Source organism: Artemia sp. Qi Xiang Cuo, chromosome 2 (assembly GCF_049724085.1).
Source record: "Artemia sp. Qi Xiang Cuo chromosome 2, ASM4972408v1, whole genome shotgun sequence".
Taxonomy (NCBI): domain Eukaryota; kingdom Metazoa; phylum Arthropoda; class Branchiopoda; order Anostraca; family Artemiidae; genus Artemia; species Artemia sp. Qi Xiang Cuo.
This window is the reverse complement of record NC_142795.1, coordinates 59091865-59163953: the sequence shown is the minus strand read 5'-3', so window position 1 is coordinate 59163953 and position 72089 is coordinate 59091865. Positions and strand designations below refer to the sequence as shown.

The following is a 72089-nucleotide window of genomic DNA, read 5'->3' as shown; positions in this document are numbered from 1 at the left end:
TAGTAAGAATAATAAGCTTTTTTTTTTATTTCCAATCATCTTTTATGAAAAGTGTCGGTGAATTCAAAGTGGGGAGAGGAGATGGTGCCTGAAACCACCTTGAGGAGCCGGATTTCCTGGCATAATCAGATTAGCATTCAGAAACAAAAATTTAAAAAACAAGTTGTTATTAACTTAAAGTACGGAACAATATTGAAAAAGACAAAAATTGGCCCATATATATGAGTGGAGCTGCATCCTCCAAAATCCGTTGATCATTAAACAAACGTCTCTATTGCTTTGACAAATCTTTATTCTAATTAAGCGGCCCTAATGTTTATGAAGTCTTTCTTAAAGAATTGATAAAAAAAAAAGTCAAACTTTAGCGTAAAAGAGGGAAGCTTAAGAGAGGGAAGCCCCTCATATATTTAAAAAAAAAAAATTATTTAAAGGTTTAGTGTAGGTCATTACTTTTAGCTGAAAAACTTGAAATACTGTATTGAAATAAACGACACATCCAGGATTCTGATTAATGGATAATGCTTCTGGGCTTGGTCTTTTTTGGTGGGCATCTTTAGGCTGAAAAATCTCTTCCTTGCTAATGTATCTATCTTGGGCTGCCTCCTCGTAGTAGCGTAATATTTGTAGGCATGGATATAATGAGTCAAAGGTAACAGGCTTGACACTGTCTTTGCAGGATTTCTACTCTTTTTGATACAACAGCATCGCAAAGTGCTGAAAACCATGTTGTGGCAAAAGTAGGCCCAGGATTGTACAAAGCCGTCCTCATTTTCCCCGTGTTTTAATTTCTGGGAAATGATTTCCGCGGAAGGGGACATTCCTAGAGTGATCGAGAAACCGACCAGAGATTGAAGTCTTATTCAATTGAAAGAATACTAAGGAGATTTTTGCGACTGAATCGTCTGTAAGGAATTTTACAGGGAGGTGGGATTCTCAGCGAGGATGGAACTGTCTGGAGAGAATTTGACGGGGGAAGGTTGACTTCCCCCTTGACTTCCGTCTTTGACGGGGGAAAATTACATACGTTGGATGTAATTTCAGCGAATGACTTTTCCAATAAGGGGAAGGTTGCCCCCTCAATATATGAAGGCTCCTTAATACCTTGCTCTTTACGCTAAATTTTGACTGTTTGTACGAATATTTTAATTCCGTTTACTGAAACACGAGGACTTTTTATTTAGAATAGGAGGCATTTTTAAAAGTGCTAACAGCTTTAGTGTAAAGAGCAAAGTAACGAAGAGGGGGCAATCCTTTATATACGGAATAAATCTTCCAAAATTAATATGCAAATTTTGTTTTAATGTTTTATGTACGGTGAGCCAAATCCGAACCTGTATTAGTTGAAAAACGTCCAGAAATTAAATAAAGCAAGTTTTTTAACTGAAAGGAAGGAGCGACATTAAAACTTAAAATGAACTGAAATTATTCCGTACATGAAAGGGGCTGTCCCCACGCCTCTCTCTATACGCTAAAGTTTTTATTATTTTAGAAAATAGAGTTGTGACAAAGAGTCAAACTTTTGTGTAAAGAGCGAGGCGTTGAGGAGGGAACAGTACTTTTCATATACGGAATAATTTCTCTTCGTCTTAAGTTTTAGTGTCGTTCCTTGCTTTCAGCTAAAAAACTTGCTTTTTACATGTATTTAAAAAAAAGGCAATTGCCTATTGCTTAGACATAGCATTTGTTATTGGGAAGTAAACAGACATTTTCGGGAGGCAATTCCCTTAATAGGTAACTCATATAGGTAACAGTTTCTGCTCGTTTAAGTTTTAATGGTGACCCTTACTTTTAGTTGAAAATAGCCAGTAGTTTATTTTTCTTTTTCCGGAGGCTGAACCCCTGTGTGTTCAAATCTAGATTTTTCTGGTAAGCATTTATGTCATAAAAGCTTGTTTTAATGCTATTCAATGTATGGAAAAAAATTGTGCAAAATAATGTTTGATTACAATTTTGTTACTGAACTTTGGCAAAACGAAAAGTTAATTAGTTTAAAAAAAAGAATTATCGGATATATAACAAATATAGTAAGTGAAAACATCGATATATCACTTAGTCAAGTTACCGCCCAACAATTCGAATTTAAAGCGAATCTTCTCATGGTAAAAACCATCTAATAATGGACGTGATGTAAAATAGTAGTGCGCTTCGATTGCGTTAGGTAATTGCCTATAGGTAGTTAGATAATCTTTGCATTCACTTTGTCAACGTAGCGTTAACCAGCAGTACGAGGGCATAAAGTGACGTAAATTATGCTAATAATGTACAAATTTTTCCTGAAGTTCTGGCTATAACTGACAGAGCCTACTTCCATTGATGAGATCTATAGATTTGTTTGTCACATTGTCGGATGACAGTGCTCTTCCGACAACAGTATCGTGTTTATCTACAAGTTCATTTTTTTTATGCTCCCTATGCAAGATACCTCTTATCTTCTAAAGCTTTCAAGAAAATAGCAAGCAAGTTATAAATTTAGCATATTTTACTCATTTAAAGATTTTTCTAGAAATGCTAGTGATTTTTTTTTGTTTTCTGGCAACTACGATCTGCTTACCGTCGAAATTCAAAAATTACAAACAAGGCCTTTTTTGCTTAGATAAATGTGTAGAGCTGCAGCTCTCCAGAAGGAGACAAATTACTATAAAAAGGGAGGCATTTTTAGATTGCTGAAATATATTATTAGGGCTGAATATGGGTATCAGGGAAACTAGGGTGTATTGTCTGAGTAACAACCTTTATATTGTAAAGGAGCATAAAATAGGCCTAATGTATTTAATGGTTTCATATTTATTTTATTTTAGTTTTGTATATGGCCTAGTCCTATATTTGAGACCATTAGGGGTAAGGTTGAATTATCACAAAAACAACTTTAACCATAAAAAAGAATATAAACTTTGCAATCCTAAAATGTATATTTGTTTGTTTAGCAAATCTTTTTCTAGAAACCTGATGATCTGCAGATTTACCTTTGCTTACAAAAAGGGCAATATTCTACTTTAGCTACTTTTGGCTATCTTGGAAAGGGGTTAGGTTATGAAAGTGAAACTTTCAGGGATGGGTCTGCAAGCTAAAGTATGTCATGGGAAGGTATATTGAAGTACCTACCTCCACTTTTTCTCCCTCTAGAGGGTCCTGACCTTAGATGGCCTTTAGAAATCAGAATGTTATAAAAGTGAAACCTTGCAAAATAGATCTTCTGCTTAAATGAAGTACAGGAAAATGCTTTCAGCTTTGCATCTTTGCTAAATCCCAATTTATAAGGTTTTAAAGATATGTAATACATTTCCTAAATTAAAAAAAAAACATTGATAGGCTATGGCTTAAAATTCTTTTCAAATAACACAAATTGTATTTTCAGAACAAAAGCCAGAGAAAAAGAAACTGATAACTGAAAATAAAGGTAAAATATTGTTCTGTCAAAATTTTGATAGGTATAGACCTGTCATGTAGGCAAATTTCAGGAACCTCTAGAGAGAGAAGGAGTGGAGGTAGATACTTCAAAATACCTTCCTGGGACATACTTTAGCCTGTAGACACATCCCTGAAAGTTTCATTTTCCTAACCTAACCCCTTTCCAAGATAGCCAAAAGTAGCTAAAGTAGAATTTTACCATAAAAAGAAACAAACATACTAGGTAGAATGTTCATCTAATACTTAAATTAGTAAAATTCTAGATGAAGGGCTTTTTGCCAGGCTATCTTCATTGCTTTAGTTCAATGTGCAACCTCACTTTTGGAAAGGATAAGACCCTTTGCCTTTTCTACAAAGCTCTAGTATGGCCAATCATTGAATACAGTCATTGCACTGCATGTCCCTTTTGCAATAATGACATCAAAGCTCTCAAAAAAGTTCAAAGATGAATAAAAAAGTACTGTCCAACTCTGAGAAACTTACCTTACAAAGATAGGCTCTGCAAGCTCAAGCTTCCTTTACTAGATTATCAACTGCACTGCAGTACAAGGCCATACCCAGGAATTTTTTTTCAGAGAGGGTTTTACTAAATAAAAAAAAAAATTTTTCTTGCAAGATTGTCTTGCAAGATTTGGAGTTCTTTCAGCTACCGCTCCATGGAATCTGTCAGAATTGCTAAATCATCACCAAAATTACATTTTTCAGCCTGCCTGGTCATCAAGTAGCAGAAGTCATTCAGCAGGTGTTCTGCAACTGTGCCATGACAAGAAAAAGAAACCATTTCTTCTACAGCCACATCATAAGTCTATGGAACAGTCTGAGTAAGACAACAGTATGATCAACAAGCACCAACAGCTTCAAATCAAATCTTGACAAGGGCTGGGCAACTAAACCATGGCTCACATAGTGGGATGCAGCAGATGTCCTGCAGCCCTATCATCATTAACTGGCATACACTGGATTCATCCATATTGCTATCAAGTACAATTTAAGGTAAAATCAGCATCTGCAATGACTCAGTCTCCAAGCTTCAGCCCAAAGCTGAGACATGAATTTATCTATTTCATAGTGTAATCAGTTATAACATTGAAGAGTTCTGGGGCCACTCCTCAGCACTCTCCTGTCATGATTTGGCTTTTCTTGGCATTTACTTGAACAGAGCTCTCTGTCCCATTGCATAGAGCCTTGAAAAGCATGCAGTACTTCTCAGGAAGGTCAGTTGACTCTAGAATCCACCATAGAGATTGTTAAACACAGCACAGGAGTCAACAAAGGCAATAAATACTTTCTGTCAAAACTATGGCCTTTTTTGTCCAATAATGAAAATCTGCTTAGTAGTTGAGCAGTCTGACATAAAACCAGCTTGCTCTAGTTGCCAGGTTTTATGAGTAATATCCTGACATCAATCCAGCACGACCATTGAGAAAAGTATTCCAGGGACTGACAGTAGAGCTATTCTGTTGTAGTTGGTTCAGTCACTTCTAGAGCCTTTTTCTTCAACAAGGGGTGATGACACCCTTCCAGTCCCCAATCTACCAATAGTTGGGAATTATCTCAGTTTGCCAGATTACAGAGAACAGGGTGGGGAGAGCTGGGAGCATTGTAGGACCTGTATATTCTTGCAACTCTGAGCTTATGCTGCAGTCACCAACAGTTTTTTTTTATTTTGAGCCTTTTTAACTACAATCCCAATTTCTGAGGGGCCAAAAGACTTGTCTGGATGGTGAGCATCTGCTTCAGGGCTTAGACTGCTAAGTTTGTCAAGAGTATCAGGACTAGACCCCAGTGCCACGCCAGCTGATTGACCAAACGCCACCAACAAGAGGCCCAGTTGACTGCCACCAAAGTATCACAACACCACAAATGCACAGCCACTGGCAGAGGCAGTGGTGTTTGGTCGACTTTAAATTAATTTTGCAGCAATTCGTTATTGCATCAACCACAAAGTTGGAGCTTTTCCTTCTCATGTGGTTTAGTATTTCAATTTTCCTGATGGGCTTGCGCTATTCCTGAATTTTGGGTATTTCCCTGAAAATCTATGCATCACCCCAAAAAAATTTGGTTTCCCAAATCCCTGAAAATCACACAATCATGGTGCCACCCCTAGTGGTTTATCAACAGTGACTTTCCCTGCCAAATATTACGTTGCATACCATAATTCTTCACTACTCTCTTGTTTGTTAATTTTTGTCTCTTTTGTTACTTTTCATAAAAACCAGACAGATGCAATATGCAATTGCAAATATTGCAATATACACAGTTGTTCATATGTTGACAAAAAAAGTATCATCTTTACAAAATGAGTTTAAATCATTTCAAATGCAGTTTCCCAATTGCTATTTCTTACATCATTTGTAGTCAAGAATTTTATTTTCAAGTTGAATAGAATTATAGAACGAACTCACTATACTATACAGCTTCAGCCTTCAGTTGGATTTTGAAATTGATAGCCGACAGATTGTTTCTACAGATGAATTGTAAGTTTGCAGAATTTTTTTTCCCTTTGCTGTTTTATGATAAGATTTTCTTAATGTTTAATACTTAATTGTTGAATGCCTTATATAAAATACAATCTTATTTCTGAAACATTTTTACCCCCCCCCCCCAAAAAAAAAAAAAAAAAAAACTTCTATTGAGACAAAATTTAGCTATAGACTAAGCTATGTACAAGGTTGGGGAATTAAAGATTTGTTACTTTTCATAAAAACCAGACAGATGCAATATGCAATTGCAAATATTGCAATATACACAGTTGTTCATATGTTGACAAAAAAAGTATCATCTTTACAAAATGAGTTTAAGTCATTTCGAATGCAGTTTCCTAATTGCTATTTCTTACATCATTCGTAGTCAAGAATTTTATTTTCAAGTTGAATAGAATTATAGAATGCATTAACTACTATACAGCTTCAGCCTTCAGTTGGATTTTGAAATTGACAGCTGACAGATTGCTTCTACAGCTGAATTGCAAGTTTGCAGATTTTTTTTTTCTTTTGCTGTTTTATGATAAGATTCTCTTAATGTTTAATACTTAATTGTTGAACGCCTGATATAAAATACAATCTTCTTTCTGAAACATTCCCCCCCCCCCCCAAAAAAAAAAAATTCTATTGAGACAAAATTTAGTTATATACTAAGCTATGTACAAGGTTGGGGAATTAAAGATTGAAATGGAAGTTACCCCAAATATATAATTCATAAATAAATTGTAAATTATTGCCTATAGGGGGGGGGATAGGGGGCTATCATTTTTTTAAATAATATACCTCATTTTTTTTTTTTTATTGAAAGCAGGGATGCCAAAAAGATAATTATTTTTTTCATTCAAAGTGGAGACAGAAGAAAATGATATCAAATTCCATGCAAAACCATTGAAATATTTTGATAGACCCAGGGCCCCCCGTTGGGACTTGTTCATTGTCTTGGATATTTTGCAATTTCTCATAGGCTACTGGCCTTATTTGGCTTTTGTGTGTGCTCTCTTTTAATTAGATTCTTTGGATCTTATGGAATACCATGGCGAATCTATCACTCAATTTTCCAATAATTTGAGGTATATCTAAATAATTTCAACATTTTTGTTGTTGTCTTTGCACCCCTTTACTCATACCCTCAATTTTTTTTTCAAGGAACACTAAGCTGTTTAACGTTATTTTGCATTTTTGTTTGAACCATATAGTGACCTAGTTAATTATTAAGTAAATTATTTTTCTAATGTAAAGCTGAGACGGTAATTAAAGATTGAAACTAAAGATTGAATTAAAGATTGAAACGGAAGTTACCCCAAAAATATGATTCAAAAATGAATTGTAAATTATTGCCTATAGGGGGGGGATAGGGGGCTATCATTTTTAAATGATAATACCTCATTTTTTTATTGAAATAAGGGATGCCAAAAAGATAATAATTTTTTCATTTAAACTGGAGACAGAAGAAAATGATATAAAATTCCCTGGGAAACCATTGAAATATTTTGATAGACCCAGGACCCTCCATTGGGACTTGTTCATTGTCTTGCGTATTTTGCGATTTCTCATAGGCTACTTGCCTAATCTGGCTTTTGTGTGTGCTCTCTTTTCATTAGATTCTTCGGATCCTATTGAATGCCACGACGAATTTATGACTAAGTTTTTCAATGGTTTGAGGTATATCCGAATAATTTCGACATTTTTGTTGTTGTCTTTGTACCTCTTTACTAATACCCTCAATATTTTTTTTCAAGGAATTCTAAGCTGTTTAATGTTATTTTGCATGTTTGTTTGAACCATATAGTGACCTAGTTAATTATTAAGTAAATTATTTTTCTAATGTAAAGCTGAGATGGTATCCTATCAAGGTGGTATCCAGAGGGGGGGGGGGCTAGGGAGGTATTACATTTAAATGACAATATCTCGAAATTTTTTTATTGAAAACAAGGATGCCAAAAAGTTTTTTTTTTTAATTTAAAGCAGAGATGGCATCCTATCAAGGTGGTATCCAGAGGGGGGGGGGGTAGTGTGCTATCACATTTAAATGATAATACCTCAATTTTTTTAAGCAGGGATGCCAATAAGTTAATTATTTTTTTTATTTAAAGCAGAGACAGTATCAAGATGGTATCCAGAGGGGGGGGGGCATAGGGAGTTATTATATTTAAGTGATAGTACCTTGATTTTTTTTATTGAAAGCAGGGATGCCAAAAAGTCGAAAAATTGATGAAAATTAACAAGATTTTCGTGAGTTATACTTGATACAGCACTTGTATAGTTTTATCATCCAAAGGGAAAGGAGCATATGCATCCAAACCGTTTTTTTTCTTATTGATGAAATGGGCTTACTTTGAAAACATTCATTCATAAGTGCCAGGCAGATTCACACTAAAACGAATTGGTGGGACAAAAGTGATATCAACATCCCCACCTAACGTTTCCCTCGAGTGACAATGGCGCCCTTGGTCCAGTGCCCAAGTTACATTAAAAGGCCAGGTCATAATAAAAGCTTTCAATTTTGGAGGTTGAAGGAGGAGTCTTTGACAGTCTTATGACCTCAGGGTACTAGATGTTGCAACGTTCTTATGTATCTACAGTGGTTTAAAAAATCTGATCACCCTGCAAATGATTACCAAAAATATGCACAAATATAACAAATGTAACATTTGGAATATTATAACACTTTTTTCAAAGCTTTGAAGAAAAGCAAAAAAGGCTAAATACCCCTAACTATGGTTGAAAGCTATTTTAAAAACAAACTCTTTGGAGATTTCCATGGATATAACCATAGCAGAAGCTTTGAGCCTGGGTGGGGATCAAAGAGTATTTTGAACACAGGTGACTTATTGTTGCGACTTTCTTCAATTTGGTAATTTTTGTGAGCATTTGGAAATCAAAGCTTAAACTCAATAACTGATACTAAGTGTCCTAACATTTTGCTTGGATTAAAAGTGATGAACTAGGAAGAAAATCTCAACATCTTCCTGGAGCTACTTCAGTCTGCATATTATTTCATTTAATTACATTTAAAACGAATGAGCTTTTCATTTTTTACCTTTTTATTTTTCATTTTTCTTCATACCGAATAAACCATTAAGTGTTTTTGTTTCATTGTAATTGAAGTGTTCTCATGTAAATTGTTCATTGTGCATTTTTCAGTTTGATAAGTTCACTCCTTGTAGAGGCAGTTTATAATTTGACTGATATTAGGTATTTATCAGTTTATAATTTGGAATGAATCCCCAAAAGGAAAATGGATAATATCCAAAAGAACAGCCAAAAGCAATAAAAAAGAAGCAGTTCAGCCTTAGCCTACATGACATATATTCTATAAAGAAGCCAAAAAAAACTTTAAAATGCATTTTTTTCAAATTGTTATTAAAAACCAGTTTTCAATACAAGGAAGGCTTTTTATGAATCCAAAAGAGCAAAAAAAAAAAAAAATCAATATCAAAGTCATCCATTTCAACTGTTTTAAAGGTGACAAAACAGATATAGGCAAAGGGCATTATGAAAAAATTAAGCTTCTAAGTTCAAACTTATATTCAAAGTTTTTACCCAGATAACTGATGAATTTTGTGATACAGTATTTGAAGTTTTGTATGCAGCAATGCTTGATGAAAAAAAACTACTAATTTTGATAATTATTTATGTTAAGAATACACAGCTAATAGATACTTCAACTACTCTTATTATGCAAGGGTTCTGAAACGCCACAGTCATTTCGTTTCTACCAGATTTCTACTTCTCTTGATGAATAAGGAAGAAGACCAGTTTCCAGCCAGCAACTTGTGAATTTTTGAACTCATGAATAGGCTCGAATCTGTTGTAAATTTAAGCTGTGATTTGAGAAAGACTGATGAAAACATTAATGTTTGCGGTCGACATTGATCGCGCCGGTGGCGCGCCGCCGACATCTTACCGGCGGTGCGGCGGCGCGCTGTTTTGGCCCTGCCGCCGCCGGTCTTCCCTCATCGGCGCGGCGCCAGAGTCTAATCAGTACTATCATTGAGAGGCAAAGATGGGCTTCTATTGTTGAGGAGTGAGTAAAAGTGGTCCCTTCACTGCACTAAAGAAGAACCTTCATCAGAAAGAAGTGTCCTGTCCCTGGATATGACAGGTTCCACTGGAGAAGCTTTATTTTCTATGAGATCTCAGAGATGCTTGAACAGGCTGCCCATATTCTTCCGTTTTGCTGCTAGTTTGATTTCAATGGCTTTCCTTGCAACAAACTGGGTTTAATTCTGGTGAATGAGTCTATTCTGTAGTCTATAGCCTAGAGCCTTTGGTAAGTGGGCATGTCTCCAGGATCTCTTGCCCTCTATCTTTGCTATACATCCTGCAGTATTTCATTTGTTAGCCATGGTTTCTTTAGGGCTCTTACTAAGCACAAAAAGTGTTGCTTTGCAAGTTGTCAAAATTGCTTTTTGGCCTACCATGTTTTTCTGCCTCCAGGGTAAACACAATGTATGGTTTCTGGTACCAGTTTACTGTGGGTCCTCTTCAGAGTTAGGCATTGTAATATGAAAATTCTTATTTCACTGTCTTCTGAAAATTTTAACTTACTGGGATTTGATAGCTACTTCCAGTTTAATCCATGTGTTGTCTGTCATACGTGCACATGGTAGAGAAGATAAAACTTATGTTTCTTATATTAAAAATTATTTTGTCTAATTTTAGTTGTCCCCAAAGCAGAAGTAACCAGTAAACCACCCACCAGCACCCCCAAAAAACTGCTGAAAACTCAATTTTTGGCTAAGAAAAACCTTGTATTGTAGCAGCAGGTGTCATGATAATAAGAATTCCACTGATAAGAAAGTACTAACCAGTGAATGATAAGGCAATTAATGTATAAGACTGTAAGAGGTTCATTGGACTAATATAAGAAACTTGAAAAATGATGTCAGACTTTATTTTACAATGCATTGCAATAACATAAGAAACATGGAAAATGCTGCCAGATTTTAATTTACAATGCATTACATTTTGAAATATTGAGTTCTGCTTGTATATTTTAGGAAGATTCTAATAACCAGCCCATGCTCCACAAACTTTTTTGCTGCTGGTCAATTTTCTTGTTTAATTGTCTGGAAATAAACAATTCTGAACCTGGTACTTTCTGGATGAAAACAGCTATTTGATTCATAAAACTCTTGAAAAACTAACAGACTGCAAGGATTCAGCAAAGAAACTGAAGTATTTATGTTGTTACAGTAAAAAAAAACAAAAAAAAAACTGATTTGTGCCAAGTAATTCTTCAGTCACTTACTGATCTAATTACGCCTTGCACAAAATGCCATTTAGATTTACATTGCTAGGGCAACTTGATGTGTTATAGCAACCGCTGGTCAGCGTTGGAAACAAAATTATTGCAGGAGCAACATTTGGATTTTATTTCTTTGCCATCAGTTGAATGCAGTTGTTGTATTTAAAAGTAGTAGGCTATATTTCAAGAAGAATCTTTTGTTAAAAAGAAAAGAAAATAATGACTCATTCCTTAATGATGGTCTGAAATTCTGCTGATTTCTTGAAATCACAGCATGTACAAGCAAAGGGTATGTAACTTTACTGCAAAACATGGCAAATTTACATTGTAAAAAACACAGAAAATCTACATTACCATTTCTAAAATTGCAGCATGTACAAACTAAGAATATGTCTATTAGTTGTTTTCTGTTTAATTGGTGGTAAAAATAATTTGAATTTATGTCTGCCACCTGGTAATTGCCACATGAACACTTTACTAATAATTACAAAACTAGATCATTGTCTTGCACTATTATTTATAATTATTGCATAACCATTTTGAGACGAATTTCCTTACCCTAAGATGTATTAGAAATTAATAAAAGGCAGATCAATCACCACAAGTATGTAACCTTGTATCCCTCAAGATGAAGATGCTTTATGAGTCTTGCTTGCAAGTTGCATTTTCTATAGAGGAGCAACCCCTAAACAATAGAACATTGAAGCCTGCTAGTGCCTGGGTTGTAAAGTTCAGTTGTCTAAAATTTACCGATCAATGTCTCTTTGAGTGTAGTCTGCCTCTCCTTCTGCCAAATTTCAAGTGAACGCAGTTCCTTTTGTGCATAGGCTAGGTGGGACTCATAAGTGGTGGGTGCCTTGCAAAATCTATCTGTTCTGTTTTCTTGACTAAAAATTAATTGCTTTGTGAGTGTCAAGCAGATTGGAGGCTGGTAAAGGGGAACATGCCTCAAAAAATCCTCATTTTCATGTTCCATTGGCTGAGGGTACTGATCCTATGAATTTCATGCTGATCAGTAAAAAAAAAAAAAAATGCCAGCCTACTGGTCTTGGAGGAGCTGAAAGTTTACTTTTAACCTTGAATTGTACAGGCCAAAATCCGTGTATGATTCTGCTTCAAGCAGGATACAACTTGCCTACTTTTCTGCTAGAGTTGGGATCAGTAGGGTAGTAAAGCTGCCACCAGCCCACTTCACCTGTTCAATCATACAAATTGAAAATCCTTTTGTAATTTTGATTTAACTAACCACAACATGCCTACCTTTTTGCCAAAAAAGTAAGTTGGGTGTGACCAATGGGCCAAGGACCCACTTATACCTCCAAGTTGCTATTGCAACAATTCAGGTCTTAGCTTGCTTTGAGCACAGTAATTATTAAGTTTTTTTTTTGTCAATGGGAGAATGTAAGTTTTGCCATGAATAAGTGTTACTGTTCATCTGCCTTAGTACCAAAGATAGAAGCAAGAAAGTGAACTTAACCAAATCACAATAAGAACAGATATATAATAGCAAATGGCAGAGTTTGTAAACTCATGGGAAAATACTTCTTTTTTGAAGCTGTAAGTTTTTCTATTTCAGATTCTAAGAAAGTATTTTGGTGAAAGGGCTAGAGAATTGCTACACGTCTTAAGTGCTTTCGAATTGTAGTCTAACTTCAACTTGAAACTTCTAGCTTGCCTGCTTAAACAAAGCTTTCCCCTCAAAAGCAAAAATATTTGGTTGCAATTAACTGAAACTGGCAGCTTAAGCAAAAGTAAATAAAAAGAACAAAATCGAAGCGTTGCTGGCTAAATCTTGAACTGTAGATGGATATCTAGTTACAGGAATAAGAAGATCCTATAAAGGAAAAGCAAACTTGTTTGCCTAAAGACTTGTTTTCCTTGACCACTAACACCACTTTAATGTCAGATCTCACCTTTGATTCCGTGTTTATATTAGCAAAGGCTAGCCAAAGTATTTTGTACTTGCAGAAAAAGACTAGGAAAAGCAAAAATATCTTTATGTAAGTTTATCTTGCTTTTGTTGTTGTTGTTTGGAGTTTGACGTGTTCAAACAATAGAGTATATAGACGTTCGTATCACTTGATTTTTCTGTGCCTTATGTAATCACTAGCTTGCTTGGGTATCACTTCAGTCAATATTCACTGAATTTGTATATGTATGACTTATCTTGCTATATATATGATATCTTGCTTTTGGTGAATGTTGCCAATGTTCTTGTTTTTCTTCTGCAAAAGAGGTCATAGTAGCTACAGGGAATAGTAAAATTATTTGTAAAGATGAGACTATTTTCAACTAGAAAAATAATTCTGAATTTGATCCAACTTTGCTACTGAACATTAAAAGAAACGATTCTAACATTGGGAAAATATGCATTTAGTGTTATTCCAAGGCATCTTTTTTTTTGCAATGATGAAAAGAACTAAAAACCAACTAGTTAATAGCATTGTGTGACAGTAACATATCTCCTCATCTAGAGCTTGATTACTAAGTTTTAGATAAGGTTTGGTAGTATTCAATAAAAATTAAATTACTGTTATAATAATCATCTTGTCATACATGAATGTGCAAGAAACAAAAACTGATTTTTTACTTTAAGCTGTTTTCACGAACTGTATGCTTGAAAACGGGAAAGGGGGGAATTTTACCTCTTGCAGCAAATTGAACAATATGGTTGAAACAACCACTTTAGCTAAGAAAACAGTGCTTGTAAGAACAAAACGCTGCCAGACATGGATGACATTTGGTTTAGAACAAAGGTGCAAACTAAGATGTTTATTTAGTGTGCTCAAGTGATAAACGACTTCCAACTATGGAAGTCAGATGACTTCCAACTATGGTATCCTGACAATATATTCATCATGTGAAAAATAAGCAATTAATAATGAAAATTTCAACACTACTGAATATTTGATAGTTTTAACACGAGCTGAGAAAATGTTCAAAGCTGTTTCACAAAGATGAGAATTAATAAATTGCTTATTCTACTTGTGAAATTACCAATAAGTGAAAGCTTTGTATTCTAATTATTAAGATACAACCCCCTTCAAAAAACTTTAGATCATCATTTTTTTTTAGGATTTGGATTGACATTTTCAGGCATTTTCTTCTTCTTTGAGAAATGGCCAATCAAAATGGCACTGAATTGGAAACTCATGAGTGGCCTACATTGGTTAGAAGTGTTTCTATCTCCATTCTTAAGGGAATTGTTGAATTGAAGTCTTTGGACTATGTTCTAGTTCATTCAGAAACAGCATATTTATTCACTTATTTTCTCCGCCGAATTTCAAAAGTACATTATCTGCATTACTATCAAGAAAGTCTTAAGCTGTGGGATTCAGAAAATTTTAGTGAAAGTTTGAAAGCCCTTTATGAGAGCTATTTAGATCGAAAACTTCCTTCTTCAAGAAAAGTTGAAATCAGAGCTGTTACCCCTAGCCAAAAAACAGGCATTAAAAATTTCATTACAACCGGTGACCAGGCTTTAATAGGTGCAGTGAAGGACACGGTTTTGAAGCTTCAAGAAGGTGTCCGTTCCCACTTAGAGGATGTAAGTATAACAACCTGGAAGTGTTATGCAGCCTTCAGTTGAAACTATATAACCACTTAATTGTAAATTGATTGAACCACATAAAATTTCCCAGCATTTCACCAGTAGTGCCTTCCATAACTCCAAGAAAAATTCTCTTTCCTCTATTGAGCCTCCTCAGACCTTGCCTTCCTTGTTCCGCTTCAACAAAAAATCCCTTTTACCTTAAGGAAATTTTCCACAGAAAAACATAGAAGCACTTTTTTCTCTGCATAACCAACATTTTATGTATGCAAATTTTAACAATCATTGCATAAAATCTGTTAATAATTTTGAACATTCTATTTGTATAGTCATTTTTTTTTCTATACTTATCAAAAAAGTTTCCCATAGCATTGCCAAAATACAATTTAAGAAACCCAATCCCAATAGTTTCCCTCTTCTTTGTTATTTACATCATTTCCTTTATAAACTTAACTAGTCTTGATTGTTTTTATTCTTTTTGATATGTTGGTTTTTATGTCTAATTTTTTATCAGTCTTATCATATTTGTTTTTGTTTCGCTGCGTTAAGTTTGACTCTTAAAGTGCAAATTCAGGCCACCTGACTCCATGATAGCTATTTTTTTTTTTTAAATAAAACTTATTACATCTCAAATAATCTTTGCAATTACAGCTGCACATCAATTAATAGAAATGATAAATTGTACCGTCAATATATTACCTATCCTCTCTCTGTGTAACATTCAGGCATATTTGGACATATGCTTATACAAAATTCCAGGATATTTGAGAAAAAAGCATTGGTTTTTTTTAATGTGTTCTTAATGTCAATGTATTGAAGTTGAGCTTGAAATACAAGCTAATTAATTATAGATGCCAACATACCTGGACAAAGGATAAGCGATTTTCGCTTCCTAAAAATCTAAAACATCTTGGCATAAACTTGCAGTTTTTTATATGCCCCCCCCCCAGAAAATTCCACTCTACCCTTAAGGATCAGACATATGCACTTATAGGTGTAAACATCCATTTTTTTCTGAGGGGGACATCAGAGGATTTGCCTCAAAGTCTAAGCCCCCTGTTTTAACCTGTTTTTCACAAAATGTCCTTGGGAACTCATTCCTCTACCTTACCACTCAGTCTTGGTGTGCACTTGATCAAGCTCCTTGGTCATGTAAAATTTCATTGTAAATATAATATTTACTTGTGATTACTAAGATAAAAATATGTTTTAACTTCTGTAACCTTATTTATATATATATATATATATAAAATCATTTCTGTATTAATAGTACACGTTTTGTAGTACTAGCTTACTAGGGGTAATTATAACATTCAGGGTCCAAAGAACATTATGATTTTTTTTTTTGCAAAAGTTGCTTTACTTTTGTCTTGGAATGGTTTTAGCCAGGAATCATGCATGCTCATTAAAGTATATATCGTAGTTTTTTGTGTTTTGTTTTTTTTCTTTACTAGTAGTACTGGAAGAGATTACGCATTCCATTTTGTATTGAAGAACTAAATGTAATCATTTTTCATTCTTTGTTGTTTTTGTACTGAAGTTTACGCCAAGTTGCATACAAGTTAGAAAATTGCTTCTTTTGTGTCTCAAAGAATACATTTTTTTTGCAATATCTTTGTAGTAAGTTGCATGAAAATAAGATAAATTATTCAATAAATAGCTTGTTGATAAACTGATATTTTAAACTCACTCAGGTAGAAGCTGTTTTATTGCTGGATATCTTGCGGTTTTCTTTTTTTTTCAAAGCAGGGTTATAGTCCTTGATATTATTAAATAGGAGATCCACCCATTTGAACCTGTCAAAACTAATACATATTCCTTTTCATTTCTTACTCCCTGCTATTTTTTTAAGTTTTGAAAAGGAAAAACTGCTACAAGAATTAAACAAAAAGCTAATAAGAAGGTTTCCTAAATACGTATAACCTTCAAGTAGGCGTGAATAACATCATCTTAGACCACCTTAATAAAATTACCCTTAGAAAACATTGCTGTGATCTATCAGATCACATATACTCTCTTGAGTATTCATGAATTGGATTGATGAACAACTTTAATTGATGCTGTGTTCATGCAAGATTTTTTACGTCAGCCAATTTTTCATTTCAAAACTTGCCTGCTCCATGACTTTTACATTGTACAGTTCAATTGTAACATTTTGTAAGAATGTACATGGCTTTTGCTGTTGTGTAGAAAAAATGCCATAGTTGTCCCATAAAAGCTGTAATCAATAAATGGCTAAAGTTGACAATTAAATTATGGCGACAATTGCTTCTATGCGAACGACAGTGTGCTTCTAAGGTTATGGGTTTTAATTTTTACTCATTAAATAGATAATTAGAATAAAAAAGATAGAATATACTTTATTTCAAGAAGACCAACCGAAGTTTTCTTTGAAAAGAATGAAATATGATTTACTTTGATTGAGATATGTAGGAAAAGAATTTAAAACGTCAGAATAAAAAAAAAAATGTCGTAAGCTTTTACATTGCTGCCAAGTAGTTTAAGGAAAAAAAAAATATGGAACGTTATTATGGAAATCAAACAGTTTGTTGTAACAAACTGTAAGTAAGGAACTACTCATGCTAATAGTATACCAAAACTATAAAGAAAGTTTTGATAACAATATACGCATCGAAAGAATTGCCTTTTTATGGGATATTTTAATTATGTAAAATTTATTAAATCTTAAGCTACTCACCAAAAGAAACAAGCCTCAGAAAATTAGCGCTATTTTTGAAAAAGGGACAAAACCCCTCCAAAAGGGTGAGTAATTTTGATGCAAACCGCGACATCAAATTTAGCATATCAGAGAAATTTTTCGCAGAGGTTTCGAGTCCTTATCTACAAAAATGCGATATTTTGATTTTTTCAAGAAAATTATTACAGATGCTTGTTTATTTTTTTTCGCCTGGAAAAAAATCGACTGGATTTTTTTTACTGACAAAATATAATTTTTTTTACTTTTATAACTTTAACAAATCAAATAATATTAACATTTTGATTACTAAACATCAGTATGTGTATATTAAACAGATAATGCACATTCATTTGTATTTTTTTTTCAGTAAAGTGTAAATTATATTCTGACCTTGGGATGGGATTGAGGTTTTGAGCCTAATTTATGTCAATTTCTATTCGTTTTGTGATTGACTCAGTCATTTATTTTGATTTCTGTTCGTTTTGGGTTTCATTTATTTATCGATGCTGATCTGTGGTAGTTTCACGCTTGATAGATTATTTTATTTTATTTTTGCTCATTTTTGGTTTAATGCAGTTCTTTACTTTTCTTTAAAAAACTTATTTTGTGGAAAAAGTTTTTTTAATTAATTTTTGTTCGTTTTATGTTGACATAGTCTTTTCAGGGAAAAAGAAAATACTTTAAATCTTTTCGTTTTTTTAAGACTTTATAGTTTGGCCTGCTATTTGTATGCTGGAGAAAAATTTTCAGCCATTTTTAACAACTTACACCCTTTTAAAAATCTGGACACAAATAGCCTAGTAGTGTTTAATTTAGTTTCATACCTCCTCTAGTTGACCTGAAATAGAAAACTTGATACCATTTGCCAAAAATCTGTTTACTTTCTTTGATAGCTTGGATACACTTACGCTATTTTGATTGGTTAAATCTTAAGAGCAGAAGTAGCCCCGAAAGTTTCAACATAATGCCCTCAGTCGGGATACTTGGGATACTTGGGATACTGCTGAGATGCCTTATTGGGAATTGTCATTAACACAGTCCATTTTGATTTAATCCTAAGACAACATTTAGTTTTTAAGCATAATAATGGGAGGGTGAGCGTGGGAGGGGGATTAGTTGCCCTCCAATCACTTTTGACTATTAAAAAGGGCATTAGCCCTTTCTATTTTCAATAGGGTTTTTGAGCCATACTCATGTTAATTTCTACTCGTTTTGAGCTTGACGCGGTTATTTGTTGTGATTTGTGTTCGTTTTGTGTTTTATTTCTTTATTGATGCTGATCTGTGGTAGTTTCACGCTTGGTAGATTATTTAATTTTATTTTTGCTCATTTTTGGTTTAATGGAGTTCTTTACTTTTCTTTGAAAAACTTATTTTATGGGAAAAGTTTTTTTTTTAATTAATTTCTGTTCGTTTTATATTGACATAGTCTTTTCAGGGAAAAAGAAAATGATACTTTAAATCTTTTCGTTTTTTAAGACTTCATAGTTTGGCCTGCTATTTGTATGCTGGAGAAAAATTTTCAGCCATTTTTAACAACTTACACCCTTTTAAAAATCTGGACACAAATAGCCTAGTAGTGTTTAATTTAGTTTCATACCTCCTCTAGTTGACCTGAAATGGAAAACTTGATACCATTTGCAAACATCTGTTTACTTCCTTTGATAGCTTAGATACACTTACGCATTTTGATTTGGTTAAATCTTAAGAGCAGAAGTAGCCCCGAAAGTTTGAACATAATACCCTCAGTCGTTCTTGGGATACTGCTGAGATGCCTTATTGGGAATTAGCATTAACACAGTCCATTTTGATTTAATCCTAAGACAACATTTAGTTTTTAAGCATAATGGGCAGATGGGAGGGTGGGCGTGGGAGGGGGATTAGTTGCCCTCCAATCGCTTTTGACTATTAAAAAGGGCATTAGCCCTTTCTATTTTCAATCGAATGAGCCCTTTTCGAAGTTCCTACGACAACTCCTTCGATACGAAGTGCCCTGGAATAAAAAAAAAAAAAAAAATACATTGTACCCAAATCGATCTTTACTATAAAAATGTCAAGCCTTCCAATCACTTTCGGCTATTAAAAACGGCACTAGCCCTTTCAATTTCGAATCGAATGAGCCTTTTTGAGTTTCTACGACAACACTTTCTATAAACACCTTATATTCCCACTGAGCATAACTTATAGCCCTTGCCCAGAGTACAGTGGGGGTGCTTTAATCCTTAAAGATCTAATTTCCAGAACTTTCAACAACGTTGAATTAAACGGCTATCTCAAAATTTTGATTGGGTGTGTTTGGAGAAAGGTGGGTATGGGACGGGCGTTAGTTGCCCTCGAATCACTTTCAACTATTAAAAAAGGCACTAGCCCTTTCAATTTCCATTCGAACGAGCCCTTTTGAAGTTCCTACGACAACGCTCTCTATTAAAACTTAACACGCCCTAGGGGTATAACTAACATCCCTTGCCCTGAGGGCTGGGGGGGAGGGGGTTGTCATCCTCAAAAAACTAATTTCCAGAACTTTCAACTACGTTGAACAAAATGACTATCTCAAAATTTTGATTGGATGCATTTGGGGAAATGTGGGCGTGAGAGGGGGGTTAGTTGCCCTCCAAACACTTCCGACTATTAAAAAGGCACTAACCCTTTCAATTTCCAATCGAATGAGCCCTTTTTGAAGTTTCTACGACAACGCTTTCTAAAAAAAACCTTATATGCCCCTAGGGCATAACTTACAACCCTTGCCCTTAGGGCTGTGTGGTGGGGGGGGGTATCATCCTCAAATACATAATTTCCGGACTTTTTAACTACGTCGAACAAAATGGCTATATCAAAATTTTTATTGGACGTGTTTGGATAAATGGTGGGCGTGGAAGGGGTGTTACTTGCCTTCCAATCACTTTTGACAATTAAAAAGGGCACTAGCCATTTCAATTCCCAATCAAATGAGCCTTTTTTGAAGTTTATTGGATGTGTTCGGGGAGAAGGTGGGTGTGATAAAGGTGTCAATTATCCTCCAATCACTTTCGACTATTAAAAAAGACATTGGCCCTTTGAATATCCAATCGAATGAATCTTTTTTTAAGTTTCTACCACAAAGCTTTCAATAAAAACCTTATATACCCCCAGGACATAACTTACAACCCTTACCTTAAGGGCTGTTGGGGCAGTGTCATCCTCAAATAGATAATTTCCGGAACTTTTAACTACTTTAAACAAATGGCTATTTCAAAATTTTGATTGGACGTGTTTGGATAAATGGTGGGCGTGGAAGGGGTGTTAGTTGCCTTCCAATCAGTTACGACTATTAAAAAGGGCACTAGCCATTTCAATTTCCAATCAAATGAACCCTTTTTGAAGTTTCTACGACAACGCTTTCTATAAAAACCTTATATCCCCCCAAAGCATAACTTACAACCCTTGCCCTGGGGATTGTGGGGGGTTGTCATCCTCAAAGACCTAATTTCCAGAACTTTCAACTACGTTGAACAAATGACTATCTCAAAATTTTTGATTGGATGTGTTTGACTGTTAAAAAGGATACCAGCCCTTTGAATTTCCAATCTAATGAGCCCTTTTTGAAGTTTCTAAAACAAAGTTTTCTATAAAAAACCTTATATGCCCCCAGGGCATAACTTACAACCCTTGCCCTGAGGGCTTGGGGGGAGTGTTATCCTCAAAAACATAATTTCTCTCTGGAAATCAACTATGCTGAACAAAATGGCTATCTCAAAATTTTTTGGATGTGTTTGGGGAAATGGTGGGCGTGGAAGGGGTGTTAGTTGCCTTCCAATCAATTTTAACTATTAAAAAGGGCACTATCTATTACAATTTCCAATCGAATGAGCCCCTTTCCAAGTTTCTACGACAACCCCTTCGATACGAAGTGCCCTTGTCTATAGGAAAAAAAAAATACATTGTGCCAACATCGTTCTTTACTTAGGCAGCTCGTTTGCGTTGCCTATGATAAATTTGTTCTCTTTTCCATCTGCACTATTGTCCAAAAGGTGATTTTATGTTAAAACTCTCGAATTAAATAAAAAAATTAAAACACACAGTATGCGGGAACATGGGCGCCCATTGGCTGAATTTTAGGGGGGGGGGGTCCTGGTATAATTGGCACTTCCATTACTTTATAATTGAAATCTCAAGATAAAATATCATAAGCAGTGCGATAGCGCTGCCTAAGTAAAGAGCGAAGTGGGCCCAATATATTGTTTTGTTTTTTAGACCAGGGCACTTCTTATAGAAAGAAATGTCATGAGAACTTCAAAAAGAGCTCATGGAGGGCCACCAGTTATAGTGCTTTTTTATGTTATAGTGTTAGTTATAGTGCTTTTTTAAGAGTCAAAGTGATCAGAAGGCAAATACCCCCCCCCCCCCCACACACACACGGTGCATTTTCCCGAAACGCATCTGATAGAAATTTTAAGATGGCCATTTGTTGTCATAGAAACTTTGAAAAGGGCTCAGTCGGCTGGTAATTGAGAGGGCTAGTGCCGTTTTTAATAGTCAAAAATGATTGGAGGGCAACCATCCCCCTCCCACGGCCCATCATTTCCCCAAACACTTCCAGTCAAAATTTCAAGATAGTTATTTTGTTTGACGTAGTTTAAAAGTTAAAAGTCCAGAAATTATGTCTTTGAGGATGAGAACCCACTTACAGTCCTCAGGGTAAGAGTTATAAGGTGAGCCCCGAGGGCATTTAAGGATGTCAAGAGGATCGAGGGTCGTATTCACTTCGGAGGTGGCTCAATGTATTGGGAATTAGAATTTGAAAAATAAATATGAAGAATATAACTTACTGGATAGTAGTTATGTTCCAACACTAAGTCAGATTTTCCTCCATTGCATCCGATAGAAATTTTAATATAGTCATGTTTTAAAAAATAATCTAAAGATATTCTATCACGGCCTTTGGGGTTTACACAACCCCTCAGAGTATGGGGGTAACAGTTTTAAGTTATGCCCTGGGGGATGTAAGGTTTTTAGGAAGAGGTGGTCTTGTGAAATTTGCAGGAGGCTCGTTTTAATTGAAATGCGTTGCTATAGTTCCATTTTAAGAGTCAACCATGATGAAGAGAAAATAGCCCCCCCCCCTGATATACTATTTTCCCAAACACATTCAATCGAAATTGTGAGATAGCCATTTTTTAGCCAATAATCCAAAGAGAATATAACAACGTCTTCAGTAAACAAATATAAGAAATATTTAGGCGGATGTTGAACTAAATCAAAACAAACTATGAGCATGTGGACTTTCAAAAAGTTAACAAAGCAATATCTCAGGAACAACTTATATTATTAAGTTAGATCTTTAAGAGTAAGTTGTGGGGGATTTTGAACTAGCTAGAAGGTACTATGTGTATACTTTTAGCACTACAACTACAGTTACTGTAACTAATGACGCTAAGAGTATTAAGCTGAAACTTTTAGGAAGTGTTCAGGGGGCGTTCCAATAAAATGAAAAACCTGTATACATTCAGTTTTCAAAAAGGCATGTAAGTAATATCACAGGGAGCGCTACTTTATAATAGCTGGAACTATAATTGAAACATTTAAAGAAGCTTATTCGACTCAAAATTAAAGTTCTAGGATCCTTTTTAAGAGTACAAAGAGATTAAAAGACAATAAGCCCGTCTCAAGCTGATCTATTTCCCAAACAGATCTAGTTAAAATTTTGAGACAACTATTTTGTTCAGCATAGTAGAACGGTCCAGCAACTATTTCTTTAGGGATATTGGGCATGTCAAACCCTCACAATTATGACAAACTATAAATTCTTATAGAAAAGAAAACCCCAAAAGATATAATTTTTTTTTTCATGAAAATGACTTTGTCAAGAAAAAACGAACAGAAATTTAAAAAAATTTTTCCACAAAATAAGTTTTTCAAAGAAAACTAAAGAGCTCCATTAAGCCAAAAATGGGCAGAAATGAAGTCAAGTAATCATCCAAGCGTAAAACTACCACAAATCACTATCAATAAATAAATGAAACTCAAAATGAACAGAAACTAGAATAAATAGCCAAGTCAAACTCGAAACGAGCAGAAATTAACATAAGTAGGGCTGATAACCCCCATGCCTTCTCAAGACCAGAACATAATTTGCGCTTTACTGAAAACAAAATGTGTTTAAATGTTTTCACTTTTTTAAGTAAAAAAAACTTTTACTCACTTTTGTTTACCCTTTTTTATTTTAAGGAATAAATATTAGTATAGGTATATTAAACTGGCAATCCACGGTCATTTGTGTGTGTGTGTGTTTTTGTTTGTTTTTTCACTAAACCCTAAGTTATGTTCTGGTCTTGAGAAGACATGGGGGTTATCAGCTCTAGTAATGTTAATTTTTGCTCATTTTGAGTTTGACTAGGTTATTTATTATAATTTCTGTTCGTTTTGAGTTTCACTTAATTGTTGATAGTGATTTGTGGTAGTTTTACGCTTGGAGGATTATTTGACTTTTTATCTGCCTCTTTTTGACTTAATAGAACTCTTTACCTTACTCAGAAACCTTATTCGGTGGAATTTTTTTTTTAAATTAATACAATTATGTGACACCATCATTCAGCCGGAGGGGGGGGGTGGCGCCACCTTGCCCCCCCCCTTATGGGCGCCCATGTGCGGGAAGGCCCAAATTAAGGAACATTTGATTCCTGTTTGTGTTTTGTAACTCTCTTCTTTACTTATGCATATATTTAGGCTAGACCCCGGCGCCGCGCCGATGAGGGAAGACCGGCGGCGGCGGGGCCAAAAACAGTGAGCCACGCCGCGCTGCCGATAAGATGTCGGCGGCGCGCCACCGGCGCGATCAATGTTGACCGCAAACATTAATGTTTTCATCAGTCTTTCTCAAATCACAGCTTAAATTTACAACAGATTCGAGCCTATTCATGAGTTCAAAAATTCACAAGTCACTGGCGGGAACTGGTCTTCTTCGTTATTCATCAAGAGAAGTAGAAATCTGGTAGAAACGAAATGGCTGTGGCGTTTCAGAACCCTTGCTTAATACGGGTAGTTGAACTATCTATTAGCTATGTATTCTTAACCTAAAGAATTATCAAAATTAGTAGTTTTTTTCATCGAGCACTACTGCATATAAACTTCAAATACTGTATCACAAAATTCGTCAGTTATCTGGGTAAAAACTTTGAATATAACTTTGAACTTAGAAGCTTAATTTTTTCATAATGCCCTTTGCCTATATCTTTTTTGTCACCTTTAAAACAGTTGAAATGGGCGACTTTGATATTTATTGTTTTTTTTTTTGGCTCTTTTGGATCCCTAAGAAGGCTTTTAGCATTAAACACTGGTTTTTAATGACAATTTAAAAAAAAAAATAAATTTTGCAGTTTTTTTGATTTCCTCACAGAATGTGATGTAGGCTAAGCCTGAACTACTGCTTTTTTATTGCTTTTGGCTGCTCTTTTGGATATTATTTATTTTTTTCTTTTGGAGATTCATTCCAAATTATAAACTCATAAATACCTAATATCAGTCAAGTTATAAACTGCATCTAAAAGGATTAGATTTATCAAATTGAAAAATACATTATAAACACTTTACACGAGAACACTTCAATTACAATGACACAAAAAACACTTAATAGTTTATTCGCTATGAAGAAAAATGAAGTGCCAGCTATTTTCTTAGATATAAATGAAAAGCTCATCAAAAATGAAAAATGAAAGTGTAATTAAATGAAATAATATGCAGACTGAAGTAGCTCCAGGAAGATGTTGAAATTTTCATCCTAGTTCGTCACTTTGAATCCAAGCAAAATGTTAGGACACTTAGTATCAGTTATTGAGTTTAAGCTTTGATTTCCAAATACTCACAAAAATTACCAAATTTAAGAAAGTCGCAACAATAAGTCACCTATGGTCAAAATACTCAAAGACTCCTCTTTGATCCCCAGCCAGACTCAAAGCTTCTGCTATGGTCATTTCCATGGAAATATCCAGCTTCTTTTTAAAATAGCTTTCAAGCGTAGTTAGGCGTATTTAGACTTTTTTGCTTTTCTTCAAAGCTTTGAAAAAAGTGTTATACCATAATATTCCAAATGTTACATTTGTGCATATTTTTGGTAATCATTTGTGGGGTGATCGAATTTTCTAAACCACTGTAGATACGTAAGAACGTTGCAACATCTAGTACCCTGAGGTCATAAGACTGTCAAAGACTCCTCCTTGAACCTCCCAAATTGAAAGCTTTTATTAAGACCAAGGGCGCCATTGTTACTCGAGCGTAACGTTAGGTGGGGATGTCGATATCGCTTTCGTCACACCAGTTCGTTTTAGTATGAATCTACCTGATACATATGGATGAATGTTTTCAAAGTAAACTCGTTTCATCAATAGGAAAAAAACGGATTGGACGCATATGTCCGTTTCCCTTTGGACGATAAATCCATGCAAGTGCTGTATCAAGTATAACTCACGAAAATCTTGTTAATTTTTTATCAACTTTTCAACTTTTTTGCATCCCTGCTTTCAATAAAAAAAAAATCAAGGTACTATCACTTAAATATAATAACTCCCTATGCCCCCTTCTGGATACCATCTTGATAGTATACCGTCTCTGCTTTAAATAAAAAAAAAAAATTAACTTATTGGAACCCCTGATTAAAAAAAAATCGAGATATTATCATTTAAATATGTTATCTGAATACCCCCCTCCCCCCTCTGGCTAGTTAATTGATTGGATGGTGTCTCTGCTTTAAATTAAAAAAAAAATCAACTTTTATGGATCTCTGCTTTCAATAAATGCACTTTCGAGCTAATGTCATTTACATATAATACCTCCCTCCCCCCCCCCTCTGGATACCACCTTGATAGGATACCGTCTCAGCTTTCATTTGAAAAATAATTTACTTAATAATTAACTAGGTCACTATACGGTTCAAACAAACACGCAAGATAACGTTAAACAGCTTAGTGTTCCTTGAATTTAAATTGAGGGTATAAATAAAGGGGTACAAAGACAACAACAAAAATGTCGAAATTATTCAGATATACCTCAAATTATTGGAAAACTGAGTGATAGATTCGCCATGGCATTCCATAAGATACAAAGAATCGAATTAAAAGGGAGAACACAAAAAAGCCAAATAAGGCCAGTAGCCTATGAGAAATTGCAAAATATGCAAGACGGAGAACAATTCCTACGGGGGGACCCTGGGTCCTTAAGAATATTTAAATGGTTTCCCTGTGCATTTGATATTATTTTCTTCTGTCTCCCCTTTCAATGAAGAAAATAATTATATTTTTGGCATTCCTTATTCACCTAAAAAAAAGAGTTCTTATCATTTAAATATTTTAGCCCCCTATCCCCCCCCCCTAAAGGCAATAATTTAAAATTTATTTATTATTAATAGTTTTGGGGTAACTTCCATTTCAATCTTTAATTCCCCAACTTTGTACATAGCTTAGTCTATAGCTAAATTTTGTCTCAGGCGAAGGTTGTTTTTGTTTTTTTTAGGGGGGAGGGGGTAAAATGTTCCAGAAAGAAGACTGTATTTTCTATCAGGCGTTCAATAATTGAGTATTAAACATTAAGAAAATCTTATCTAAAAACAGCAAAAAGAAAATCTGCAAACTTACAATTCAGCTGTAGAAACAATCTGTCGGCTATCAATTTCAAAATCCAACAAAAGGCTGAAGCTGTATAGTAGTGAATGCGTTCTATAATTCTATTCAACTTGAAAATAAAATTCTTGACTACGAATGATGTAAGAAATAGCGATTGGGAAACTGCATTCTAAATTATTTAAACTCATTTCATAAAGACGATACTTTTTTTGTCAACATATTAAGAACTGTGTATATTGCAATATTTGCAATTGCATCTGTCTGGTTTTTATGCAAAGTAACAAAAGAGACGAAAATTAATGAACAAGAGAATAGTGAAGAATTATGGTATGCAAATTAATATTTGGCAGGGAAAGTCACTGGTGATAAATCGCTAGGGGTGGCACCATGATTGTGTGATTTTCGGGATTCGGGGAACCAATTTTTTTTGGGGGGTGATGCATAGATTTTCGGGGAATTACCTGAAAATTTGGAGATAGTACAAGCCCTGATTGATTTCTAATCAAGAAAATCGAAATACTGAACCCCCCGATAATGAAAAGGTCAGACTTGGCGGTTGAAACAATAAAAACTTTCTGTTAACTTAATTTGACATCACTCAACCGCCATCACCTTTATCAGTGATAGTGTACTTACGGTGCGCCGGCAGCATTACGAAACTCCGGTAGTGGTTCGGGCGGCCAATCGGCGTTAGCGGTTGGTCGATCCACCGGTGCGGTGCCGGGGTCTAGTTTAGGCCATAGGCACGACTATAGAAAATAATTGTTTGATTTTTACCACCATCTGTATTACAGTCTTTCTTTTCTTGCAAATGTATCCTTGCTATCCACATTTCTACAGGCACCCAAGCAGGGCCAGGGGGCCCAAATCATATCTTCTGTATAATCGCAATTTTCTGATTTACCATACTTTACAATAATTTTCCTAAGTTTTGACTATCTTCTGTAATTTTGACAAAGCAGCAAAGCCCTTCTCAAAATCTTCTAGATGCCTTTCAGTCTTATTTTTACGGGGGGAGGGGTATGAAAACTAAACAGAAATAAGCTATTTAAGCTTTAATACAATAAGCTGTATGTTAGATTAGGGACACTGTATATGTGGTGTAATAATGGCTTTCAGTAGTTAAGATTGCTGAAATTCCTATTTACGTCAAAAACCCATAAATAAAAGAGGAATATTAATACTCGATTAAAGCCGAAAGTACAAACTTGTATGAAAACAAAATAAATGTCAACAGCTTGATGAAAATGGCGTGTATCATCGTCTTTATTTTCGACATCATTGTCTATTCTTACTGTTTATTCTAACATACAGGTCTATCCTGCTCGTGGCTTGTATAGAAGCAAAATTTAAACTCCTGGGTGTAAATTTAGTAAATTATTGGTTAATCACAAAAGCTCATAACATTGGAACAAAAACGACAATAGAAACAAATAAAATCAAAGCAATTCATTAAAATACGACAAAGAGCGATTTCACTTTCCTTTTTGAAGGTCGGTATAACAGAGGTTATTCTATCATAAAATTCGCAAATTTCACCAACCTTTATGTTTCTAAATTATCAATAATAGCATATATAATCAATCAATAAATTATATTTAACGTAGATAATTTCGGAGACCACGCTGCCTTTCCATTACGATAAAATAAAAGTTCAAAAGTTTTACTACTGATGACGGTCACTGTATATGTCACCGAAATATTTGGTATTTTTTTGTGAAATTTATTATACACTGTCTATTAAAAAGGATTTTATCCCTATTTTGAACTTTTATTTTATTATATTTAAATTTTCTTGAAAGAAAACCAAAATATAAAGTGAATTAATAAAAAAATGGTATTGGGTTTGTGATAGTTGATTAGAACAGTTGACTATAATAAGAATAGAAGGTATTCAATTTTAAATTCAAAAAAGGAAATTTTAATTTAGAGGTAAAAGGTGTGTGTGTAACTGAAACACCGTGTAACTGAACCACAAGCAACTGAATCCTCGTGTAAACCACCAGGCAACTGAACACCAATTAACTAAAAATTTTATGGAACGTTTTTATGGAAATCAAACAGTTTGTTGTAACAAACTGTAAGTAAGGAGCTACTCATGCTAATAGAAACCAAAACTATAAAGCAAGTTTCGATAACAATATACACATCGAAAGAATTGCCTTTTTATGGGACATTCTAATTATGTAAAATTTATTAAATCTTAAGCTACTCACCAAACGAAACAAGCCTCAGAAAATTAGCGCTATTTTTGAAAAAAGGGACAAAACAACTCCAAAAGGGTGAGTAATTTTGATGCAAACCGCGACATCAAATTTAGCATATCAGAGAAACTTTTCCCAGATTTTTCGAGTCCTTATATACAAAAATGCTATTTTTTTTTTTTTTTTTTCAAGAAAAATTATCATAGATGCATGTTTATTTTTTTTCGCCAGGGAAAAAATCGACTGTTTTTTTCTTTTTTTCTTTCATTATCAACTGCAAATACTGGTAAAAAATTTATTAATATATCGAAAATATGGTACTGTCTAATGCTAATTCATTGATCATAACTAAAGATTTTAGCTGTTCTCACTTTTCTATCCTGTGTACTTTTTATTCATGAAAATTCATTAATTCATATATTTTTGCAGATTGTGAGACGAGGCTTTTCACAAGAAATTCTGCGGTTTGTATAGTGTTTTGAACATGTCTACGTATTCTTTCGTGATGGATGACTTTTTGGAAACTGGTAATACCATTGTGATATGCAACATAAGGCTTTAAGGGATATACTTTTTATTTCAGGTTAACGTTATATTTTAAAATAAATTTGTTCTCTTTTCCATCTGCACTACAGTCCAAAGAGTGATTTTATTTTAAAACTCTCGATTTAAATAAAAAAATTAAAACACATAGCATAGGGGAAGGCCCAAATAAAGGAACATTTGATTCCTGTTTGTGTTTTGTAACTCTCTTCTTTACTTATGCATATATTTAGGCTATAGGCACTACTATAGAAAATAATTGTTTGATTTTTACCACCATCTGTATTACAGTCTTTCTTTTCTTGCAAATGTATCCTTGCTATCCACATTTCTACAGGCACCCAAGCAGGGGGAGGGGGCCCAAATCATATCTTCTGTATAATCACAATTTTATGATTTACCATACTCGACAATAACTTTCCTAAGTTTTGACTATCTTCTGCAATTTTGACAAAGCAGCAAAGCCCTTCCAAAAAACCTCTGTAGATGCATTTCAGTCTTATTTTTACGGGGAAGGGGGGGGGGGTATAACAGCTAAACATAAATAAGCTATTTAAGCTTTAATACAATAAGCTGTATGTTGAATTAGGGACACTGTATATGTGGTGTAATAATGGCTTTCAGTAGTTAAGATTGCTGAAATTCCTATTTAAGTCAAAAACCCATAAATAAAAGAGGAATATTAATACTCGATTAAAGCCGAAAGTACAAACTTGTATGAAAACAAAATAAATGTCAACAGCTTGATGAAAATGGCGTGTATCATCGTCTTTATTTTTGACATCATTGTCTGTTCTTACTTTTTATTCTAACATATACAGGTCTATCCTAGCTCGTGGCTTGTATATAAGCAAAATAGAAACTCCTTTGTAATTTATTAAATCATAGATTAATCACAAAACCCTATATCATTGGAACAAACACGACAATAGAAACAAATAAAATCAAAAGCAATTCATTAAAATACGGCAAAGAGCGATATCACTTTCCTTTTTGAAGGTCGGTATAACAGAGGTTATTCTATCATAAAATTCGCAAATTTCACCAACCTTTATATTTCTCAATGATCAATAATAGAATATATAATGAATCAATAAATTATGTTTAAATTTTCTTGAAAGAAGACCAAAATATAAAGTGAATTAATAAAAAATGGTTTTTGACTTGTGATACTTGATTAGAACAGTTGACTATAATAAGGAGAGAAGGTATTCAATTGTAAATTCAAAAAAGAAAATTTTAATTTAGAGGTAAAAGGTGTGTGTGTAACTGAACCACAAGCAACTGAACCACCGTGCAACTGAACCCTCGTGTAAACACCAGGCAACTGAACCCCATTTAACTAAAATCTCGTGCAACTAACATTCCCGTGCAACTCAACCCCATTTGACTGAACCCCCGTGCAACTGAACCGCCGTGCAACTGAACCACCTTCCAACTGAACCACTGAACTCACTGAACCACTGTACAGTATTCTAAAAATATGAGGCAATATAATTGGGTAAAACACAAGTTGGAATTTTTACATGTTCAACCTTGTTGGAATTGTTTGTTTCTTAAAGTCATGGTATAAACGCCTGTCAAGATCATTCATAAAAAAAGCTTTGTTTTATTTTTGCAAAAAAAAGAAGAAGATCCGATGTCAAAAACCGTTAAAGCTGATTTTATTTATTTTTTTTTTTTTTTAGAGTGAACCAGACCTTTCTGGACGTTAAGTATTATATATTTGACCTTTGTCAATCTAGATAACGAATTTCGATCAGATGTCTTTGAGGATACTGCAGCTAAAATAATATGCAGAAAAACCATTGTTCTCTGATTAACTTTGTTCCTTCAAAACTGAACTTGAAACTTAAGTTTCCGATCGAAAGAACCTTCTTAGAAGTTTTTGTGACCATCCCTTTTATGAAATCCTTAAATTTAACAATATTTAACTTTCAATAACCTACAGCCTTTACCCCAAGAACTGTGGGGGTTTTTTGTTAATCATGTTTATTAATCACCTTTTATTGTTCGATTAAAAATTGAAACTTTTAGTGCCCTTTTTAAAAGTAAAAAGTGATTGGAGGACAACCAGACCCCCGTCCCCCAGGAAAAACAGCTCCGGTGGAAAATACCTCCGGGAAATACCACCTCGCGGAAAATTCCCAATACCCCCCCCCCCCTTCCCTGGAAAATATCTCACCCTGAAAAATCCCCCTCCAAAAAATACTTTCGACTATACTTATCCAATCACTTTCGACTTATAAAAAAAAAGACTAGAACTGTCTGGGGATTACAACTAATTTCTACCTCCATCCTGCTCTCCCCTAGAGCTAATTCTGTATTTATCCGAAGGCTCAATGAGAGTTGAGATGTTTTGGCATTAAAATGCACCCTTTCAGGTCCCCCCCTCCTTAGCTACGAAACAACCGGAGAACCCCATTGCAGAAGTTTAAGTACCTTTTTAAGTTTTGTAATTGGCCCATTGCTTACAGAAAGTGTGTGTTATCAGGAAATATACGGACATTTTTCGCGTGGTATTTTTTGAAGGGAGGGGGGAGAGTTTCTGGAGCATTTTCCATGAGAAGAACATTTTTTCAAGGAGGGGGTGGGGGAGGGGGCAAGACTTACACATAAATTCCTCTTTTAAACTTTCCTTTGCACTTCTCAGCTAAACTAAAAAATAACAGAACCCAAATAAAATATTCCATTTTGGAAAACCCTATTTTCCGCGAGGGGGTATTTTCCAGGGGAGAGTTTTTCCTTGGGAGAGAGGGGGGGGGTAGAGCCTAGACCCGTAAGCAGTGACAGCGCGAAGGGAAACCCCATTAATGGACATAAAAAAGGAGAAATAAATCTGGCTTTAAGAGTTTGTGACATCCGATTTTTTTTTGTGACAACGAAACAGAGCTTTCTTATTAATCATTTTGACAGTCATTTACATTATGACTTTAAAAAGCACACAATGCCATCAAGGTTGAACATGTAAAAATTCTAACTTGTGTTTTACCCAATATAAGTACGGTGTTTGAGCTGCACGAGAGTTATGTTATACGAGGGTTCAGTTGCACGATGGTTCAGTTGCATGGTGGTCCAGTTGCACGGGGGTTCAGTTACACGGGGGTTTAGTTAAATGAGGTTTAGTTGCATGGGGATTGAGTTGCACGAGGGCTCAGCTAAATGGAGTTCAGTTGTACGAGGGTTCAGTTGCACGGTGGTTCAGTTGCATGGTGGTTCAGTTGTACGGTGGTTCAGTTGCTTGGGGTTCAATTACATGGTGGTTCACTTGCAATGGAACCGAGGTAAAAATGTGATCCTCATAAATATCTTAACACAGGTAAGCTAGACTTGAATATTGGTGGGAGACTTCTTAAAATTCTTAAAGGAAACCTTAAAAAAAATAACAGGTATCTTCAATTAAAAAGGAAAGAAAAATACAAACGAAACTTCAAACAAATCCTCACTTCTTTGCATTTAAAAAGATATTAACAGTTGAAAAGTGAAAAAAGTAAAATAAAAGATAATAAATGTAAAGTCCACATACCTTCAGACACCTGCCTTCAGTAACCTGTCAGACAGTACTTTTAAAATATACAGTATGGCTTTTAAAAACAAAACAAAAAAGATCTTAGGTCCAGGAAAATCAATTTCAACTGAATAAGCTTTTTCTCTAGCTTTTTCGTTTAAAAAAAGTTAATCCCAAAAGGAAAGTTGATTATTCTTGATAAATTCATGAAAGAAAGAAATTAAACGACAAAAATTTTTGGCAATTAAAATTGAGGGTCACATTTGGTATTTTCTTTAAGGAGCATAGGGACTGCACAGAGAATCATAGGATTTAGTAAAAACAAATTCATTGCCATCTAGTTCAGAAACTAAAAACAAATTTGAGACAATATCCGATTAAAGAATGCATGACGTTACTTTTTTATGTACACACAATAAAAGTAAATTTTCAACAAAAATCTTAACAAACAGCACGAGTTCTAAACAAAAAACTACAGTTATACAAAACTCTCAAGAAACTTGCAAAAGGCGTCCAGAAAGGGCAACAGTCTTACATAATTATTTAGCAGCTATACTTTGAATATAGCAGAGCCACAAGCGTATACCATATGCTTAGAAAAAGTTCATGATACATTATAGACATTGAGCAAACATATAATCTATTTCCAATACTGTGATTGTTGTGCACATACATCACTATATAGCACTAATGTTTCGAAAATTTTATCGTTACACTTAAATAAAGTCAAGATTTAAGTAAATCATGTAAAGAATTTTAGACTTGATATAACATGAATAGTTAGATGGATTTTTGAGTAGGAAATTCATTTACCCTCGATATCCACTTAGTAAATCAAAATGCAGAAAGTTATAAGACATGATTTATTGTGAAGAGCAATAATGAGAGAAATGATTTTCGGGTTTTGACTGTTAAAAAAAATTATTTTGCTAAACAAGGATAACTTTTCAGCCTTCAAGACACGACAATGCAATTTTGGTATCAAAAATAGCATTTCCTATCAACCTCCTTTGCAAGCGATAAAAGGAGCAATTATGCGACTTAGGAAAAAAGTAGAAAGCTCCAAATATCTGGAGACTAAAATCAGATGCTGGGAAACAGATTTGATTAACTCTTCTCGGTTTTTTTTTAAAACATGGAAGAAAAATTTAATTAAAAACAAAAAATAATAATAACATAACACATTTGAAATTACAGTAACTAAGATCTCAGCATGTTTTTCCTCAATATAAATGCGGGAATGTAATATACAGGTTACTTTTAATCCTTTACTCCGTGTTATTAATATAATTACTCGACAGATTTTCTTTATCGTACTCCGACTTTATCCAAAATTCGACTATTCATCCAAGCTTAAAACGCTTATTGGCACCCGCTAGCCACTCATCTTGGATTACAGGTAAACAAAGCTGGAAAATTAGTTATTTACAAAGACAATACAATCATTTGCATAATCTTCATTTCGAAGTTTTAGCTTGAACATACATACTTCAAATCAAAAGAACTTCAAAATCAGAATCTTACTATTTTACCAATGTATCACAATCTAAGATCTTTCTTTGGGTGATATATCAACTGATATCCATGTGCATAGTTTCATAAACTGAATTTTTACTCTTTTGTAGCGGAGATTTTTCAATCCGTCTACTTGGGCTCGTTTTGCTCCATTCTTCATCACACGAAACCTACAGAATACAAAGACAACAATAAAAAGAACAGTTACAGATAAAGAACAAGAGATTCAAACAAAAAGCGGAAAAGGCCTGAAAGGGAGGAAACGCGGCACAGAAGAAAACAATTTGAGCAAGCAGTCCTTTATGTTATGTCGTAGTAACCGAAATAAGAGTCTATTTCACTCTAATTTCGTAAACGGGCTGATAATTCCTCGAGTGGATCTTACTTACTGATTAAATTTGCAGATGGAGATTTAATTCAAGAAAGATAGGGAGACAAACCATGATTTTTGTTTAAGCTTCCCAAAACACAATACATGCATCCAAGGGTTTTAGATTGAAACTTTCGGCGAATGGTGAGCAGGGTGCTGAACAAAATCAAAAGACATTATTTGCATCAAGGTAGTAAAAAAGGCGCATTTACAATATTTCAGGAACGGCTAAGGGTATCAAGTCGAAATTTTCAGGGAATGTCGAGGGGAATATTGAACTAAATCAAAAGAAACTACGGGCATCGGGGTAGTCAAAACAGCACATATGCAATAACCCAGGAACATCAAGGGGCATTAAGTTGAAACCTTCAGGGAAATTTGAGAGGGGGTTTGAACTAAATCATAAGAAGCTAAGCGTATCCAGGTTGTGAAAAGGGCATATCTGCAATACCTCAGGAACTTCTGATGGTATTAAGTTGAAACGTTAAGGGAATGGTGCGGAAGGTGTGGAACAAAATCAAAGGACACTATGAGCATAAAGACCGTAAAAAGGCAACATTTGTAATATCTCAGGAATGGCTAAGGGTATTAAGTACAAATTTTTAGTCGAGAGGATGTTGTACTAGATCAAAAGAAATCAAGTGGATCATGGTTGTCAAAATGGCATACATGCAGTAGCTCAGGAGGAGTTAAGGGTAGTTAGCAAAAACTTCCAAGGAAAGTTGAGGGGATGTTGAACTAAATCAAACAACACTCCGTGCATCAAATTGTCAGAAGGGTATACCTGCTAAGTGTATTAAGTTAAAACCTTTAGGGAATGCTGAGGGTGATGTTGAACTAAAAATCTAAAGAAGCTATTTGCATCCAGATTGTCAAAATCTGCAATATCTCAGGAACCAAAGATTATTGAACGCAATTTCATGTTCCACAGGTGAACAAACCTCTGATCCTTATGGGAAGTAGAAAGAGAAGAGGAACACTAAAAAGATATGTTTTTATGGTATTATTTTTCAATTTTTCTAGAACAATTGCACTCTATGGACCAATATCAAGGGGAGCTACACAATAATTTTACACATTTTTCTCCCATTCAAATCCCAGATAAAAAGTTCTTCCACAAAAGCTGAAGACCTTAATACCCAAGATATTCCCTACACCTAAGGCCTTCCCTGTACTAAAGACAATCCCAAGGCATTTCTTATACCCAAGGCCTTTTTTTTAGAACCATATTCGAACTCTTATATAAAGTCATCATAATATGAGATTATCCCCTTTGTATTGGCAAAACCAAATTCTATGCATTTTTTTGTCTGATAAATGTACCATCTTACAGACACAAACGGTCTTCTCTTGCAAACAAGTTCACATACATTATCAGGTACATGCCTAATATTCAGTCAATAGAGCTATTAACTTTGTATTTAACTATTAACTATTTTACAAGCACGATTGCTCTCTTGATCTTCAGATTGTTACCAACAACTTTTCACTTTTTGTTCACAGATGGTATATGTATTAATATCGTATGTAATTGAAAAAGGTATTAAAGGGCAGTGTGTAATAATATCTTAGAGCTGATATTTAATGGATTTCAGCGACTCGCTTTCTATTTATACAATCCGATTTGTGATAAGTTTTCAGTCTGAATGGGAATATCGGGGTTTACTTCAATTCCAAAAAAATACTTATTTTTGCGGATATCCAGACACTGTTCAGTACTTAAAGCAAGCAGGCGCTTGGTCACTCAAGTGGCAAACTTATGACTTCTAGTTGATTGGCTCAGATAAAAAAAAAAAAAAAAAAAAAAAAAAAAAAAAAAAACCTAGATCAGGCAAGAGGTCTGACAAGTCATGATTTCTTTTGGCATACAGCACGCAAACAAATGATATACACACATAAAATAAAGCAAAAGGAATGGTGAAATAGAACACAACGGCGAAATGGTTGCTCAACTCTGACCTAGATCTTACTCTTTGATTTTTAATTACGTTTTCTACTAGTAAATAAATAAAGTATATTAGAAAGAAATCGTCATGGTCTGACAAAAAACAAAACATTAAATGATAGAAAATAAAAATTGTTAGCATCATAGACTTAGAAAATTTCAATAGCAGATGAAAATATATGAGAGGCGAAGGGGTGGCTTCCTTAGTGATACCGAAGAAAATCATATACTTGAGTGAGGGTATACTACTAAATGATTGCCCAACATTAAGGAAAACTAACCAACAACTAACATGAAGTCCATAGGGTAGACCAGGTCGTAAGTTAGAAGGGAAAATAATGAACACAAAAAAACAAAGCAAAACATAATCCAATACAAAGAACATTAAATGAAAAAAAGTGAATTGTTTATAGACAAAAACAGAAAAATGGTCAAATGCTGTCAATTAAATCAGTAAGGTTTCATTAGTCTATATGGGTTTCAACGCTCTAGCACATGTGCCTTCGGGTTAGTTTTCAGTTCACTTGATGCTAGGGAATAATTTTTATGTTTTCTTAAATCACACGAATAATTCTTGTAAATACTGTGGAGGAGATACGTCAATGAGAAGATAGGTGGGCAACTGAAAAAGGTAGAATAACTTAAATATCTTAGAAGCACCATTTCTCAAGATACTACCAGTAAAATAAATATATAAAACTGAATAATTTCTATTATTCCTAAATTTTAGTTAAGCAAAAAACATAAAAAATAAATCAAATATCAAAAACAAGCTATGGGCATTTGAGGTATCATTCTCAATATTAACGTTACAATTAAAAAAACAAAAACTTTTGACGGTGTGATTATACAAACTAAATTTTTGAATGGTAGCCTGCTGGGAATAGGAACGAAGGAAACCTTTGGCAATTCAGTAGCGTTTTGATACATCAAGTGGCTTGGGCGTGTCTTAAATATGCGAGATCAGTACTATCTTGGTTAAAATCCCCAGATAAATTAAAGGAAGGGAAAAGAAAACAGGTATGAATGCCCTAGCCTTATAAGAAACAGTTTATAAGGACACAAAGGTAGAACTTTTGGGGACATAAAATGGGATGCTGAAATGGGTTCACAAAGAAAAATAAATCTAAAATTAGAGAAACAGTGCAAAAGGAAAGACTTACCGACTAGGATTAGGTTTGGCCTTGCTATGCGATAACATGACATATCTAGCAATATTAGCTGGATAACGTGAAATAAGCAGCTTTTTATAGCGAATACGATTGCTCATATCATCATCTTCTCCTCCCCATCCCCAAAACATGTTGCTAAAGCCATTCACCTTTTCAAAGTGAGATCGGTTCATGGCCGACACACCACCAAATAAACCCTGGTAAGGTAACCTAAATAAAGAAAAAAACAAGAAATTAGTCCGTTTTTTACAATGCGTAAAGAATAGGCATCAGATGTCAGAAAAAATGGGGGGGGGGCAGCTGCCCCCCCTACCCAGGCCTAAAGACTCCACTGCTTTTATCAGTATTTTCCACACTTAAAATATTTTCATTATGATCCGTTTATTTTTAAGCGTTTTAATGAAGGCTCCCCCCCCCTCTCGCCAATATGAATTCCTGAGTGAATCCTACTTTTATCACATTCTTTCATGACTTTTGAATTTTGATAAAAATCTGGCTTTGGTATTGTCGTCCCCATTACCAAGATGACATATCTCTCCTCCCCCTCCCATTTTCAAAAACAAATTTAAAGTGGATAGATCCCAATCCATTTTATCGGAAGCTATACAAGTCATTCAAGAAATGCCACATTCCAAGTTTTTAATTATTGAAGACTGTCTGTCAAAATCTGCTATAGTATGCGCTAAAAGTAAATTGAGACAAACAAAATATGTAGTATGTTTGGAATTTGCTTAGTTCATTTTCAAAATAATTGAGATTATTGCATTCTTGAAGTTATTCATCCTCTAAAGTATTAATTATATACAGCAACGCACGAGGACCTTATATTTTCTCCGAAGAAAACTGTCGGAATCAAATATAGAAGAAGGGTTGACATGTGAGCAAAAACATGTCAGTGCCTCTAAGTAAAAAATTACCAAAAAACTTTTATATGTCAAATAGCAGAATTAAGCCAAAATTTATATTGGATAAAACACTAACTTGTGAAAACACTATGCGTTTTTCATGGAATTTAAGTCCTATAGCAAAAAAACAATCATGCGAAAAGTTTAAGAACTGACGTTCGCTTCCCACAAAATAAAAAAAATGCGATTCTGACCCTTTAATTTTCGGCATGACGATACTTTTTGAGTACATACATATATATATATGTATAATATATATATATATATATATATATATATATATATATATATATATATATATATATATATATATATGTGTGTATATATATATATATACATATACATCCAGCACTCGTCACGTGGTAGGCTTGTATATACTTGATTCTCCAATCACGCATTAGCACAATCATCGGGTTATTCTTTAGCTTGATTCACATGTTCGTTTGCAGTTCAATGTGATTATTGATGTTTCTTGTTCCTTGCCTTTTTCTTTAGCTGTTCGAAGTCATTTGTCATCTTGTGTAATTTTGCACGGGTCATAGATACTAAAAATCTAAAAATTTCCTGTTTATCCTTCACAGTCTCACACAAGCTAAACTCACACATTCCTTCATTCCATGTAATTTTGCTTTGTCTTTTAACTACAAATCTCATTATGATGCTTTCTAGTTTTGAACTCAATGTGATTTTTGTTGTTTCTTATTAGATGCCTTTTTCTTCAGCTGTTCAGAGCATATTGTCATCTTGTGTAATTTTGCATGCATCATAGATACTATAAACGATAAGACCACTGCTGGGAGAAAAATGGTGTAATATATATTCTAACAGATACTAGTCCTTACTTGCCAAGACTTCCTTTAGGTGGTTGAAGAGTTTTTTACAATCAATTTCAAGACTATGTTTTTTTTAAACACAATTTAAAACCATCTTATGAAGTTTAATGAGACTGAATCATGATTCTATTTGTTATTTACTGAGCCTATAGATTACATGAGCGCCCCCAGGAAATGTACCAATAGGGGAAAGCGCTACCAGAAGCTTTGTTTTTACCAAGATTCAAACGGGTATTTCACATTTTTTAAATGACTTCTTGTTTCATAAAGGGGAGCCATTCCCTCTCCCCTCACGAATGTCCATGATAAAGTAGGCTACTTACGATCCAAAGTACTGGAAATCAGCAAACATTTGCCTTGAAACTCTCTATTTTTTCCTTTTCTAAAAGTCGAAAATCGAGCTATTATAAGTGTGCATTATGCCCCCTTCACTTGATGCCCTACGCATGTGCTTATTGTGTATACTCAGCAATCCAGCCTGGGCTAAAGCAACAGAATATGTACGCTGGTATTAAGCACTTGGAGTTAACTTTCCATAGAGGGAAAACATTTTTTTTCTAGTAGAAACAGCGTTTCAGCTAATTTCTAAAGAAAACAACCGATATAGTGATTAAATAAAGAAAGTTAAAATTAATAACTGAAATCAAAATATTGTGAATGCACTTTCTTACTTGTAGTCAAAAACATCCACAGCAACTGACATATGTCTAGGCATTTCAGGACACGAATAAATATTTCTATCGTCTTCAGGCAAGAGATCAACGTCATGAAAAATAAAACACTGGTAATCATACTGCCGAAGTGCCTCGGCGGCCCCAATATTCATCAGCATGGCTCTATTAAATAAAGATTTACCTGAAAAGAAGTTAATCAAATATATTTCTAGAAGTACAGTTTTCGAGTAAAATATGGGTTCAAACAGAACAGACTTTACATATTTCTATATATTGTAAATTCTAAGACTTAGGTAATAAAGGATGGTAAGGAATGTCTACAGTACGCTCCTTGTAAACTCGCACGACATTTTGTTACAGTGCATAACAGAGTCCAATCTTTTCCAGTTTTATTTTTTTATACAATGAAAAATGCTCTTCAGAGCTTTATATTGGACTAATCGTGAAAATGTGACAAACTTGACCAGACACAATTTATTTTCATCAGAAACTTTTTTTTAATTATTACCATTAAGATAAACGAAAATGACAGTTACCATTCCTAAACAAGCTTCAAACGGCGATCCTTTCTCACTTGATGGCTTTTTTAGAAACGCATTTTTAAATTTCCAGTTAATATGAGCTAGAGTTTGTTCTTTACTAGTTTGCACCTGACGCTACAGCCTTGATGATACCTATCATCGACATTTCAATTTTACTGCACTCTAAATAAGTGAAAATTCTTGACACTTCTCTAACACAAAAAAAATTCTTTTTTTTTATCTTTTACCTGTTTTCAGGTTTGCTTCTTCAGTCAGTTTACCACTGAAATTACCTCAGCCTTATTAGAAGACAGTAACTTTTGCATATAAAAACCATTAGTATGTTTAGGCAGCATCTCATCCACTCAGCTGAAGACTTGATTAAGTTGCCTTATTATATTTTATATTACATAATCGCAGGACAATTTAGAGTGTTTTTATTCCCAGAATTTGATCCCGGAGCGTCTCCACAACAACCAAACAAGAAGAAGAAGAGGTTCTTCCATGTTTACCATGTTTCAGCTTTTTCGGTATAAGAATAGATTTTGAGTTAGATGTACCATGTATGCTTCGATTTTCGTTAAATCTGAGGCAAAGATCAAAGGTGGTATTATATTTGGCTCACAGATATAAAATTTATTGGCGTGTAAAATATCCAGCTAATTTTATCTCTGGTCATTTTAGTTATCACTATTCTACAAATATTGGAAAATATCCCAAGTCAGTTTTTTTTTATCTAGTTTTATACATATGTCTTGCATAATCTACGAAGCGATGATATAATTAAAATTTGATTGATTCGCCTTTGAAACCTTAAATTTAATGCATGGGTAGTACTGAGATGACACTTTTTTGTCCTAATTCTTCAGCTTCAAGAAATTAATATCTATTATGTTTCAGTGTCCCAAAAGAGACGAAGAAAAAAAAAGAGAGAAAAGTAGACACACCAATGCTTCCTATCCGAAAAATGATTTTTCATATTGGTCCAGACGGAGGATTGTAATTCTCCTAAATTGGGGGACTGTAAGTCTCTCTGAAGTGTATGAACTCATACTTAATATATGAATTTAATTATTTTTTTCGACGTGTTGCTCATACCCAAAACTTACCGCATAATGATTGATGGTGTCCTATGCAATGGCAAGACAGTAACTTTGGACAGCTGTTGTCTATACGACATTAGAGAATGAATACTTCCTCGCTACCTCGTTGCCAAGTCCAACAATTTTTTGTACATAATCAAACAGTTCGTGGTAACGAACTGTTTGAAATTGAACTGTGGTAACGAACTGTTTGAAAACGAACAGAAATTATTCCGTATATGAAAGGGGCTGTCCCCTCCTCAATACCTCGCTCTTTACGCTAAAGTTTGAATCTGTCACACAACTTTTTTTTTTAAACAATAAAAAAAATTAGCGTAAAGAGCGAGGTATTGAGGAGGGGACAGCCCCTTTCATATACGGAATAAGTTCTGTTCGTTTTAAGTTTTAATGTCGCTCCTTACTTTCAGTTAAAAAAAACTTGTTTTTTTTATTTAATAAATACTATCAGAGTTGATGGGCTTTTTAAAAGCAGAATATAAATCCTGTCTCGTATTATGTCCTCGAAGCGGTAGAACTTGTAATAGCTCTTTTTTTACTTGGAAGTCATCAAAACCATTCTTACAAAAATAGCCAACTGAGCTGTATTAACCATATTGGTTGATTCGTCAAGTTGCAAGGAATAATGACTGCAGCGATTTAAGTCAAGTTTTCAGTTGTGAAACTACATCGGAAATCATTTATTCAACTCTTCTCAAAACTGTAGTTGCAGAAAACAGCACAGATTGAGTAGCAGACATCGCCCTTGTTTTTAAACTTGTTAAATAATACATCTCCAGCTTCTAAAATGCAGCCTTGATTAATTCACCTTCTTGATACAGGTTTATTTTCATCAATAATGGATTAAAAGAAGCTGGAGGTTGCAGAAATACTCAAATTCCATCTATCCAAAAGCCCGCCAGATGACATTGCCTACTTGACGTCAAAGTCTAGACGTAGATGACGAGGGAAAAGAGGCGGGCGACAAAAACAGCGTTTCTTGATTCCCGTCCATATTTCAGAGAACAGAATGAAACTACATGGAAGTAAGAGACCTTGGATACTAACGGCAGTTCAATATACGCCTCCGTACGAGATTGTACCTCCGCTTTTACCATGGTATTAAGAACCAGTCATAATGACTGCTTCAGACGCACCTTGCCTGAAACCTGAAGTATTTACAGCAAAGACGCGATTACCTAATATCTTGCTATGTAATGCAAGGTCTCTAAACAATAAGGTAGACGAGCTAGAAGTTCTTATCAAACAGACGAGTTGCCCGATTGCAGCTGTTACTGAATACTGGGATATTTCTGACGAAACTGGCCGTATAAATGGTTATATAAACCTGTTTAATACAAGAGGCGATCGAGGCTTGCAGCCCCGCAGTGGAGGTATTGGCGTGTATATTCGGCAAGACACACCGTACAAGCTGTTAAGCCACCCAACGGACACTCATCATGAATTGACATGGGCTGAATGCAAGCCAAACTTTCTCTCTATACAATTGTCATTTCTTATACTCGCAGTTGCGTACTATCATGAAACTGCTAAGAACAGGAAACTCCTGATACATTATCTACAAACGTTTATTGACAATATGCGCTGTCAGTACGCTGCTCCTGCGTTAATAGTAACTGGCGATTTCAATCAAACTCACAAGCAATGGGTGTCAAGCATGCTCGACTTGCAGCAAGTTGTGGAAATTCCCACCACCAGAGTGGTAGTACACTGGATCTGATACTTACCAAGCTTTCTGACTATTACCTGCCTCCCCGTTCCCTCGGTCCACTACAAAGTTCTGATTACTTCATTATTCTGTGGCTAGCTAAGACTACTTTCCCCAGACCAAAGAAGAAGTTTACAACTCGACCCATACCAAAGGAGTCTAACTGTTCTTTCGGAAGATGGATAAGAACCTTCGACTTTCACGAAATTTGTTCATTAACAGACATCAACCTCAATGTCGAGTCACTAACTTTTCAACTCCTGCAGAAATATTTTAAACATTTCCCACTAAAACAGTTATGGTAGCCAGTCAAACTTCTAATTAAATATGCATCATTCCTGGCTAAACCTTAGGCGTCCGTAATAAATCAATGCAAAATCAGATCTTCCCTCAATGCATGGAAGAGAGCATATGTCATAACCAAAGTGAAGGACCCGAAATCGTATGAACAACTCTGTCCAATTTCAATAACTCCGAATCTCGCCAAGGTCACCGAATCTTTTATATATCGTGAATCCTGACGCAAATCAAACCTCCCCTAGACCCTTTCCAGTATGCCTGTTTGAAAGGAAGCAGCCCTGCCCATTATCTTGTGCGTCTCTATCACCTGATAACTGAATGGCTAGACAGGGGAAACGCCATAGTAGACCTTCTGCTCGCTGATTACCGTAAAGCGTTCAATCTGCCATATCACTGCTGTGCAAAACCTGAAAGATATGAGGGCTAGAAAACAGACCCTGCTGTTGATAGTCGATTTTCTCAGAAGCCGTCATCAGTGTGTGCGCTTTCTGCAGGAAATCTCAACTCTGAATGGGCTGAAATAACACTTGGTGCTCCCCAAGGTACCAAGCTCGCTGCCTTACTGTTCTTGGCTGTGATAAACTATGTTCTCGTTGAATTTGATGAACGACTTAATTACGTCGATGATCTGTCCGCCTTGCTCAAATTTCTCGTGGATAAATCACAAGCAATACCCCAGTTCCAATGTGAATTGAAAGACAATTTCACCGATTAGTGAAGGAATAATGAACTTCAAATTAATGTAAATAAAATAAAAGTGATGCGTTTTAATCTGCTTAAAAGGGACGTAGCTTGTCCTGAACCCTGGTTCCCAACCACTTCAACTGCAATTATTTTTGTTGTGACTTTCAGTACTGACTGTTCTTTTAGCTACCACGTTTCTAACCTTGTGAAAAAGGGCAACTATGCTTTTCGATCACTGACTACACTCCGACGACTAGGTTTCCCAGTGAATCAGTTACGACTAGCGTATATCTACTATATACACAAGTTGATAGAATACACGTGCCCTGTTATGGGACCACAGGTGCACAATCTTGACTACTTAAGTGACGATCTCGAGGCTGTTCAAAATCGGACGATAAAAATCCTACAGTGCCCCAAATATGACACATATGCAACTGCAACGTTGGAAATACCAGCGCTGAGAGAACGGAGACTCCATCTCATGTGCAAATTTGGACAGTCGCTCCTCGCTATTGAAAAACACAGTACGTTGTTGCTTCCTTTTAAAGCCAATATTTGACGCACGAACAAGTTCGAGCAAATAAGATGTAGAACGAATCGCTTCAGAAATTCTTTGATTCCGTTTTAAACAAGTGTCATTAATCATGTTTAGTTTTCCTCTTCTTTTTTTTCCTGTGTTACAAGAGATAGCGCAATTTAGTTGAGGATTTTGCAAATAATATGAAAGCTGTTTTAAATATATAAATCCTGAATCTTTTTAAACAAGAAAAGATGCCCAAAAATTTGCTTCTTTCTAATTTTCAGAAAAATTGAGATTTGTGAGTATTTAACTAGGATTTTAGTTGTACTACCTTCTCTTTTCTCTAAGGAAGAATTCTGAGCTAAATCCTTTTCAATGCTAGAGTGAATGATTTTGTTAAGACGTTCAAGGTTCCCTTTCCTGCCAATTGATTCGCTTGCATTACAAAATAAGCAGAAACACTTGTCCTTTGCCTGGGTAAATATGCTATCAGTCTCTCATTCATCATGAAAATGATAAGTTTTTTTGTATTTTTTTAAGCCAATGGCGTGCCACGGAACCACTGTAATAAGTTTGTGGTAGATATATCTAAGGGAGGTTCTTGACCGATAATGCAATCTGCAACGGGTTAAGCATTGCAGGTACATGTTGTTTAGGCTTTTCTAAAGCACAATACATATTGTATCCATAATGACTAAAATTAAAGGCACTAACCAAACATAGGAAGTAATGTCGATCGGATTTGATTATGCTGCCCACTATAATCCCATTGCAATTCCAATTGCGCGAAAGGGTTAACCAAGAAACAAAAAGGATTATTTATGCTATATGCAGAGTCCAAAAGATAAATAAAATGCCCCCACTCCTAAATAGACAGACCATAATTGAATGGCAGATTCGTCGGTCACTAGCTCTGGGTTTTCTTTCGTGACTCATGTGCGTGAGATGAGTAGCGCAAATTACATTAGTCATCAAAAGCTCTGTGTTTGAAAATTCCCCACGAGCTACCAAAAAGTTGCGTGAGAGCTACCAGTAGCGGTTGATGGTTTGGCGATCTCTGTTTTAATGTTTAGAAAGACGATTTTTGGTATTCTTTGTTTTTGTATTTTTTTTCTTTTTGGTATGAAGTTATTTTCAAAAGCTGTTTTTCTTTTCTTAGAGGGATTGTGAGAAAATCAGGCCTAAGCGAGCACTGAAAGCCCAAAACCTCAATTAACCTTGACAGCAAGATCAAGTACTTGAAAATGAACTGCAAACAAACATTTTATACCACAAGTACCCACATGTCATATGATAACAGGAATTTTTCGTCATATTTTGGCATCATATATACCCTATTTGGAGCAAAAGCAATATTCGCAAGCTCTTGAAACACTTAAATCACCACATAGGTAGATTTGTCTTTGGACCAACCTCTTTTCTGGACTTTTGCACGCCAGTAATACGGTTGATCAAGATTCTCAATGCAAAAATATTCAACTTAATGCCGTCTTTATTGCATTGACCCTTCCAGGAACTCTAATAGGAGTAGAAAAGAAGTAAGCCAAATAGGTTCTGCTTTATGTACTCATCACTGAGTACAATTACAGATTCCAAGATTATGAATTACAGATTCCTAGACCGAATCCTAAATCAAATAACATGTATTATGTCTGTAGTTGGCATCGAGTCTTGCAGTGATGCAAGTTGTATACTGGTAAATTCGTATTTGAACAAAATATGGATGTTAATTTCCCCAATTTTTTTCAAAGTCAATGGGAAACTTACATAAGATCCCTAAATTAGAGGAATCAGGAAAATCTTCCCAGGATAGAAGAAGGAGATAACATGTTAGAAGAAAAAATATTTAGGTTTAATTTTTTCAAATTTTCACAGATTTTGATGTTTACATGCAATTTCCCGAAGGAATTCTTCCTATCCGCCTGCAGGGAATTATCTATGATCAAATACCTTAAATTAATAAAAAGTTTCAAACTTTATAACGTATCATCCGATTAAGGGTTTAATAAGGAATACAAGACAATGCAATCAATTATGAAATGTGTCTATTTACCCCTTATCCAACCTCAAGTTAAAATATTCCCTCTAAAGCTAAGTCATCAATTTAATCCTGTGTAACATCTTTATTATGTTTATTATCCAGTCTATGGGTGAGTCTATACACATGGAGCTATAATAGAAATGTGCTAAAAGAGTATATGCAACTACTGTTAAATTTTTCAAGGATTTTCAAATTGCTAGGCGAAACTAATTTATTGCTAGGCGAAACTTCTAAAGCTAGGCGAAACTCTAAATAAGCTAAAAAAAAATCTACTAAACATCACTTTTTGAATAGCTTCTTAACTTTAATGAATTAAATGCCACTTAAACTGGCTTTTCATACGTCTTGATGAAATCGTCAGGGGAGAAATCCAATGCCTCCCCTGGATACAAGTTTACAAGTGTGCATTTAATCTAAGCCTACATTCAGTCAACAGAGCGTAAAGAAACAAAAAAAAAATCCATTTATAGCAATTTGTCATTGTATAATAGTACCTTCCCAGACACAAAAAGAAGAAAAAACTGCATACCTATCTGTTCTACAATATAAATCCCGTAGTCTAATTCCTGCTTTTGTAAGAAAGGATGCAAATGTTGAAGAAACACAGCGAGATGCTTCTTTCTATCCCTATAGGGAACAACAATGGCAACTTTATGGCGAGCTTTACAGTGGAAAGGCTTGAATCTTCCTCCTGGCATTAGATTAGTTATGTGAGATTCCAATTCTTCCAGTGTAGGAGATGTCTTTAAAACGGTAATATGCCCATCTGAAACAAAAAAAAAGAAGATAGAGACATGAATAAAATGTTTCTCAAGAGCACAAGTCCTAAGCATAATCAGTTCATTGGCGAGTAAAAAAAAACACTGATTTGACAGGAGAGCACTTTCAACTTCAGTCTTAAGATATACGACAGTGTTGCCATGCAAGCCCCATCCCAGGTGGTTATATTGACAGCAGATAGCAGCCAGATTTCATGTCAACCTTGTACCTGCAAAGGAGCCAAACAGGCCAGAACAAGGAAATGTTATGTCAAATGCCCTTTTGAATCATCACATTGCTCTTTCAGAATATCTCTTTAAAAAAAAACAAGGAGTTTTACACATGCCAAGCTGATTGTCATATTATATCCTGGCCATCCAGGCCTCAATTTGACGATAAAAGGTTCTGGAAAGAATTATGTGAATAGTTAAGCGGTTGTAGACCAGAGGTTACACTAAGTAATTAAAACGGAACAAAGTCCGCTCAATCCTGAGCCACTCAGCCAATTAAGTAATTACACCTAGCAATAATGGCCACCAGAGATCAGAGTCAACACAGCAATGTTGAATCCGTAAGGCGCAATAGGCTTCCCATGCAATTATTTTTATTTGTCACTTTGTGTAAAATAGCTAATGGTAGAAATTTAGGGGGGGGGGGGGCTGATCCGCCAAGATTTTCGTAGCATTGAATCAAATTTGTGAGATAGGCATTCACTTAGATTGGTCAAAAGGTATAAATAGTGTCTCCAGGGGGATATGACCCATGCAGCCCTATGGAACCTAATAGGTTATCGCACAAATCATGCAATTGGCACATTACTCAGAGACGTATTTTAGTCAAAACGAAGAGTGTGCTGCATCTTGATAAGACATGAATCGTGCAAGGAATTTAAATCTGTATGGCTAGAGGTAAAAATTAGGCATATAGCCTCTCAAAACCCAATACCTCTTCCCCTTTAATAATAATCTTTTGCCTACATACGTTCTAAGACCATTCTGGCTATACATGAAGTTTGCTAAAAATTGTAGAAAACAAAGAAAAAAAATGACATAAATAAACTTGGAATTTTTTTTACAGAAACACAATTTTTTGGTCTCCTGCAAAATAAACTAAAAGTCGAGCGTTTTTCAATTCTAGGAAAGCGAAAACTGATTCTATTCTTGGTAGTGCGCATATAGAGTCCCACATGTTCCTGCAGAAAATTTTACAGTGGCAGAAACAATTGAGAGAAAGGCCACACAAATGTGAACTTACAACAAACAAATCTCTAAGTCTAAAAAAAAACAGGATTTTGACTCTGTTTTAGCCCTCTGTGCTTTCAAATATCTGCATCATTTAGTTATTTTGGACGAAACAACTTTAGCGTCCGCAGTAAATGGTTTAACACAATGTTTCAAGGTGACAATTTAAATTAAACAATACATACCTAAAGACCTCACTTTAACAGAGATACTAAAGATATTTATACAAACCTAATTTGTGATAATTTTATGAAAAGAAATTCAAACTATTTCTCTTCATCTTAAAAAAAAATAATTAGCAGTATTAACGCAAATCAGGTCTGAAGACAGGCTGAACTACTTGCTAGGGAACTCTTGTTGAACCTGATTCTTGGTTAGTGTTTCATTCGCTTGGCTTATTTTTTGTTCAGTCACTTCTCTGTTTTGGTAAAGTTTACTTAAAAAGGTTAGTTTTTCTTTAAATATACTTTCTTACTTCCTTTTTTTACACTTTACACAACATGGAATCATGCAAGAACCTTTGATGTAGCCATGATCATTCTGAAGCTGTGGACTAAAGCAGTGAAAAGACAATCAGTTTCCCAAAAATTGTCAACTGTTGAATTGCCATATTTGGATTTGGGCAGGAGGGGGAGGGGGGGGGGGTCAATCATAAGCATGAAACAACTTCACTGTGACTCTGTAAGCGCAGTAGAATCAACCTACTGCGCTTACAGAAAGAATCAACCAGCGCAGCAATATGTAATGTTAAGGTATTGAGCAAATTCCAAGATAAAAAAGTCCCTATGAATTTAAATCCAAATTCAAAACTCACAACATAATCAACCATGCTAAAATTAAACAGGTTCTATAGGTTTGCCCCTATTCTGTTTTACAACTATATTGGTAATATCCAATTTATGGTTCTAATTCAAATCAAGAGCAAGCCCAGCACTTTGGGACTAAAAAAATGAATCACCATTTTTGGAATTTCAGGGAGAAATAATGTATCTTAGGACACTATCTTCAATTTTCTGATTGGTGGGCAGAGGAGCAAAAATCAAGGGGGAAGGTGGGGGTGGGGTGTCTCCAATAAAAATTAAAAAAAAGTGGTCAGAAATATACACTTATCTAATGTTAACCCTCTCCATATTCCCCCAATCCTGGACAAATATGTTCTGAAAATACAGAGGCAGCAAAGATTGTTTGTCTCAATGAGATCAAAAAGATAACTTACCAAGATTTGTAGGTGTCTCCGGACATAAATCATAACTCGAATTTCCAAACTCAGTTTCGTTCTTTAAATAAAAATTACTGGGCTCCCAGAAAGAACTGAAGTTGACTCCCCCTGCTGATCTGGTTTCCTTGGGCAGGCTGAAACTGTCTGAGATCTTTTCACTGCTAAAGTGGTTGACAATGTTTGAGATGTTATACTGGAAGTTTGCAATAAATACTCTTTCTTGAACATTTTGCAAGACAAGCAGCTGCCATAGGGTAAGAGCACAAACTAAGCCAAGTATTATTTTGTAGAAATGGCTTCTGAAAACTTCTATCATAGCCTCAAACCTTGATTAGAATCAGTTCATAGCAGCAAAGGGGTCTACAAGCAAACGCTTACTATTTCTATAAAAAAAAAAAATCATCATAGAGATACAACAAACAATTAAAATACACAAGGAAAAAAACAAACGAAATGGTCAGCTTTTTGTTCAAATTCCTGCAAATCACACCTTTCTCTAATTCATCCAATGTCAAAATTAGTTTATATCACAAGTCAAATTTATTTTTGATATAAATGTCTTCATCTCTTTTTTTAATCAAATTCCTTAGTTTTTATGTATATTCAGCAAATACAATTTAAGCACATGTTTTGGCATTTTGAATACTATTTTCTTACTATTACCAGGATTGTAAGTGACATCTAAAATGGATTACAAGTTGCTGCAGAAACAAACAGCTAACAAGAATGGTCTTATTAGAAGTACAGTAAATGGGTAGTTTTTTTTTTCAATGCAGTTCAATTAAATAACAACAAAGAAATCTGGATAAATTTAAAAGTCTTTTAAACAGTTCGTGGTAACGAACTGTAAGTAAGGAGCGACCCGGCTCAATGGTAATCGAAACTCTAAAAAACGGAATTTTGATACAAATGGATACATCAAAAGAATCAGATTTTAATGCTGATTTCAAATATATGAGTTTCATCAAGCTTAGTTTACCCATCAAAAGTTACACGCCTGAGAAAATTTGGCTGATTTTCGAAAAAAGGGGGAAAGACCCCCTAAATGTTATAGAACCTTAATGAAAATTACACCATCACACATCTACACCATCATACACCTCCTATCTACAAAAATGTGGAATTTTGCATTTTTTGCCAGAAGAAAGATCACGGATGCGTGTTTATTTTTTTTTTTTCCCACGGGTGATCGTATCGACCCAGTGGTCCTAGAAAATCATGGGAGGGCTCATTGGAATGGAAATTAAAAGTTCTAGTGCCCTTTTTAAGCGACCAAAAAAATGGAGGGCAACTAGGCCCCCTCCCACGCTCGTTTTTTCCCAAAGTCAGACGATAAAAATTTTGAGATAGCCATTTTGTTCAATATGGTCGGAAATGTGATAACTATTTCTTTTAGAATGGCCTTGTCCCTCGTAGTCCCCTGGAGAAGGGCTAAGAACTTTGAACTTTGTCTAATGTTTACATGTATTATGCATTACTGGGAAGTATGCAACAGTTTTCCGGGGGGATTTTTTCTAGTCGGGGGGGCAGGGGGATGGGTCATGGGTTATGTGGTAGGATCTTTCCATGGAGGAAGTTTTCATGGGGGAAGGGACATTGCTATGAAGGGGGGCCGGATTTCCCAGCATTATTTAAAAAAAAAAAAAAGAAATTAAATATAAAAAAAAACAAGTTTTTAATTGAAAGTAAGGAGCAACATCAAAACTTAAAACGAAAAAAAATATTACGTATATGATTGGGCTCACCCCCTTGTCAATATCTCGCTCTTTAAGCCAAAGATTTTTTAGTACTTTCATAAGAGCTATTTATTCTAATCAATGGCCTTTGTGATTAAGGGGTCATTTTAAAAGAATTGGAACAAAATTCGAAGTTTAGATTAAAGAGCAAGGTATTGACTAGGGGGCAAACCCCCTAGTATACGTATTGAAAATATATGAATATAGAAGTTCGTTACGTAAGTTAATTCGTAAGTTACGTATATTTATTACTAATAAAAACTTTCGTAAATAAAATTAAACAACTTTCGAGAATGCCATTTAGCCAAAAAAAGTAAAATTAATATGCAAATTTTGTTTCAATTATTCATGTACGATGAGCCAAAATCAAAACCTCAATTAATTAAAAAACGTTCAAAAATTAAATAAAATAAAAACAAGTTTTTTTTAACTGAAAGCAAGGAACGACGTTAAAACTTAAAACGAACAGAAATTATTCCGTATATGAAAAGGGGTGTCCCCTCCTCAACGCCTCGCTCTTTACGCTAAAGTTTGTCTTTCTCACAACTCTATTTTTTTCAACAATAAAAACTTTAGCGTAAAGAGCGAGGCGTTGAGGGGAGGACAGCCCCTTTCATACACAGAATAATTTCTGTTTGTTTCAAGTTTTAACGTCGTTCCTTACTTTCAGTTAAAAAACTTTTTTTTTATTTAATTGTCAAAAAAGGTAGAAAACTATTCATCACTAGGGACCTTAGCTGGCATAATGTTGTGACAAGGTTCAAGTGACAGAAGCCTATCAAGCAGTTCGTGGTAACGAACTGTAAGTAAGGAGCGACCCGGCTCAATGGTAACCGAAACTCTAAAAAACGGAATTTTGATGCCAATAGATACATCAAAAGAATCAGATTTTAATTCTGATTTCAAACATATAAGTTGCATCAAGTTTTATTCTATCCATCGAAAGTAACGCGCCTGAGAAAAAGCGGCTGATTTTCGAAAAAAGGAGTAAAGACCCTCTAAAAGCTATTGAAACTTATCTAAGATCACGACATCATATTCCACGGATAATAGAACCTTAATGCAGAGGTTTTAAGCTCCTATCTACAAAAATGTGGAATTTTACATTTTTTACCAGAAGAAAGATCACAGATGCGTGTTTATTTTTTTTTTTTCCCCAGGGGTAATCGTATCGAACCAGTGGTCCTATAATATTGTAGAAGGACTTATTGCAATGGAAATTGAAAGTTCCAGTTCCATACTTAAGTGACAAAAAAAATGGAAGGCAACTAGGCCCCCTCCCATGCTACTTGGTTCCCCATTATCATCCGGTAAGAATTTGAACATAGCCAATTTATTCAGCATGGTTGAAAATATTATAAGTAGCCTATGTCTTTTAGGATGACTTAATCCCCCGAAGTTCCCGGGAGGAGGGGTGAAAGTTATGAACTTTACCCAATGTTAACATATAGCCTAGTATTGGTTATTGGGAAGTATACAGTACAGACGTTTTCAGGGGAGATTTTTCCTGGTAGTGGAGGGGGGGGGGTCGGTCAGGGACGTACGCAGGGGGGGGCCTCCGGGCCCCCCCAATATCTCACGATTTTTTTCATTTTCCCATAATTTTCTGATTTTTCTCACAGAATAATGGGTTTGAAGGGTTTGCCCCCCCTCCGAAACAAATTGCCCCCCCCCCCGAAACAAATTCCTGCGTACGTGCCTGGGGTCGGGGGTTATGTAGGAGGATCTTTCCATGAAGGAAGTTTTCATGGGGGAAGGGACATTGCTATGAAGGGACGCCGGACTTCCCAGCATTATTTAAAAAAAGATCAGAAATTAAATATAAAAAACAAGTTTTTCAACTGCAACAGCAGCACGATTAAAACTTTTAACGAGCATAAAATATTACATATGATTGGGTTTATCCCCTAGTCATTACCTCACTCTCTAAGCCAGAGAATTTTTTAGTCATTTAATAAGAGATATTTATTCTAATTAATGGCCTTTGTGATTAAGGGGTCATTTTTAAAGAATTGGAACAAAATTCAAACTTTCGCTTAAAGAGCAAGGTATTGACTAGGGGGTGAACCCCCTAATATACGTATTAAAAATATATGAATATAAAAGTTCGTTACGTAAGTTACGTATATTTATTACTAATAAAAACGTTCGTAAATAAAATGAAACAAGTTTCGAGAAAGCCATTTAACCAAATAAAAGTAAATTAATATCAAAATTTTGTTTTCATTATTCATGTACTGTGAGCCAAGATCAAAACCTGCATTTATTCAAAAACGTTCAAAAATTAAATAAAAAAAAACAAGTTTTTTTTAACTGAAAGTAAGGAGCGACATTAAAAACTTAAAACGAACAGAAATTATTCCGTATATGAAAGGGGCTGTCCCCTCCTCAACGCCTTGCTCTTTACGCTAAAGTTTGACTTTCTCACAACTCTATTTTTTTTAAACAATAAAAAACTTCAGCGTAAAGAGCGAGGCGTTGAGGAGGGAACAGCCAATTTATATGCGAAATAATTTCTATTCCTTTTAAGTTTTAATGTTGCTCCTTAGTTTCAGTTAAAATAACTTGTTTTTTTTTATTTAATTTTTTTTCAAGAGCCAAACTCATGTTCAATTAATTTCGTTTGCCTACGTTTTTCTAAGCTTAGAACAAGATTGAATTAGTATATAAGTTATAGTTACTAATTAGTTATAAATTATGAATTATTAATTATAAGTTATAAATTAGTAATAAGTTTCGCAATTTAATCCCAGTGAAGAATCAGGTTTCAAAGGATTATCTCAGAGTGTTGGATCAACTGACCTAGTTTCTGGACATTTATTAATAGTGTGCCAAGACGTTTTGACGTAACCCTAATTGGTAAGCAGAAGAGGGGCAGTTCCCCGTCGCAAGTGCCGTTGAACCTGCCGGGAGAGTCTCCCTTAAACTGTGGGGATCAGGTGGAGCGAGGACTGATGCTTCCCTCGTTTATTGGGGTACGTCCTATACGTAAGCGGAATGAATGAATCCAAGCGCTACAGTGCAATATGTATATTGTCCAACCATGAATTTTTTGCGACGGTTGGTTAAACAAATTGATTATACAAGGGATACTGCAATCGATATGGCGGGAAATTTTTTTTTTTTTAATTTCTCAAAGATTCAAAAATTTCAAAGATTCGGTGGCGTTTGCGCAGAAGTTCTTTATTGATTGATTTTTGAATGATGATTTCAAAAAGGACAGATGCTCTACAATCACTGCCAATATTTTGCTGGATGGTATGTAGGAATGGCTTATAAAGATGGACTCGAGAAGTGAACTAAATGTGCGTTTCACGATTTGTGATCCGAAAGAGATACCAGTGATTACCTACGACGCATTTAAAGCTCTAACTTGTAAAATGAATGACTGTTGCGACAAGATCGTGTCAACTCTGGCCAGGATCCCGGGTTCTCTTGCTGCTAAAGAGTGACCAAGCATAAAAGATGCATACCCAACTTCGATTATGATTAAACAGCCACCAAAAGACTGTTTAACTTCGTGTAACAAACAGAAGGGCATTCTAGACTCTGTGCGTCGCCCTGGAGCTATTGCCAAAGCCATCCCTCGGGGCAATAACCTACTTTTGTTCCCGAAAGATCCTATGCGGGCTGATGACATTGCTGCTAACCAGCAAAGTAGCATACCACAAGCTAGTGTGTCCATCCGAAAGCGCAAATTTGAGGCCATTGCAAAGAACATTCCTAAGGATGCTACCAAGGCTCAAATGAAGCTAGCATGACCCTCTGCGGAGGAAGTGAATCGTCTTGGGAACACCCTCTCTATCAAACTCAGGCTCGAAGATAAGGGTTCCCTCAATGCCGCAGTGAAAAACGGCCTAAAAATGGACTACATGTCCCTCAGAATCAAACCTTCCAAATTGTGCCAAAATGTTGCTATAAATGTCAGTCACTTGACCATATTGCAAAGGACTGTACCGAATCCAAACTAAAATGCACTATCTGTGCTGGAAACCACGAAACGTCAAAGACATAGACCACATATGACATAGACCATTTCTTTGTGAATTTTGACACAAGAGGTAGCTCAGCGGTAGTCGACGATGAAGCTGCATGTAGCAATCACCTTGGAATCCAGCTGCCAGTTCCGTTCCAGGCTCTATTCCCTAGGTATTCTGAACACAAGTGGCACAAAAGACGCGAATGTAAAAAAGTTAACCCTGCTGTATACCAAAGTTACCTGCACTTTATGCTACGTAAGATAAAAGTGTCCTTTTGCTTACTAGCATTATAGTGTGAAAAGGATTGTGTAGCGCTCAATATTTTTTTTGCTGAAATAGCCCATACATTCAAATATGCTGAGATACATTCAGTAACGTTTTCCCGCGTTCGTATAGGCACGCGTAAAAGAGGCACCTTTACTGTGATAAAACTGTGGCACCTTTAAACCAGTCCTTCCCAACCACCCACCCCCCCCCCCTATGAAACATGACCAACTAATTTCAGAGAGTGATTGGGTTAGCCATTACAACCGAATTTTTGGTAATTGTGACAAGTCCCTTAATGCCAAATTTGAAGCAAATTTGTGACAAGTACTTAATTTGCCAAATCTAACCAATCAACCGTAAATATTGCAGCTTCTAATATTTACATTGCAGTTAAACGCCTGAAAATATGGAAAATTGTGTGGTACTGACAGGATATGTTCCAAACATCTGAAACATGGCTCACCATTGCTTTATGAGTATCTGCCTCTTTTGTTTCTAATGTGGGGGTTATCATGCAAGTACCATTTCGGGATAAGTTAAATAATTTGGAGCTAAGAATTCGTCATTAGTCCTCATATTATACATAGTCTTAAACTATAGCTTATATATAGCCAATACATATACTATTATATAGATTACACAGACTTAGTCTTATCCTCGTATAAGAATTCATAAGTTTCTGAAAGGCTCCCTTGCTGCCGTTAGTGTAATTTTAAATAAAAGTTCATAATGCTAAAACAAAACCTGAAAATATAAAATATAAACGACTAACTGTCGAAGTAATTTGAAGTCAATTGAGGTGATCTTCAGTTCAATTGAAGACATTTAAAGATATTAAATGTTTAATCGAAGACAAAATCTTTTTTTTATGTTTTGGCGCTAATAGTAGTAAATAAATGTGGTCTGAGATTATGGGCTATACAGTGAGGTAGGTCCCAGTAACTTTTGTTTTCATATATTTTCTTTAGTCACATTTCCATTTTAAAAGTAAAAGTTGATTGATGGTTCATTAAATCGGACCAAGCAGAGATTTTCACATTTTCGATGTACTCAAACCACAAGATGGTTTAAAATCTATATTGTCAGTACTTTTATTAACTAATTTCTACAGAGAGACAAAGATACAGAAAGAGTCGATGTGGATACAGAAGTACAAATACTTGCAGAAATTAAAATACGAATATCTTATAATTTTTATTAGGAAGCAGTAAATGCAGAATTTTAGGAATGGCATCATAAAAATTCAAAACTTCAGAGGATAGCTAATTATTTTCGAAGAAAATAATTTGTCCAGTGACAGATTTGTGATTTTATTTAAATGAATGACCATAGCCGCTTTTACTTCCATTAATTTATTTTTCAACCAAACGCAGCAAAACAGAAAGTGTGTGACTTCATTACAGAAAGAAGCAGTATCTGGTTTCGAAATTATAAACACTAACTAGGATTCTTAGGGATGATACCTAATGTGTTTTGCTCTGGTAAAACAACAAACGTCCTAAAAAAGAGTGGGGATAACTCCAAATGCTCTTTATACAGGCCAATCATAGTGTCTTCTGTGATTAGTAAAGTATTCAAGCGTGTTTAGTGCCTCATTTGATTAGTAAATGTCTGGTTGGAGATAAGCAGTTTGGTTTCAGGGCTTACTATGGTTGCACATCTGCTCACCAACTTGGTAGAAAAATATTACGCCATTTTGATTACACCCGTACCCCACTTTACGTGTGTAGCATAGATATTGCAGCTGCTTCTGACTCGGTTTTGCATCCTCAATGTTTACTTGCACTGATTGAAACTGGTGCTGATGTTGGTATTGTGCGTGTTTTACAGGATTGCTATTTACATTCGTTTATCCAGGTTGTTTTGGGGCGGGTTTATGAGGATGGGCAACTTAAGGCTCAGCTGTCTAATATGATACCAATAAGCCGAATTTACACCAGGGCTTGGTCCTCCGTCCAATTATCTTCAACTGCACCATATATTTGGTGACAAGAAATATAGCTGGGAGTCTTTCTCTTGAAGGTATTGATGTGTCTATTATTTCATATGCAGATGACCTCTTACTTTTGAGCTCATCTGCATTAGATTTAGAAGAGAAATTCTCTCAAACCATTGAGCTATATAATAGTATCAGCCTAAAAATAAACCCTACAAAAATGGAGTTTCTTGTATACACAAGTCATGAGCTGCAACATAATCCTTGTATTTGTACATCATTGGGAGACGTTATTCATTGTAGTAACTTGTTGAGATACCTAGGAGTTGAATACGGCTGCAATTCAAGGATGATGTGCAGACTTATTTGCCAAAATATTTACAAAAATTTCGCTCCAGGTATGGAAAAGCAGTCGCACTGAAAAATATTGTGAATGGCCATATTCTAAAATGCCTATTTAATGCACTTGTAACACCTTATATTTTGTACATTTCCCCATTTTGGGAAATGCTCACTATCACCAAAAGATGGAAAACACACACCAGCTATGATAAGTTTGCTAAGTGCCTGCTTAGTTTGCTGCCTTGGCATTCAAATTCTGAACTTAGCCAAAGATATTCTGTCATAGATACATACATTAAGTGTTTCCAAATCAAACAATGTATGCATAAACAAGTTTTAGGTCATTTGTACAAGTTTCTGCTAACTTGTTTATCATTTATGTAGTTTGTCTTGTGAAGTGATATTTTGTATTTATTAGAAGTGTGCTTTGTTTTCTTTCCTTCATTTGTTTATTAGTGGTTTTTTTCTATAACAGTGTTTTTTTTCTTTATCAATGTTTTTTCCTTTATTAGTGTTTATCTTTAGTATTTGTCTTGTGTTTTTCTTCTTTTCATTACTCCACTTGTGATTTTGTGTCTTTAAAGTGGGCAATAAAATACATTAAATCGTTCATTAAGCTTGCTCCTCTACCAATAGGAACACTATCCGAATGAATCCAATAAATTAGAAACCAGAGTTTGAAAAACTAAAGAGATCTTTATAGTGTACATTAGTAAGAGAAAGAAGAAGAAAAGATTCGGAGGATGTCATAGATAAAAATATTCAAACAAAGCCCCCCAAGAAAGATTTGATGAACTAAGTTCTTAGTCTCATCTGCTCCTATGACACCAACCACAAGAATGTTTCCAAAGAAGCTTGCTTCACCTTTTCCTCAAGATATGCAACTATTAGTTATTGATGTTAATATTACACCATAAAAATTTACAGCCTCTTTTTTACATACAAGATCATACCTGTGTGAATTGGAAAGAAAAGAAGGTATCTCCACTTAAAGTTAGTTTGAAAATACCTGTGTGAATTGGAAAGAAAAGAAGGTATCTCCACTTAAGGTTAGTTTGAAAGATTCCTTCAAGGAAAACCTGTGACCTAAAATATACTCCTTTGTTTTTTCTCTCCTCCCACATCTATACTCTGATATGCATAGATCTTGTGCATGTTAAACTGAAAGTACGATGAAAATATATTTTTTTTCAATTAATACTGAAAAAACTAGCCATGACAAAAAGGAAATATAATTCTAAATGACTTATTTTTTCTTCTTTATTGCCAATACTTTCACAGCAATGCATTAAAATAATAATGTCTAGTAGTAAATATCCAGGTAGTAAAACAAATTGTGGCTTCAACCTGAAATTAAACACTGAGTGGTTGGCAATTGATGGCAAATTGAGCAGTTGGCAGCAATGTAAAAAATAACAGGCAGCAGTGTACTGCCGGGTTGTCAAATATTGGTGGTCCTGTCAACTGAAAATCACCCTGTATTTACAACAAGATAACTAAAAAATTTCTGACATGCAAGAACAAGATAAGTCTTAACTTAGTAAAAAAAACAAGCCAAGTCCCAGCTATGGACTGACTCAGAGTAAAAACAAGCTATGTTTTGACTCAGTGCAAAAACAAGCTTGAATTGCTGAATTTTAATGACATGGAGCAAAAAGTCCTGACACAGTGCAAAAACAAGCTATAATCTTATCTTGACTCAGCAATTACAAGCAGGCTACTATTTTTCCAGTACTATTTAATTACTGTTTTGAATCATCAGTTGTCAACAAATTATCATCACTTATTAGCAGTTTTTAGTGGAAGCTATTCCATTGTAGATATCTACTTGAGGAAATTAGAAATCAAATGGCAATACTGTTTATAAAGGTAGCCAATTGACAATTTTAAAAATTGTAGTGTGTACTTTATAATGGGTCTAATGGATAAAATAGACATTTCATTGATTTTAGTAGACTGGAAAACCAAAATATTGTTATTTGAGCCAAAACCATGTCTTTAAGTGCCACTAACTAGTAAAAAACCTTATGCCACCAAGAAAATAATTCTCTAGTCAATACAAAGGTTTCTTGATTACTTTTAATCAAGGCCTTGACTGAGTCCGTTGATTCTGAATTGAAAATCCAGTATTTTTCAGTAGGCATCAAGACATGGCTAATCATAGGCAGCGCAATAGCACTGCCTAAGTAAAGAACGAAGTTGGCACAATGTATTATTTTTTTCCATACCAGGGCACTTTGAATCAAAGGAGTTGTCGTAGAAACTTCGAAAAGGGCTCATTCGATTGGAAACTGGAGTGGCTAGTGCCCTTTTTAATAGTGGAAAGTGATTGGAGGGCAACTAGCCCCCCCCACGCCCACCAGTCCCCGACACACATCTAATCAAAGTTTTGAGATAGACATTTTTTTCAGCGTAGTTAATTTCCACATAGAAAATATGTTTTCGAGGAGGACACTCCCCCACAACCCTCAGGGCAAGGGTTTTAAGTTATGCCCTGGGGTCATATAAGAACAATGTTGGCACAATGTATTATTTATTATTTTTTTTTTTCCTTTAGAGCAGGGCACTTTGTATCAAAGAAGTTGTGGTAGAAACTTCAAAAAGGGTTCATTCAATTAGAAATTGGAGTGGCTTGTGCCCTTTTTCACAGTCGAAAGTGATTGGAAGGCAACTAATAGCCCTTCCACACCCACCATTTCCAAAAACACATCCAATCAAAATTATGAGTTAGCCATTTTCTTCAGCGTAGTTGATTTCCAGACAGAAATTATGTTTTTGAGGGGGGCACTCCACCACAGCCCTCAGGGCAAGGGTTTTAAGCTATGCCATGGGGGCATATAAGGTTTTTATAGAAGGCGTTGTCATAGAAACTTAAAAAAAGGCTAATTTGATTGGAAATTGAAATGGCTAGTGCCCTTTTTAATAGTCGAAAGTGTTTGGAAGGCAACTAACATCCCTTCCATGGCCACTATTTCCCAAAACACATCCAATCAAAATTTTGAGATAGCCATTTTGTTCAGCATAGTTGATTTACAGATAGAAATTATGTTTTTGAGGAGGACACTCCCCCACAGCCTTCAGGGCAAGGGTTGTAAGTTATGCCATGGGGGCATATAAGGTTTTTATAGAAATCTTTGTTGTAGAAACTTGAAAAGGGCTCATTTGATTGGAAATTCAAAGGGCTAGTGCCCTTTTTAATAGTCGAAAGTGATTGAAGGGCAACAAACCCCCCTCTCACGACCACAATTTCCCCAAACACATTCAATCAAAATTTTGAGATATCCATTTTGTTCAACATAGTTGAAAGTTCTGGAAATTATGTATTTAAGGATGACAACCCCCCCCCCCAGCCCCCAGGGCAACGGTTGTAAGTTATGCCTTGGGAGCATATAAGGTTTTTATAGATAGAGTTGTTGTAAAAACTTCAAAAGGGGCTCTTTCAATTGGTAGTTGAGAGGGCTAGTGCCCTTTTTAATAGTCAAAAGTGATTGGAGGGTAACTAGCCACCCTCCCACATGCACCCTTTCCCCAAACACTTCCAATGAAAATTTTCAGATAGCCATTGTTTTCAACGTAGTAGAAAGTTCTGGAAATTAGGTCTTTGAGGATGACACCCCCCCTCAGCCCTCAGGGCGAGGATTGTAAGTTATGCCCCAGGGGCATATAAGGTTTTTATTGAAAGCATTGTTGTAACTTCAAAAGAGCTCATTTGATTGGAAAATGAAAGGGCTGGTGCTTTTTTTAATAGTTGAAAGTGATGGGAGAGCACCTAGCACCCCTCTCATGTCTACCATTTTCCCAAACATGTCTAATCAAAATTTTGAGATAGCCATTTTGTTTAATGTAGTTGAAAGTTCTGGAAATTATGTCTTAGAGGATGACAACCACCCTCACAGCCCTTAGGGCAAGAGTTGTAATTTATGCCCTGGGGGCATATTAGGTGTTTATAGAATGCGTTGTCGTAGAAACTCAAAAAAGGGCTCACTCGACTGGAAATTAAAAACGCTATTGTCCTTTTTAATAGTCGAAAGTAATTGGAGGGCTTGACATTTTTATAGTAAAGATTGATGTAGGTATAATGTAGGATTTTTTTGTTGTTGCTGTTCTTTAGACCAGGCAAACTTTGTATTGAAGGAGTTGTTGTAGGAGCTTCGAAAAAGGCTCATTTGATTGAAAATAGAAAAGGCTAATGCCCTTTTTAATAGTTGAAAGTGATTGGAGGGCAAATAATCCCCCTCCCACGCCCACCCTGCCATTTGCCTCTATGTTTAAAGACTAAATGTTGCCTTAAGATTAAATCAAAATGCACTGTGCTAATGTTAATTCCCAATAAGGCATCTCAGCAGTATCCCAAGAACAACTGAGGGTATTATGTTCAAACTTTTGGGGCTACTTCTGGTCTTAAAATTTAACCAAATCAAAGTAGCGTAAGTGCATCCAAGCTATCAAAGAAACTAAGCAGATTTTTTTGCAAATGGTATCAAGTTTTCCATTTCAGGTCAACTAGAGGAGGTATGAAACAAAATTAAACACTACTATTTGTGTGCAGATTTTTAAAAGGTGTATGTTGTTAAAAATTGTTGAAAATTCTTCTTCAGCATACAAATAGCAGGTCAAACTAAAAAGTCTAAAAAAAAAAAAAAGATTTAAAGTATTATTTTCTTTTTCCCTGAAAAGACTATTTCAATATAAAACAAACAGAAATTAATTAAAAAAAAATTTCTACAAAATAAGTTTTTCAAAGAAAAGTAAAGAACTCCAATAAACAAAAATGAGCAAAAATAAAATAATCTACAAAGTGTGAAACCACCGCAAATCAGCATTGATAAATAAATGAAACCCAAAACAAACAGAAATTACAATAAATAACCAAGTCAAACTCAAAACAAGCAGAAATTAACATAAGAAGGGCTCAAAACCCCTCTGCCTTCCCAAAGCTAGAACATAATCTGCACTTTAGTGAAAAAAATACAAATGAATGTGCATTGTCAGTTTAATATATATGTAATGATATCTAGTAACCAAAAAGTTAATATTAATTGACTTATTAAAGTTATTAAAGTAAAAACATTTATATTTTTTTCAGTAAAATGCAAATTATGTTCTGGCCTTGGGAAGGCATAGGGGTTTTGAGCCCAACTTATGTTAATTTCTGCTCGTTTTGAGTTTGACTTAGTTATTTATTGTAATTTCTGTTCATTTATTTATCTATGCTGATTTGCGGTAGTTTCATGCGTCATAGATTATTTGAATTTATTTTTGCTCATTTTTTGTTTAATGGAGTTATTTACTTTTCTTTGAAAAACTTAGGTATTTTGTGGAAAAAGTTTTTTTTAATTAATTACAGAAAAAAGCCAAGACAGATAGTCTGAGTAATTGAGAGACAAAAAAGTTTAAACGGCATGGGTAAATGGTGGGACTACGTATTGCTCTCTTATTGGACAAGTACTTGTGTGTTAGATTTTGGAAAGGCATGCCTGTCAAGAGTCTCAAGCAGGTTGACCAAGAATTTGAAATTGACATAGGACCATTATATTGCCTGGAATGAGAGGCAAACAAGTCACTCCCACCTGTGGTCTTAGGAAGGTTGACCAAGAATTTAGAATTGACACAGGACCATTAATTTGCTTGAATAATAGGTTAATGATAATAAATTATTATTATTATAAATTACTAATAATTTTTGATAAATTACTTCTTTTTTAATTGGCATCATGAAACCCTGGCATCAGTATCCTAAACCAACTATTGATAGGAAATAAGCATAAAAATAATGGGACACCCACACTACCACCAAACTAATAGTCTAACAGCTATATCTTACCTCATTAGGGTGGGGGGGGGGGGGCAAAGGAGTGATTATAATACTTGGAAAGAGCGTTGAATAGTCAGGTTCATGAACTTTAATACTCAAAGAGTATTTGAGTTCAGTTTTTACCTAATCAAAAATAGCCTAATTCTAGCTTATTCAAAATAAGAAAAGATCAAGCTATCTTTGGTTCACTTAGGGAGGGGGACTGGGGTGCAATTACAACAGCAGTGATTATTACATTATGAAAAAGCATGAAATGGGGTGAGATTCTAGATGAGGGGCTTTTGGCTAATTTGGAAAGTATTTGAGTTAGGAATGAATCTAGGGTTATACTGATGTTCTGGGAAGAATTCTGCTTCCCTGACACAGACATTCAATGAACGTGGACAATCTTTGTGTTATAAAACTGGAAATCAAAGAAATAAATCTATGGCTCAAATGAGGCACAAGGAAAGTGTTTTGAGTCTCATACATTTGCTCAATCTTGATATGCATGGTATTGAAGATTTGTAATTTATTTCTTAGATTCTTGTGAAAAAAAGACAAAATATGGCTAGAAATTCTGCTGATGTCATAGGAGTTATGTTTTTAATACAGAAAAACAAGAAAAAGAAGTAACAGAAAAAAGAATGGTAGCGGTTGAGACCAGGGCACACTTGAAGGAAACTGATAAATTCTGGAAACCACTTAGAAACCAATTTGGATGCATTAAAATTGTAGTTCAGGTTTTTTTCCTATCTCTGAAAGCAATCAAGTTAAGCAAATAAAACTTTCAGGATGTATATCCAGAGGCTTCATGATCTCCTAGGAAGAAGTTTTAGAGCATCTACCTTAACTTCTTTTCCCTCTAGAGGGCACTGACCTTTAACAATCCTTGTGTTATAAAAACGAAAAATTTCAGGACCCTCTAGAGGGACAAAGAGTAGAGGTAGGCACTTCAAAATACCTTCCTGGGACATACTTTAGCCTATAGACTCATCCCTGAAAGTTTCATTTTCTTAACATAACCCCTTTCCAAGATAGCCAACAGCAACTAAAGTAGAATTTATCCTAAATTTTGAAAAAAATGCTGATTTGGCTTCAAATTTTACTCAAATAAAAGGAATTGTGTTTTTAAAACTAAAGCCAGAGTAAAAGAAAGTGATAACTGAAAATAAAGTTAAGATACTGGTTTGTCAAAATTTCAATAGGTATAACCTGTCATGTAGGTAAATTTCAGGACCATCTAAAGGGAGAAGGAGTGGAGGTAGGTACTTCAAAACACTTTCCTGAGACATACTTTAGCCTGTAGACCTATCCTTGAAAGTTTCATTTTCCTAAAGTGGCATTCACATGCATATCTAGCTAGAATCCCATGTCTAGCCAGACTTCAATGTCTAGGCAACAACCATTCACAAGTAAAATTTGGTGCTTTGCTAGACAAGGTGCTTGGCTGGACTTTGAGTTCTAGATTCTAGAACTCAATGTCTAGGTTTTTCAATTACAGCCAATCAGGATATGTCAAGCTCCCCTATTTTCATCATTTATGGTTACATTTTTTTAACTGAAATTTAATTTTTGTTTTATAATGAACTGTTTTTTTTATTTTAAGCAAATAAGCAACACCAGACTTAATAGTTAAGCACACTCAAGCAATTGTTACGCTAATCTCATCCATTATCTTGTGACAGGAAAAAATAGGGATTACAATTTTGAAAGTTTGCCTGTATAAGCTCTCTTGATTTGGCTAGAAATGACAACTGTAATCTATTTGAAACTAAATTTGTTGATTTAGCTAAGCACAAAATTTTACTAGTGAATGGTCATTGCCTAGACATTGAAGTCTGGCTATACACATATTCTAGCTAGAGATGCATGTGAACATCACTTAACCTAACCCATTTCTAAGATAGCCAAAAGTAGCTAAAGTAGAATTTCACCCTTCACTTTTACAACACACAGCTTTTTAAAGGTCAGGACCCTCTAGAGGGATAAGGAGTGGAGGCAGGTACTTCAAAATACCTTCCCAGGACATACTTTAGCCTGTAGACCCATCCCTGAAAGTTTCATTTTCCTAACCTTACCCCTTTACAAGATAGTCAAAAGTAGCTAAAGTAGAATTTTACCGATCCTCTAAGGCTAGGTTTATTAAATACAGACCAATATACTTTTCCAGTTCCAGCAACTGTGCACCTGTAAGCTACCTATGTGCTGGATGCACCTTCGAAGTCTACCCGGTTGGTAAGCGTTCAAAATCTTACTTACCACACGCCATCTGTGTAGGAAATTCAAAATTGTTTTTGACATGCTTTCAATACAAATTTTGATGTACTTTCACAGTACCAAAACAAAACGCAGTAATAATTTCAGAATCAATCTTGTATCTTCCAGCAAACAGAAAATCATTCTAGTTAAATGTTTTGAAAGTTCACGAATACGGATAGGGGCTAGGTTTGGCTAAACAATTGTGGTCAGATTTTGCCGTAATGCTGAGTAATTAAATTTTGGTATTAATTTCAAGAGTTTAAGTTACTATTTGATCTGCTTCTTTCTCCATTTTTGTACGATCAACAGAGAATAATAATACAAATTTCACTACTATCTAGCTGAATCTTGAAATAGCTACCATGATTTTAAAATGTAAATATGGTACAAGTCCGAGCTAAGGGCTGAATATTGCTGAATCTGGCATTTGTTCTTCTCTCCCCTCCAACTGGGATTAACTTTGTTTGACGGATTCCCAATTTACAGTATTCTCGTTCCAGAAATTCTGAGGTGAAAGAACTCACCATTGGGGTTCATTGACCTCTTACCTTAAGAAGAGGGTTTTTTCTGTTTAGCCTCTGACCTATATTCAACCCACTGCTGAAGAGCAATTGTACAGAAATCAAAACCATTCCAAAATCAAAACATGTAATTTTCTTTAAAAAAAAAGTTACTGGTAACTTTTGTGTTTCACAGTTTATAACTATATTTGGTACTTGTCCATTAGTCAGAAAACACCCAATTCGGTTCAATTTACAGCTACGGGGTTGAAACAACTGAGACGCTTGGGAGATAGATAGAATATATATAATTTGGGTTTTAAATGAAAGTTCAAATAGGGATAAAATCCTTTTAGTAGACATTAATGATGATAACAGCGATAGATATTCACAAAAATACCAGATATTTCGGTCACATATGCAGTTACCGTTAGTTACCGTATTACCATATGTGACCGAAATATCTGGTCTTTGTTGAATTTCTTTCACTGTTATCATCATCACTGTCTATTAAAAGGATTTTGTCCCTATCTGAACTTTTATTTATCTTCATGGAAAGGCAGTGGGGTCTCCAAAATTATCTACATAATTTGGGTTGTATACTTGCACATTAGGGGGGCCTGGAGGTTAAACACAACGGGGCTGCATGCAAAATGTAACCAAACCTAATCAAAATACCAACTAAATATTTATTAACATGTAGCTACTCTGAAGTTTTCCACTAAGCCGAAAGTAATTGTCTTCGTATACAGAAAGCAATAAACCGGCTACTGTCTGATTTTGTAGATCCAAATTCTTGGTATTTTCTGAATAATGGACACGTACCCTACATTTTCCTGCACGCTTCAAATTCATGATTTTGGAAACCCCGCTGAAGTGATACGCTTCATTAAATCCCTAGATACTAATATCTGTGAGTTATCAAATTTATTTCTGCGAGCTGAGAAAGTTCTTAGCAACAATTTTCCACTAGCTCGTGAAACATTATCACGGCACGGAAAAATTATTATATACAATTTGGGAACCTTCTTAACTGAAAGGAAAATAAAACATAGACTTTCAAAAATAAGCAGATGTTTGCAGCAGCATTAAAAACTCCAAAACAAGAATAAAACTACCAATCAAAAAAATAAAAGCCAAAATACGTCTCCAGTTATTTCTTAAGCATGAAAATTTACAAGTTTTATTTTCATTGTTTGAAGTTATTTAATTTGGTGAAGAAAATCGATCTATTATTTTTTCCAAAAGCGTTCCAAATTGTTAAAGGAACCTACTGAAAGTAATTAACAGCTATTTTCTATTGGTCGTGGCAATTGAAAAGCCATTACGACTATCTTGAAAATTTTGTTGTTAGGTTGACTGGAAAGGTAACATTAAATTTTTATAATGACCTTTTAGGCAAAATTGGCAGAGATCTGTGTCAGTCAAGACAGTTTTCTGACCCCCGACTGTAATTTCCTTGAAAAAGGCCTCCTAATGTGCCAAATATACATTTTACATATGGTTTTAATTTTTTATCATGTCACTTTGGACATATTTTTATGATCTCCCTTTATTTATTTGTTTCCTTATAAACCCATTTTTCGTTTAGTACATTTTGATAAATAATATAGCTCTTCCAGAGTAATTTATGACAATTTCTTGGAGTGCCAATCTTCATAAGGACTTTTTAGGTGCGAAAAGGCAAATTAGACGCACTAGGAGGGCTGTTCCGGACAAGTTTGCTATCAAAAAGCTGTCTTCACTGACATAGCACTTAGTTGGCTTTGCCTGGAAAGCTTCACCTTTAGCATGCTTTTTTCTTCTTTGTGTTGTAAAGTTGTACAGTTCTAAGATACTAAGGCACTTTGTTTTTGCCAGCTTAGTTGAGCTTTTCTTGACTTTATGCTTGATTGGAGACTTTTACTGTGATTGAATTTTTGTTCCAATGAATACACAAATCTTTCCTTACTACAAATTCTATGATGATGCTTGCTACGAGGCTTTGCTTTGTATCAAGCCAGTTGTAAAAACTATCTTTAAATTAAATATCATTAAATAAGGTCAAAGACGAAGATGTTGAATCAACTTTACTAAGCATTCAGGCAAAGCCAGCTGCTTGATAAAATACAATTCAAAGATCTAATAAAAGATTCAAGCTGTTCATGTCTGTTATATAAATTGGCTGATTGATCGTTTTCTTTTAGTTTGTGAATGCAATCAGTCATATTTTGTGCCATATTTTGTCATATTTTTAACAACATTCAACATCAGCTTTCACTTGAAGATACAGTAATAAGCTCAGTGGCACCAATTTGTGGAGGAGAAGTGGAGGGACATGGGGGCATTTGTCCTCGTCCTATTACATTTAGAAAAAAAACTTTCTTTGCGTGTTCCTTAAAATACCCTTTTCTTGTTATTTTCATAGAAAAATAATAATTGTCCCCTCCTAAAATTTGAAAAATATATCCCCACCGAACAATTTCATGAATTTGCACCACTGAAGGAGTTTTGTATCAATCAGTTCACTAATCTTTTGACTTGTTCAAGGATTCTTTTATATAGAGGAGTAAAGCTGATTTTATTTTTTGTTCGTATTTTCAAATGGTCCCCACCCCCAAAATTTGTTTTCTTATATACGTAGCAGCCGAATCAGGGTAAGCCATTCAACCCACCATTTTTCCAAGTATGCGTCTAATTTATCGAATAATCGCAAGTGATTTCAAAGTAATTAAACTGTAACTGAATTCTTCGAAAAAAAAAAATGAAAGGGTATTGCAAAAAGTTGTGCCTTGCCCCGTCACTTCGACGGCCTAGATTTTTGTTGACCTTTTTTTGTCTACGAGATTCGTATAACCGTAAGTAAATTTGAATCCATGCCAAGGGTTACTGATCCCTCCCCCAAACAATTAGGCAAGATTAATTTTGAAAAGAGGTTTGCAACCTCCTAATTCTATTCGTTTCTTTAAAACTTCGAAAAAAAGACAAAAAATTGCAAATTTGCCTGAAATCGAGCTCATATCCTGAAAGCTGTCTTATTAAAAGCGACAGATATAGAGAAACAAGTTATTAGTCAATCTTGCTTCTTAGGAAGGGTGGCTAAGTTAAAATAGTTAGTCGAATTATGAAACAGATCCATCTTCACAGAAAATTTTAGGGCTGAAAGTAGGGAGATGGGTTAGGAGAGACCTGAAATAATCGTTTGGATCCTAATTCCGGCAGTAAATACATTCCTGAAGGCTAGTTCAATTCACGTCGCATAGAACTTTCTGATTTAGTTAAAAGCAGTTAATCTCCACTTTTACAGTTCCAAGTACACATTTCAGATGAAGGAGTTCTCTTTCAACAGAAAACATTCCTTCATGTAATCTAAAATCCCATTTAATTTTATGTTTTATAGAAAAAAACGCAAAATGAACGATCCAATTGAAAATCTTGTTTCTCGCAATAGTTTTCTCGCATTTTTATTGTTTGATTAGTTTTCTGATACGTCTTAAACTACCAGATGAAAACATTGCCTCAAGACTAATTTTACTTATTAATATGAGTGCAAATTCAAAGAAAAACTACAGAGTTAATAATATCTAATATTTTAAGCAAGGCTATAGTTTCACTATACTACCCAACAAGTTGTTATGACTTTGCAAATATGGATTTCAGAGAATTCGATGTCTCCTCTCTAAAGTTCGATACACGAACAGTTTAATTATGGTTTTTCAAAGCTTGCATATTTTTTTTTTCTTATTTTATTTATTTTTCTTTCTGAATTAGTCTGTTTCCAGCAATGCATCATACAATGTACGAAGCAACAATTTCCGAGACAAATCGTCACCTGTTTTGCATGATGTCGCATCCACTAAACATCAGATATCGGATTTCTTTACCGTAAATAAACTGAAAATCCAGCTTATAGTCATTTGTACATTTGCAGAATCTTTGAAATTATGAATTAGGATTTTGAAAAGAATTCTAAATTTTCTGAAAAGGTCTTTGAACTGGATTTTCAGTCTATTAATAATAAAAAAAAAACAACCGAAATCCAATTCTTGCTAAATACGATAGTATTCAAGGCAACAATAATTTGTTCTATTCTTCATTTAATGTGTTGATCTCTTTTATGTAGTCAGGGTTAGCCTATGATATAGAAAGGCCCATGGCAAATATTTAGATATGAGACTCCCTTTTAGTTCAACTTGATTAACAATCGACCAAAATTAATTAATTATTAATGACCTGCAACAATATTTATTATACTTGCGTCAATGTAAAGCAAACATCTCCTAGTGTCTTTTACTGGCTTAGCACCTCTTTAAATCTTTAAAAAGGAAATATAGTAAATATAGTAAATTGCTTCAGTTCACACACCTATTCTTAAAGAAGTTGTGGTATTCAAAATTACAGTAGGAAGACTTAAGCATCTCAGTAACAAAGAAAAAAAAGTTAGTTGTACAAAAAAACTTTTTAAAGTCTGTTTTTATTCTTTTTTTGACAAACACAACCAGTAACTCAAAATTTTGGGTGACAAATAAAAGATGGTTTAAAAAATTTT

General features: G+C 34.9%; 2 protein-coding genes across 3 annotated transcripts; one reads left to right on the top strand and one right to left on the bottom strand.

Moving 5' to 3' along the window:
- The first annotated feature begins 14196 nt into the window (after positions 1 to 14196).
- On the top strand, positions 14197 to 31574 carry LOC148955440 (uncharacterized). The gene is made up of 2 exons (XM_089102248.1): positions 14197 to 14689; positions 29613 to 31574. Exons 1-2 carry the CDS (start codon positions 14261 to 14263, stop codon positions 29655 to 29657), a joined length of 474 nt encoding a protein of 157 aa, XP_088958374.1. The 5' UTR covers positions 14197 to 14260; the 3' UTR covers positions 29658 to 31574.
- Positions 31575 to 32308: 734 nt separating this feature from the next.
- On the bottom strand, positions 32309 to 67042 carry LOC148955439 (beta1,4-N-acetylgalactosaminyltransferase A-like). Of its 2 annotated transcripts, none has more exons than XM_089108204.1 (6): positions 66965 to 67030; positions 50742 to 51127; positions 48055 to 48291; positions 40646 to 40829; positions 38228 to 38446; positions 32309 to 34919 (listed from the first exon to the last, which is right to left on the bottom strand). In XM_089108204.1, the coding sequence occupies exons 2-6, from the start codon at positions 51058 to 51060 to the stop codon at positions 34781 to 34783; spliced, it is 1098 nt and encodes a 365-aa protein (XP_088964330.1). In that variant the 5' UTR covers positions 51061 to 51127; positions 66965 to 67030; the 3' UTR covers positions 32309 to 34780. The 2 variants fall into 2 exon arrangements, with proteins under 2 accessions (XP_088964330.1, XP_088964329.1); XM_089108203.1 differs by having other exon boundaries at positions 32310 to 34919; positions 66957 to 67042.
- Positions 67043 to 72089: the final 5047 nt, after the last annotated feature.

Bases quoted from the DNA above. Each gene is read 5' to 3' on its own strand.
- LOC148955440 (XM_089102248.1), top strand. From the start codon at position 14,261: ATGGCCAATCAAAATGGCACTGAATTGGAAACTCATGAGTGGCCTACA. The intron at 14,690-29,612 runs GTAAGTATAACA...ATATTTTTGCAG, and splicing joins TCCGTTCCCACTTAGAGGAT to ATTGTGAGACGAGGCTTTTC.
- LOC148955439 (XM_089108203.1), bottom strand. From the start codon at position 51,060: ATGATAGAAGTTTTCAGAAGCCATTTCTACAAAATAATACTTGGCTTA. The intron at 48,292-50,741 runs GTAAGTTATCTT...TTTTTGTTTCAG, and splicing joins GGAGACACCTACAAATCTTG to ATGGGCATATTACCGTTTTA. The intron at 38,447-40,645 runs GTAAGAAAGTGC...TTCTTTATTTAG, and splicing joins GTGGATGTTTTTGACTACAA to GTTACCTTACCAGGGTTTAT.